Source organism: Setaria viridis, chromosome 2, assembly GCF_005286985.2.
Source record: "Setaria viridis chromosome 2, Setaria_viridis_v4.0, whole genome shotgun sequence".
In the NCBI taxonomy this organism is placed as follows: Eukaryota; Viridiplantae; Streptophyta; class Magnoliopsida; order Poales; family Poaceae; genus Setaria; species Setaria viridis.
Genome location: NC_048264.2, coordinates 1,543,764 through 1,613,728, shown reverse-complemented (window position 1 = coordinate 1,613,728; position 69,965 = coordinate 1,543,764). Strand labels below are relative to the sequence as shown.

General features: G+C 48.0%; 5 protein-coding genes, 1 non-coding gene and 1 pseudogene across 12 annotated transcripts; 1 reads left to right on the top strand and 6 right to left on the bottom strand.

The window, feature by feature from the left end:
* Positions 1-974: 974 nt before the first annotated feature.
* Positions 975-4,502, bottom strand: LOC117843216 (uncharacterized). Of its 3 annotated transcripts, none has more exons than XR_004637664.2 (3): positions 4,102-4,502; positions 2,461-3,928; positions 975-2,380 (listed from the first exon to the last, which is right to left on the bottom strand). XR_004637664.2 is itself a non-coding variant. In XM_034723780.2 (2 exons), the coding sequence occupies exon 2, from the start codon at positions 3,898-3,900 to the stop codon at positions 2,530-2,532; it is 1,371 nt and encodes a 456-aa protein (XP_034579671.1). In that variant the 5' UTR covers positions 3,901-3,928; positions 4,102-4,502; the 3' UTR covers positions 975-2,529. The 3 variants fall into 3 exon arrangements, 1 of the variants encoding a protein (XP_034579671.1); XR_004637668.2 differs by having other exon boundaries at positions 975-1,576; XM_034723780.2 differs by having other exon boundaries at positions 975-3,928.
* A 7,858-nt stretch (positions 4,503-12,360) lies between these two features.
* Positions 12,361-14,505, bottom strand: LOC117845995 (probable serine/threonine-protein kinase PBL23). Its single transcript, XM_072291746.1, has 5 exons — positions 13,832-14,505; positions 13,537-13,696; positions 13,180-13,438; positions 12,784-13,003; positions 12,361-12,683 (listed from the first exon to the last, which is right to left on the bottom strand). The coding sequence occupies exons 2-5, from the start codon at positions 13,693-13,695 to the stop codon at positions 12,551-12,553; spliced, it is 771 nt and encodes a 256-aa protein (XP_072147847.1). The 5' UTR covers position 13,696; positions 13,832-14,505; the 3' UTR covers positions 12,361-12,550.
* An 18,962-nt stretch (positions 14,506-33,467) lies between these two features.
* On the bottom strand, positions 33,468-43,107 carry LOC117843088 (uncharacterized). Its single transcript, XR_011897461.1, has 3 exons — positions 43,008-43,107; positions 41,565-42,805; positions 33,468-35,185 (listed from the first exon to the last, which is right to left on the bottom strand). It is a non-coding gene; the product is annotated as an uncharacterized protein (transcript).
* Positions 43,108-43,897: 790 nt separating this feature from the next.
* On the top strand, positions 43,898-45,192 carry LOC117842811 (uncharacterized). The gene is made up of 2 exons (XM_034723325.2): positions 43,898-44,921; positions 45,155-45,192. The coding sequence occupies exons 1-2, from the start codon at positions 43,898-43,900 to the stop codon at positions 45,190-45,192; spliced, it is 1,062 nt and encodes a 353-aa protein (XP_034579216.2).
* A 7,783-nt stretch (positions 45,193-52,975) lies between these two features.
* On the bottom strand, positions 52,976-54,854 carry LOC140221784 (putative disease resistance protein RGA1; annotated as a pseudogene).
* Positions 54,855-60,771: 5,917 nt separating this feature from the next.
* Positions 60,772-63,893, bottom strand: LOC117842260 (uncharacterized). Of its 2 annotated transcripts, XM_034722646.2 has the most exons (3): positions 62,704-63,893; positions 61,770-61,848; positions 60,772-61,079 (listed from the first exon to the last, which is right to left on the bottom strand). In XM_034722646.2, the coding sequence occupies exons 1-2, from the start codon at positions 63,827-63,829 to the stop codon at positions 61,793-61,795; spliced, it is 1,182 nt and encodes a 393-aa protein (XP_034578537.1). In that variant the 5' UTR covers positions 63,830-63,893; the 3' UTR covers positions 60,772-61,079; positions 61,770-61,792. The 2 variants fall into 2 exon arrangements, with proteins under 2 accessions (XP_034578537.1, XP_072148119.1); XM_072292018.1 differs by lacking the exon at positions 60,772-61,079 and having other exon boundaries at positions 61,462-61,848; positions 62,704-63,892.
* Positions 63,894-64,273: 380 nt separating this feature from the next.
* On the bottom strand, positions 64,274-67,794 carry LOC117842261 (uncharacterized). Of its 4 annotated transcripts, XM_072291745.1 has the most exons (5): positions 66,681-67,794; positions 64,987-65,116; positions 64,667-64,773; positions 64,390-64,551; positions 64,274-64,302 (listed from the first exon to the last, which is right to left on the bottom strand). In XM_072291745.1, exons 1-2 carry the CDS (start codon positions 67,765-67,767, stop codon positions 65,061-65,063), a joined length of 1,143 nt encoding a protein of 380 aa, XP_072147846.1. In that variant the 5' UTR covers positions 67,768-67,794; the 3' UTR covers positions 64,274-64,302; positions 64,390-64,551; positions 64,667-64,773; positions 64,987-65,060. The 4 variants fall into 4 exon arrangements, with proteins under 4 accessions (XP_072147846.1, XP_034578538.1, XP_034578539.1 ...); XM_034722647.2 differs by having other exon boundaries at positions 64,274-64,551; positions 64,662-64,773; XM_034722648.2 differs by having other exon boundaries at positions 64,274-64,551.
* Positions 67,795-69,965: the final 2,171 nt, after the last annotated feature.

The following is a 69,965-nucleotide window of genomic DNA, read 5'->3' as shown; positions in this document are numbered from 1 at the left end:
TCCTTCTAGAACAGCGGCTAGGCGCAGGGGCAACGATCGAGAGACATAGTGTCGCGTATTTATTTGGTCTCCAGGAAAAAGAATAGGAGCTTGTGGGAAGCCTTATACAACAGAAACTGGATTAAGGATATCAACCTTCAGCACAATGAATTCTTCGTGCAACACTTCTATGGAAAATTGTCCAGCAAGCGGTGCTTCGGCCCGGGGTGGGAGACGACATCAAATGGAAATTCAGCGTCGATGGCACCTACTCCACCAAATCCGCTTACAATGCACAATTCATTGGTTTGGCATACACCAATTTTGACGTGCTGATCTGGAAAGTGTGGGCTCCTAGAAGCTGCAAGATCTTCTCCTGGCTCGTGATTCAAAACCGGCTTTGGACGGCAGATAGATTTCATGAACGGGGATGGCCTAATCAACTCAATTGCCCGCTATGCCACAACACACATGAGCCGGCAATGCATCTATTCGTTGAATGTAGGCTAACCCGTAGACTATGGGACATGGTGGCCATTTGGATATCTTGTCCGGCAATTAAACCGATGCTCTGGGAGCAGGCGAACACATTACGTTAATGGTGGACAGCGAGGGCCGCAGCAAGTTGCTGCTCAAGGAAAGGCATGCATTGTTGTTACTTTCTCTCTCTAAAGTGTAATTAATAGTTTTTTCATCTTCTTTACACCTTTTCGTGTTCTTGTAATTTCCAGTCTGGAATTCATTCTTTTTAATATAATCGGCAGCTCTCCTGCCCGGTTCATTTCAAAAAAAGTTAACTGTGTTCCTCCTGCAGTTGGGATGATTCATTATTCAGTTCGGTTTTTAAAAAAGAGATGATTCAAGAACCCACACACATAGAGCAAGCACATCAGATCAGTATAATTCAGTATTCAGTAATACCAAGGGTGGAAAAAATGTTATCTCAACTATATATCTGACAAGTCATGCGGTAGAGCCTGCGATACAGCGAAAAATTCACAAGCTCCATATTCCATTGAGCATGAAACAGGAAGTACAAATTCAGTATTGATTACAAGGGATAAAATGAACACCAAATGTTGGATGACCGAAACGCCTATATCTCAAATGCTGTTCTCTCTTGCATGCATTCAAGGAAGAAGTGAGGTGCGAAGCCAACTCACGGCTTCAGAGGCGGCCAGTGACCCACCACATTTATTTGTGCGAGCTCCGTCAGCTGCTGTGCTATGCAATTTGCTGCACTCAGAGGCCGAAGCAAAGCATTCAACATGTACCAGGATGACCTGCTCAGGGAATCTGCATGATAGTTCCGACGGTATGTTGTGTCCATCACACCCATTCGATTTGCAACATATTGCATCCGGACGCCAAACCGTAGGAACACAATTCTTGTATAGTGAAACAAGGAGCATCTTGCGAATGCGAAATGTTCTCCAAATACAGCTTCAGGCACAGGCTTGAATGAAGAGGTGAATGGCCGCAAGCACCTTATAGCAGTCCCAACAATATCCTTGCTCTCCGACAGTTGTAGCATCAGCCCGAGTGCAAAACTTTTCGTTGGTGTCCTGTGGTCTTCGTACAAAAATTCCTAACCTCACTGCAAGGGAAGATTACAACTTAAAGAGAAGATAATGATGGCCAAGACTTTGAGGGGGGAAACGTTAGACAACAACAATAGTGATGCATTGTTTGGATTTGGTCTCACCAAGAGAAATAATGCATGCATTTAGTCAAGAAGTCGTACTTAGGTCAACGACGAGAATTTCTACTTCATTACAGGCTTGATGAATATATTAGTCCAACATGCATTACATGGAAAAACACGAAGAGGTTTGTCAAGTCACGTCAAAATGGAGGTTGTTGGTGTGATAACTATCAATGACAGGGAAAGAAAGTGGAGGTGTGAAGAATACCGTTTGAATGTATTTCTTCTACGCAGCAGTGGACAAGGAACTTGGAATTGTCTTGGCTGCTTGTCACTGTCAATTTCTAATAGAATGAAGCCAATATACAAAATACAAATCATTGTCAATTTATTACCTTGGCATGCTAGTCTGGTTGGTGTCAAATTGACTCACTACATTGTTCTTGTGTCCCATTTTTCACATGTCATGTATTTTGGTTCAATGGGCTTACTTTCTGTGAAATGGACCATGCCTGATGAATGAAGCTACAGTTGAGAACAAAAAGGAACTATATCTGTATATGACGGATTATAAATACACTGACAAGACCATAATGTCATCCAACTTAAAGAAGCATTTAATCATTTAATCCCACATCTAAAGTACAAAATTGTACCGCCATATAATGGGGCATTATTTTTGGTTTACTGTCCCTCACAGGCTAACTTGATCACATATCCATCCTACTTATGTCTGTTGTTGCATGACCAAAATCCCTGACACCACATGCAAAAAAGAACATTTATTTTAGTGGTAACTAATGAGCTTACATATTAAAGAGGCAAATGCTACTTACTTAGGCACTTGGTTGAATCTAAACACCATCTCATAAATATGCTAAGCATGAATTCGTGCCCCATTCTTCTCACTTCGACCGCCTTCTCTTTGAAGATCCCCGGATGTCGAAACCACAATCGACTTTGTGCGCCCTTGCTATTTCAGTGCCTGATTTTTGCACCATGAAGTAGGCAACGCCATGTCCTGGATACCACCACATTTTATAATATGCCAGATCAGGTTGGCAAATGTAATGTTTGATTGCCTTTGATCGTACTGTCTCGTCCATTTGCTGTAGGCTATCATTTATAAGCTCTTCCTTCCCTCCGATTATTTCAACTGCAGTTCTACCTTGCGTGCGTTCATCGAAAAAGTGAGGTGCAAAGCCCACTCCAAGCTTCAGAGGTGGCAGGTCAGCCACGAGGTTTCTTGCAGTTGCATCAGCTGTGTTATGCAGGCTGCTGCACTCTAAGGCAGAAACGTAGCATTCGATGCGTATCAGAATAACCTGCTCCGGGAATTTGCATGATAATTCTGATGGAATACAGCTAGTAGCACACCTGTCTGGCTTGCAACATAGTGGATCCGGGCGCCAAAAGTGGGTGTCATAGGAACACAAATCTTTTATGGTGAAACATGAAGCAGCGTGTGAGTGGGAAATGTCTTGCTGAGGCAGTTGGATGAGTTCTCTCATTACTGCTTCAGCCACATCCTTCATCGAAGACGTGAATGACTGCAAGCATCTTATAGCAGTTCCGACAATGTCCATGCTCTCTGACAATCGTAGAATCAGCATGAGAGAAAAACTTCTCATCGGTGTCTTCCGGTCTTCATAGCGAAATTCCAGCCTCGCCTCCACACCACGCCCTTCCACACACATGCTCTGTATGTGCAGACACCGGAGTATACTTCCTTGCAACATCTTGTACTCTAGAGTTTTGCCCTCGAGAAGTTGCCTGACAAGAGGGTTAGAGAACACGCACCGCAGAGGTGAGCATCCTGACTCCACATCTCTGAGGAAACGGTTGGCGCACTCCGCAAACCACTCGTTTCTTCGAACATCTGAGCAGCTTATGTTGTCTTTGTGAAACCCAGTGAAATAGGAGGACACGGAAGATTGTGTCACATGTGCGATCCATTTAGAGAAGGAGTGTCTTACTGGTTGTTCCAACTCTATGACGTCCATTGTTTGCTGCTTGATGCACCTGTGTAGCAGATCTCCGCAGTCTTTGAAGGCACGCTCCAACAGCTTCCTGCGCTGTAGAAGGGACACGTCTGTGATCGGCATCCTTGCAGATCTCTCAAGTGCAAGATCTAGTTCGGTGTGCGCCATCTCAAGCCTCTCAATGTGATGCCTTGTGGATGCCGTCCTTTCGTCATGGTCACACTTACTAAACAGGTAGGAGGTGATTCTGCTCACGGTCTCTTGCACAACAGCTGAACCAACCATGCCCGCCATGAGTGTCGCTTAGGAGAGAAGAGATCCCCTATTCAGAATGCAAAGAGCAATCATGAGATGCAGAGGTGATTAAATCATTTGAGAAAAAAATGAAGAATTGTGCATCATGTTAAATTAATTGATTGATCTCTCACCGACATGCCAACTGAATGAGAGATGATGGTGATCAAAGAGGAATGCAAGGTCAGTTGCTGTACATACCGCTGTCGAATCACTGATGGTGAAGATGAAAAAAATTGATTAAGAAGGAGATAGGTATAACTTGAAGACTTGAGAGGTTGGAGGAGCACTAGTCAAGTAACCAGCAGGGTTTCGAGGGGTTGGTGAGGAGCACCTGAAGATTGATTAAAAAGTCTTGGTCACTTGTCGCTGGCAATTTCTAGTGGAATCAGTCCAATATAAGACTTTGAGAGGTTGGAGGAGAACTAGTCAAGTAACCAGCAGGGTTCTGATGGTGAGCAGCACTAGTGAAGTAACAGGCAGGGTTTTGAGGGGTTGGTGAGGAGCACTAGTGAAGATTGATTAAAAAGTCTTTGTCACTTGTCACTGGCAATTTCTTGTGGAATCAGTCCAATATACGATTTTTCATAAAAAAAATTTCATAGCACGCTACTCTGACCAATATTTTGTACTGACCCACCCCTCACCAGACACCCTCATTGGCGACAGCCTGCCTTTCTCCTAGTCTCCAGTATTTCGTCTATGCATCCCGTTTCCCAGCCTTGAATAAGTGTGCTATGGACAGCACGAGTCCATTCATCGAGGCATGCCAAGTTGTCTACGTGTGGTCAATGCTATCCTAGCAATCAATTGTTTGACTGACTTTGGTCGAGCAACCGAAACATTTCTTGAACGGCAACTGCAGTTTTTTTTCTCTTTTTTCCATTTTTTACCAAAGGGAAATTCCCTAACGGGAAACCGTATCCATCCAATACACAAAAAGGAGGCCAAGAACATGTTCCGGGACAAAAACATATTCAGATTGCAACTTCGTTTCACAAGGATGCAAAACGACCTGATTACTGAAAAGTTCTTAATGTAAGTAGCTACACACTCGAAAGTCACGTAGAAAATAAGAACAAGTGATGATCCTACACTTATAAGTCTACGCTTACAAATGCACTGTGTTCTGATCTCCGATGTAACTGAGTGATTCCCAGCGAATACTCAACTGGTGAGAACCAAATATCATACATACAAGCTAGACACACAAATTGAAACTAAGAAAAAGTAATGTGCTACAATTGCATAGGTTCCGAATGTAGAACATAGCACTTCTAGATCCCAGAGCTGTTGTGGTTTTGTTTTTCTTTACTCTCTTCTTCTTTAATGAAATGATTTAGAATTTCAAGTGTAACTGTGGTGCTGCTATCTAACTTTCTTTTTCTTTCCGAATCCAATTCATGAGCGACCTTTGCAATCGGACAGGCTCATGTGTAAACCATGAGTCATGCCAGTGACAAAGACGGATCCGAATCCTAATGAGCTCCTCATCATCTCTTTGAAACAACTTTCTTTTCCTAGCTCCCCCTGAAGTGCTCCGTCTTCTCATACTTGATCTCCACGCGCTCATGCATGGCTTTTCAACCTGAATACGTGCAAAGCCATGTTTAGACTTCCAAAGCATTTGGTAAACCATTGCTTCGGCATTGTGGCGTAAGTAATCTATTGCCTTTGGCAGCATATTCTCTTCCAGCTGTTCCAGGGTAATGTCTGTATGCAAGAAATGTTGCTCCTTGCGGACTATCGCCACTATCTCAGAACTCCTATTCGCTGGCAGCATGTCCTCTAAAGAGCCATGGGCGAAAAGGTGATCCCAGCTTTCAGATATGGATAATCTTGCAGAGAAATTAGATCTTCAGATAGTGAGGTCTTCTTTTTTCTGTACATAGGTAGTGAGACGTGCCAATGCAAAGTAAATTGAATTACTGGTTCTAGCAAACCATCTGATAATCCTGCCATGTCCATGTTGCTAAAACGTTGAACCTGATGCCGTCCATGCTCCTTGCAACAAAATGGGTTTGGTCGATTCAACTGAGAGAGCAAGCTATAGAATTTGTCCCAATGTTCTTTATGGTCCGAATAAAAAGAGGGACCCCATGAGAAGTCTTCATTGGGCAGTTGAGTAAGTTCATTTCTAATATTTTCAAATTTACACTTGAAATGAGGGGCAAATAACTGGAGGCACTTAACTGCGATCCCAACTATGTCTATACTCTCCGAGAGCTGTATGACCAAACTAAAGATGATATTACCCTCTGGTGTACCATCATACTGAATGAATGTTAGGGTAACATCTATTCCATGCATTAAATTATGGATGGGAGTCAACCATAATTGAAACAAAGGATACTCGTTTCCCCGAACAATTTTATGACGTAGTTCCTTGCCAGCAAAGAGGTTTTTGACAAGAGATTCAAAGGGCATATGACGGCGTGGTGTGCCACCAAGCTCTATGAATCTCAAAAACTCACTAGCACCATCCGCATACCACTCAAATCTTTGAGCAATGGATCTTCTCAAGTTATTGTCATTGCGTTTAAATATGGAGAGAGCAAATGACTTGGTAGCATGCACAATTATCACACCCGGTTTTAAGGACAAAACCAAGTGCTACCTATATGTATGCCAGGATCAAGTTTCATACATATAGTGACATCATAAGTGAATAACAGCAATAGTATCACGTAAAAAGATACAAATAAAGACTTACGAAACCATCAGAGATACACAGCTTAAATACTGAAAACGGAGGCTCCAAACTTCACAGGCAATCGACTAGGGGTTGCGTAGGCCTAGAACTCAGCATCATCTTCGGAATACTTCACACACCTTCTTCTGAGCAGCAGTAAGCAAGGGTGAGTACACTTATGGTTGGTACTCAGCAAGGCCACTAGAAACAACCAGAATAACAATTTAAGTCCATCTTTAAGTTTAATTAATCATGTGAGGGTCCAGGCCGCTCTTGACTGTGAGCACGGCTGATCGATCAGTTTTACACTCTGTAGAGGTTGCACATCTTTACCCACAAGTCGCGTAAAAGTTCAGAAGAACTTTGGACCCAACCATGCGATGCTAGCTAGGCATCATACCACACTTCCGAGGTGTGATTGCATAAGGACGCTACGAGGCCTTTACAAAGATTCGCTAGTAAGTGGTAACCCGCTAAGGTTTCAGGTCGAAGCAGAGCATAACAGTCCCCTAGTGGGTACAGTGTCTTAGCAAAGCCCACTTCCCAAGAGAGCGAGTGCTATACCCCAGCAACACCTCCCCTCTTGCCCTTTTAGTAAGTTTACCCCATACTAGAGTTTCTAATTATTTAGCCAAGACCAGAGCCATTTAGTCTCATGGTAGCACTGTTTTCCTGGGACCGTCTGTTGCGCCTGGAGAGCCGGTCCAGAGGCCACCGCCGTAGACCACGGGCACGCAGGATGAGCGCGTGGCAGTGCCTCAAATATTCCAGTGCCTCCTGCCCCCGCTGCTCGTGGTGGCCTGTTGCGCGCGCCACATTGACGCATGCTCAAGCATTGTGGCAGGAGGCATCAGAAGCAGAGACAATTCCTCCGCGTCCAGATCCGTGGCCGCGGCCTTCGTCACAGAGAAGCTCAGATGTTCCAGGGCACGTTCCACCTCTGCTGCTATTGGTGCCGTCACCGTGTTAATCCTGTCAAACACTCGGTTAATAGGGATTAGGAACTCACATGGTGCGCTTGGCATGGACTATGCTACATTCCTGGGGAGATGTTCCTAGTTCGTTGGAACAGCGGAGTTGTTGATGCCAAGCTGGTCCACGAGATGGTGCGCTTTGTTGATGTAGTCCGTGGCCTCCTGGAACAGCATCTCCTTACCTGGCTATCGACCATTGCCTGGAAGTTGTTCTTAAGCGCCATAGCTTGGGTGTTGAAGAGGGCTTGCACTTGTGCACTCACCATGTTCTTGAGCTCGTCGAGGCGTGCAATGCAGGCGCGAAGGCAGCCAGGCTTGCCTTGAGAGGTGTTAGCTTTGGCCTAGTGGAGGCAGGAGGGGGGAGGGCGGGCGGTGGTGCAGTACTCCTCTGCTGGCCCCCCCTAAACTCGGCCTGCCAGTGCCTTGGCGAGCGCGTGCGCTCACGGCGCACCGCGTCCTGGGCTCAATGGCCATGGATCTTGACATTTCTTTCGCGCCGTCTTCCCGGTGGTCGTAGCCGTCGTCATCGTCATTGTGGCACAGTCAACGGAAGGGTCTGTCATCACACGAGCCCTTGTCCCCCCCCAACCTGGCTTCGCGCTTTCACCGGTCTTCGTTGTTCTCGCGCTTGCCATTCCTGTCATGTTTGTTGTTGCCGCGCTCCCATGGCTCCTGCTCCCGCTGTGACTGAGGAAGCCTTGTGGGGAACTTTGCATGAGTGTCCGAGGGAGCACCGTTCAGCACCCTATAACACCAGACGTAGCCCCGGCGCACATGGTTGAAGTTGGTGGGGTTGTTCACGGCACCGACAAGGTCGCAAGCCGCCGTGGTGTAGTCCTCCAGCACGCCCAGGTGCAAGAAGACCTTGTAGCGCACACCCTGTTGCCAGCGGTCCGGCTGCGACGAGGAGATGGTGATCGATGAAGACTTGTCAAAAGGCCGGTGCATGAAAATGAGCCAAACTCATTTGGGGATTTCGCTTGGGTTTGCCGTCCAAGCCCATAGGTCGATGTGCCTGTTGTCGGTGGGCTGAATGAGGTCGAAGTTGATGTACTGGAGGACGCAGCGCGTGCTGATGATGTGCTCGACGATGTCCGGTGTGCACGTGTGTATCGGAATGCCATCAAGGTAGAGCCGCACCAGGAAGAAGATGCACAAGCCTAGCGTGTGGCTTAGGCTTCACCAAGGCCTCAAGCATATGTCGATGCCTCAGCCTTGGAAGTGTCCACGATTGCGCGCTGCAACACAGTGGGCACTGTTGATGAAGCGGACGAGGAATGGCTCCGGTTGATGCATGGTGACGATGACTTCACCCCTCTGGAGGCGCAGCTTGTCCAGAAGGAGGTCTTCAATGTCATTGGCACCGGCGCCGCGCGGGAGATGAAGGGCCCATGGGACCAGAGTTGTCCCCTCCTAGTCCTTGGCATCTCGCTCAAGGTCAAAGGAGTTGGGGATGATGATGGTCTCCTCGTCGGGGCGGGTGTTTGGGTCTCTAATCGCCATATGTGGTGGTGGCAGGGGCAGCCTCAGAGGTGGTGATGGCGGTAGCGGTGGTGGACAGGAAAGTGTAGTGGCCGGTACGTCGTTGGTGGACAGGGACGGGTGGAGGTTGGGGGTGGGTGGCGTTGGTGGTGCGGCGAAAGGGGGCGAGCTACGGCCGGTGGTGGGTTGCGCGGCGGCAGCAGCGGTGGCGGTAGGGAGCGCTGTGGCAGTGCTTGAGCTATAGCAGCTGTGGCATATGGTGGTTGGGGATGAGCGACGGCAGAGGAAGCAACGCACAGGGTCCCTGCAGATGGCCGTGCGGTGGTCTTTGGCCAAGCAGACGAAACACCGTTGGGCAGTGGCTCAGTTGAAGGCTTCAAGCGCAGTAGTTGTTGGGTGTTTTGACTGCTCACTGTGCTGCCAGTCGCGTCCGCCGTCTCGACGGGCCTGGCGGAGCGGCATGGTGAGCTTTGAATGCCTTTTGCGCCTCGTAGCTATCCTCCATTCTTGGGTGGAGATGGAGCGGCTTGGCTGGGGGGCCTAACGAGGAGCACTGGCGCGGTGCGGCCATGACTCCTTCTCCCCGAAGTCAGTGCGCCACGGCCTTGTCACCTCATCAGCTTGAATGCGGCGTCCTTGGGGGCAAGAGAAGAGCTGGCTTTCGAACCGTTGGGCAGCATTCATTCCCCCAAGCTTTACTACCTCCGCATAGGACATCCATCGATTCAACATGATAGGGGGCGGATCTTGAGCCTCTGGTGCTGGATCCTCCGCACGCACTGCCGGATCCATCGTCGGCGCCAGCGGATCCAGTGTCTCCGGCATGAAAACATCCTCCTCGCGGCGAGGATGTCCATGGCGCGGCGGCGAGGGTGGGGGAGGGGACTCGCAGAAAAGCTGCTCCCAGGTTGAGTTTGTGCTGTGTGGGGGAGGGGAGCGGCGGTGGTGGAGGATAGGGGTCGGGGTCGGGGCGCATGGTGCTCTTGGTGCACATGACAGGTTTCAACATACTCCTCTTGGCGCTCTCATTCAAAAGTGGCTTCGCCCGAGCTGGAGCCAGAGCCCGAACCCGAGGAGGCGACGCGCAACTGCGGGAGCAAGAGAGCATCTCTGCCGCGGGTCATCAGTTTCCGATAACCCACCTCCATTCCTTCCCCTGTACTCGCACCTTGATTCCTATCCATGGGTTGCCCATGCAAGGTGTTCGACGCATTGCCAGTGTGCCCGTCGCCGGATGGGAGGGCAACAAGAAAAGCGATAGGACCACGCCGCTAGATCTCGTCAACGGCGATTGACGCTCGTGCCGAGACCTTCATCTCCAGTGCGGCGTGCTGGGATACATAGAGTATGGGATACTTCTTTTGCAGAGTCCGAAGGGAACAAGGAGGCAACGGAAGCTATGGGGTTTGGGTCAGTAGAGGAGCAGGTTAAGAGCCTGTCACCGGACCCGCTGCTAGGGCTATGGAAGGTAGGGACTGGTTCCCAGTTCTGACCATTAGGAAATGTGGAGAGCTCCGGTGATGTGGAGAAATTTGAAAGCTCAGCTGAGCCTGCAGATGTGGAAGCTCCAGAGGTTGATGTGCGGCGAGGTGCATCCCTATTGGATAGTGCAGCACATTCGAGCAGTGAAGGAGTGAATCAAGGAAGCAAACCATTAGCATCACAAAGATCCAACTCAGGGGTCAGTGGTAAAACATTGGTTACCAGGAAGAAGATAAAACCATGGAAAGGACCTTTGCCAAGGAGAGAACCTCCACCGAAATTATCACTAGGTGACATATGGCGAGAGATGTCCGGGCAGCTGGTTTGCCGCAAGGGAGTATGCGCCTGGAGTCGTTTTTGGCCAGGTACGGTAAACTAGAAACCAAAGGCTGCTGCTGAATGTTAAATCATTTGAGAAAAAATGAAGAATTGTGCATCATGTTAAATTAATTGATTGACCTCTCACCAACTTGCCAACTGAATGAGAGATGATGGTGATCAAAGAGGAATTCACGGTCAGTTGCTGTACATACCGTGGTCAAATCACCCATGGTGAAGATGAAAAGATTGATTAAGAAGGAGATAGGTATAAGTTGAAGACTTTGAGAGTTTGGAGGAGCACTAGTCAAGTAATCAGCAGGGTTTTGATGGTGAGGGGTTGGGAGAAACTGATCCCTATAACGGAAAATTTTCGGTGAAATTTCGCAAATTTTGCACTTTTTCAAAGGGGAGTGAAAAAAATAATTTTTATCAAATAATTTTGAAAATTTTGAATTAAAGTGAAATTATTTAGAAAGGCAAAGGTTGAATAACCACCTAGCACCTTGAAGGCTTGAAGGGAAAAAGTCTTGAGTGTTGCTTAGGAGAGGTCCCCTGTTCAGAAAACAAAGAGCGATCATGAGATGCAGAGGTGATTAAATCATTTGAGAAAAAAATGAATAATTGTGCATCATGTCAAATTAATTGATTGATCCCTCACCGACCTGCCAACTGAATGAGAGATGACAGCGATCAAGGAGGAATGCACGGCAGTTGCTGTACATACCACGGTCGTATCACCGATGGTGAGGATGAAAAGATTGATTCAGAAGGATATAGGTATAACTCGAAGACTTTAAGAGGTTGGAGGAGCACTAATGAAGTAACCAGCAGGGTTTTGATGGTGAGGAGCACTAGTGAAGTAACCAGCAGGGTTTTGAGGGGTTGGTGAGGAGCACTAGTGAAGATTGATTAAAAAGTCATGGTCACTTGTCACTGGCAATTTCTAGTGGAATCAGTCCAATATACAGTTTCATAAATTTATTTTCATACCACGCTAGTCTGACCGATATTTCGTACCGACTCACTATGATTTTTCGTGTGTCCCATTTTCTCGATGAAGTTGGTTCACGGACTGGCATTCTCCGTAATTAGGATTCAAGCATCTGTAGCATCCTCTTCACTGCCCAGAAAAAGTACTAACCTATAACAGTATGAATGAGAAGATGGAGTTTGGATCATGAGCAAAGATTAGCGGTTGTAAGAATGCACCCTTGATCGAATACGGTGAAAACTATGGATAGCTAATAACCTGTGTGGAGAGATATTATGGATTTTATAAAATTGTACGAGAATGTGGCCCAAGACATTGAGATAGCCATTAACATGGATGGGTCTGATGGTGAGGGATGCGAAGCAGTTGGTCTCTGCAATGGAAAAATGTTTGTCCAATGGAAATTTCTCGAAAGCCTTGGTCTTCGAAAGCAATTGTTTCTAGATTATTGTACCTGCTCTTACAAATTCATGCAGTAGAGAACGAGAGATGTGGAGAGTGATATGTGAAAGAGCGAATTAATGGGACAGTCACATTGTCATCTCAGATTCTGAGTTTATTTCACAAGCCTTTAATGGGCATGCAACTTCTAATCCAGGGGCAGGCGGGCAGCTAGGATAGAAAATTCAAACAATTCAACTCTATACAAAATTTTGAAATTATTAGCATAACAATAATGTATATATACTATAACAACTGAGGTTATCACTACGTTACCCTATCAACATTAGGCTCCTCCCTACTTCCGGTCACCATCTGTTTGATTATGACACCCAAACTGTAAATATCTGACATGAATGACATTCTCCCATTGAGTTTGTATTCTAGAGCACAATATTGTCTGCACAAAAGTAATATTATGCAACATGACAATGGAAATGTAAGTAACTAAATATTTGGTAAGGACAAATAATAATGTGTTGTCTTGATGCATTACTTACGGTGAATACATACGAACTTCACTCATAGTTTCTGATGTTTCCCCAGATCTTGATATGCCAAAATCTGTTATCTTTGGCACCAAATCATCATTTAATAGTATGTTGGCAGGCTTGAGATCCATATGAATAATACTCTTTTCCTTATGAAGATGATGCAAACCCTGACAAATCCCCTTAATAATTTGAAAACGAATATGCCATTCAAGTCCCTTTAATTCATCTACAGACGCAATCAAAGAAATAAGATTACAACCTAACTTTTTAAATCTCTAACTCAAATCTTTAAAGTTGATCAGTAACATGAATGTATTCAAAATCTATTTGCCAAGAGAGCTGGTATTTTTTTTCTTGGCGTGGTTGAGGTTTTGCAACAATATAATAAAAGTCTTTTCATACCGGTTACATGGTCCTCAAGACTTCCCTTGCTGATATACTCAAAACAGAGCAGCCTTTCCCGATCATCGGCAAAAACATGTTTTCTTGTCATTTTCACCGCTTCTTGTTCTGTATGAGAGCAGTACCCTATAAACCCAACTATATTTTGGTGCTTAACATTCATCATGGTTTGGACCTCCTGCTGAAACATCCTCTCATCTATCGTTTGGTTTTCGGAAAGCTTCTTGACAGCAACCATCTTGCCACTCGGGAGGATGCCCTGTTTAAAATATGTCGTGAGTGCAGCCATTAGTACTTGGATCAACATTAGATCTGCTGTGAGGAAATAAGGAGTGATGGATTTCAAATATATTTTACCTTGTAGACATGGCTACAGCCACCTTCGCCGATTTTTCGATTATCGGAGAAATTATCCGTGATGTGACTTAAAACAGGCAACTTCAATGTACCTGGCTTCTTGCTTCCATCTAGTACACGACCCAGGCTCTCAAGTCCACGAGCTAATAAATCACCCATTCTAAGTAAACAATGCAGTTTAAAATTAGAGGAAGGAAAGATTAATTTTCTCCCTGAACAGAGAACAATCGCTTTAACACAGATTCACAAAAGTAAGCTCAGGAGAAGAATGGAAGACGAGAATTCATGAACGCACCTGCAAGTTTAGAAGCTCAGATCAACTGAAAAACAAGATTATTCTCAAGCTGGGATAGACGGCCGGAGGGGGAGATCGATGGCAACACCAATGAAGCAATGACCGAGCACCCATCATATAAGGCGTGGGACTTTAATTAACAGAGACAAGACATTGAATGCCAGGAGGTGTAGACTTTGGGTGCCTGCCATGTGATAGCACATGACAGTCATTCAAATTAGCTCATATGGTATACACACCTTCAAGCTCAAATTTCACATAGAAAACAGATAAAAATAAATTTTGATCTGATCTCAAGCCACGACTTCGCCAATAAGTGAATACCTTGACTGCGGCGTGTGAGATGTGGGGAGCGTACCTTGACTGCGCATGCGCATGGCCGACGCCGCGCCGTCCCGGCCGGACGGCCATCGTCCTCCCCCTCCACGCCGCCGCAGCCCGGCCTTGTCGTCGCTCCGCCAGGCGGCTGGCACTCCAGCCGTTCAGCCTGCCGCCTGCAATTTCCCAAGGCGAGCGGTGTTTACCTCGCGCTTGGTCCGGGCCGATTCAATTTCACAGAAAGTTGTTTCGAGGGCCTATCTTGACTAGGCAAACGAGGCTTATGTGAGAGCAAAAATGCGCAGATCCCCTTTCCGATGATGCACATGTATAAAACTCAAAGAGCAGAATGCATCTTCTCCGATCGATGAGAGATGGGAGCACGTCCACGAGGTCAGAGAGAAGGATATATAAAATTTGATCCGAGCTCAAGCCACAACTTGGCCAATTAGTGAATAAGCTACACATTAATATATAATACCCAGCACATGATCTGCTGGTGAGTTCTTACTCTATCTCTAATACAACCAAACCATATCTGTACAACTCCTGATATCTTAACTCCTAAGACTGCCGAGTCCAACAACCTGGTACTCGGTTTGAAAGAAACAATGGTAACTAGATGAATGTGGCTGTCTATCTTGGCTAGCGCACGGCTTCATGCTAATATATGGAAAATTCACAGATTATAAGAGTTTGATTACAACACGTGACACAAGATATAGTTGATTTAAACTTTTCCTATCTATACAATCATCTATCTATAACTCAAGGTTTAACAATGTATCTATGCATCCAAACCATCACGTTCATTTGACGTGTTAACGTAAAATTCTTTTACAACCAAAACATTATCTTTAACACGGTTTACATGAGATACCGACTCCTTCTAACATGCAAGCCTCGGGAGCTCGCCGGCGGCCGGCGAGACAGCGCCACGGCATCACCGACGTGACGAGGGGGCGCAGGGAAGCAGAAGCACTGTTTCGCATCGCTGGAGTTCGTTTCGAGTGATCCTGGCCGTGGGATGCGGATTGGACGGCCATCAGATGCCCCCTGGTTGCCGTGTGCGGCGGCAAGGCCGCCCGTCGGCGAGCCGAGAGCCGGCGAGGGAGGCCAAGAAGAGGACAACGCTCTAGAATAAAGCCTAAGGGAGTCGTCGAGGCATCCGCCGCCGACTGCTTCGTCACCAATCACCGCGGCCTATGCCTGGCCCCTTGCGCGCCGGCACCGACGCGTCGACGTCGCCTTGCAGTGGCAGTGCGCCAGGCGCGGCTGCAGGTGGCCGGCCGCCATGGCGTTCCGTCGCACGGTGCGTGCGCTCCGAGCAGCGTGCCGCACGCGGGAACGCGGCCGCCTCCACGTCGGACCTGGCACGGTGGTGAAGCGAGAAGTCGCCCGCACGGTGGCTGCCTGCCTGCGACGAGGTGCGACGCGTTGCGGAGGAAGGTGACGTTGGAGCGCGGGGGCTTCAGGGTCGGACGGCATGGCGCTTTCTGGCTCTCCTCTGCTTGAGGGTGAATCATGTGAGGCTACTCCGGCATGGTGGCGTATCCGACCGATCAGCCATGGACACAGAGACGGGCTGAGAAATGAAGAGCCCCTTCAGGTTCAGGAGGTCCAAGAGAAGAACCCAATTTGTCCCTCGAGATCGATCGAACTCGGATTCGACGTTCTTGCTCGTAGCCTCGTGCAAGCAAGGGTTGGCTCGGGGGCCAAATTTTGAGGTTGTGCTATGCTAGATCGAAATTTTGAACGGGGAGAAAAACAAAGACGCTTAATTAGACAAGGATCTATCAAACGTGGCACCGGAGTCAATTGAATTTTAATTTCATTAAGATATAACGTTTTCTAGTTTTTAACAATGAGCAATAGAATGAACCAGTTAGAACATTTTTCCAGTCCAATATTGGTGGTCGTGAACGTTTCGAAAAATCTGAATGATAATGTGCAGTCAGGGATCGTTTGGCACACTCTTGATAGAACTCCAAGAATTATATATATCAGGAGTGTTTAATTTGAGAGAGTCATCTTGCTTTAATTTAGAATTAAAATATATATTTATACTAATTTATTTTTACAAACTCCAAAGCTAATGCCGACCTACGAGCCAAACATGGCCTGAGTCTCAATATCGCCGTTCAAAACGTTAAGGCGACATGCAAACGGTGGCAACTTTTGTATGCGAAACAAATGCTTCACGGCTTCACCATCATCCAGGACGGAAAAATAATCATGTGGGTGTGGAAACTTGTAAATGATCTTGGTTATTTGATTCCATGGACTAAATTGGACTAAAGTCCATCAATATTGTTGAACAAAGACTCTTTTACCCCTGAGGAGGTACTCCTATTCTCGCATGAACAAACAGCCACACCTACTCCCTGCGGTCTCCATCCTCCCTACCTTCTTCTCTCCCCAAAGCACCAGAGCATGGGCCCGCCCCAAGCGTAGCGCCCACGAGTCGCCGGTGTCGCCCACCTCCTCACGCACCAGATCAACTCCAGCCGCCCAGATCCACTCAGGTCTTGAGCTGCGGGGTGGGACGGGGCTCCAGGAGGCAGCGGGGCGGAGCTGAGGTTCGGGAGGCGGGGGGGGAGCCTGCTCCCGACGAGGGTGGGAGCGGCGGCAGGGAAGCTGCCCGCAGCAGGGGTGGCGGAGGAGCCTGCTCGCGGCGGGCATGAGCGGCGGGCGGAACGGCGACAGTGGTGGCGGGAGCCGGGTGGGAGGGCGGCAGCGAGCACGGGCGACGGGCGTGACGGCGGCGGGGGCCGGGCGGGAGGATGGCGGCGGCGGCAGAGGGACGTCAGCGGCAATGATGGCAGGGGTCGGGCGGGAGGGAGGCCGGCGGCAGGCGGAAGGGCGGCAGGGGGCCAGGTGGGAGGGAGTCGAGTGTGGGAGAGAGGGCAATAAAGGAGGGACAGGGGAGTCCCCAGCACCTTTTAGTCCATTTTAGGTGGGTTTTGTGGACTAAGGACTAAAGTGTTTTAGTCCACTTTTAGTCCATGTGTTTGGAACTTTAGTCCATCTAAAGTGATGATTTTAGTCCAGATTTTAGTCCAAGGTGGGAACCCCTAACTTGGAATATCTGATAGAAATTAAATCTCCACCAATATTATTATTGGTCAGAGAGAAGTCCATGAAGCAACCGAAAAAAAACATGAGATAATCTATAATTATTTTATCCTCTTTAATTTTAACCCGCTTATCTTACAAAATACTTATAGAAGTTTTGTCACAAGCCCTGACTCAATATACATTTATGGTGAAGAAAAACCCTCACAAGAGTAATGTGTTGCACTCATTAAACATCAAGCTTAGCTGCTTAGGCCCTGTTGTGGTGTGACATGACCAAATGTTGTGTTAAGCCCGTGGATGACATGCTAGGATTCCAATATTTGATCAGCTAATTCCCTAGAAAATTAAGTTTCATTCTTCTATTGATTCCTCTTTCCCTTATGCATGCATCCACGTCACAAGGTCCCAATTTCAGGTGTAACTGCGGTGCAGCTAACTGACGTTCCTTCAGGGCCGGCCCTAGGGGGGCAGGATGTGCGGCTGCCCTGGACCCCCAAATCCCCCCAAATCCCAGAGGTATAGTAACACTAACACAATTTTTAGGGCAAAGGTAATGCTTATGTTCCAAATAGCATTAATGTGGAGTTCCAGAAAAAGGTAGCCTTTGTTACCGTCTCGTCCACAATGGTTCACAGTAGAAGGTGACATTAAGGTGGGCCCACTTCGTAGTTAAAAAAAGGGTCCAATTCATCTACCGTACCCCCTCATCCCTATCGCCTCATCCTGCCGCCGGTCCTCTCTCCCGCTTACATCGCGCGCCCGCCGCCCCTCGGTGGAACGGCGGACAGGCGGAGATCAAATAGGAGATCATCAATTCACTTCTGTGATCAGATGATTCGATCGCCAATTCCCCAATTCTCCATACCATTAATTATTAATTCACTATCACAAGTTATTTAATCTTAACTGATTTATAGCTATTGTGTATTTATAATAATTTCAGCAGTGTGGGATATCATGTCGTCTAGAAAATATGAATCAGGTAACGAGAAAAGGAAAAGAAAAAGATGTGTGGATGAGTTGATAGAACACAGAGAGGAGCTATAGATAAATTTTGCAAGAGTAATCAGGGCCCTGAGGGGAATGTTAGAAGGAACTTTTAAAGTAATATGTATAAATAATTTGATATGAATATTATTTTTAAATACATTTAAGTATTTATTGATAATATTTCATATATATTTGTTATAATATTTATATTAAAGGGCTCCGAGTTTTACTTTCATGCCAGACCTCCCAAATCCAGGACCGGCCTTTTCTTTTTGCAGCCAGTCCACGAGAGTGCCTCGCAGCTGGACTGGCGCATGTACACCCCACAAGTCCAGCAAGTGAGAGTCCACAACTCGCTAGCTCTTGATCCTGTCGTTTCATCAACTTCCCTTTCCTAGCTCCAAAAGTTCTCCGCTTTCTCATGCTTTCCTTCTCAATCTGAATGTGTGCAGTGCCATGTCTAGACTTGCAAATAATTTTGTACGCTGTTGCTTCGGCATTCCGGTGGAAATAAGCTACTGCTCCTGGCAGTATGATCTCTTCCGGTTGGTATTGCCTGTATGCAAGCAATGTTGCTCCTCGCCAACTATCGCTACTATTTCAACTTGTATTTTCAGGCAGCATGTCTTTCAAAGAGCGATGGGGTGTAAAGAAAATTCCAGATTTCAGATATGGAGGATCTTCCAGAGAAATTATGTCTTCAGATAGCAAGGTCTTGTGTTTGTTGTACACAGACGATGGGGTGTAAAGAAAATTCCAGATTTCAGATATGGAGGATCTTCGGCATTCTCTGCTTGCTTTTGTGCAACGTTTCATCGCACTCTTGAGCAGCACGCTTCAGCTTCCTGCACCAACGCAACAAGGAGGTATCAGTGATCTGCCACTTTTCTGCCACGGCGGAGCTCGCTCGGTGGCGCGAGGCTCCAGGAGCGGACGGAGAGCGATGCCGTTGAAGTGGATCGAGATGGTCCGCTCGATTTGGGCGGACCATCTCGACTTGGATCTGAGGGGTATACCGGTAGAAATACCCGTATGTTGCTATGGATCCTTACTTACTTTCACATTATTATTCGCTTGTTCCTAATATGTTGACTTCACTTCACAATATGTTGGTGCATTGTCACTAGTAGTCCTATCTTTGCAAGTATAGTAGTAGAAGATATTTGTAGGTGGTTTGATGCCATATGTTTATTACGTGGGACCCACACAAGGAAATAAAAAAATTCACCGCTTAACCTCCGCTCTATTGATTCATTCGATTTTCCCCGTACTAATCGTCATCCAGTCAGTCGTTGTCTCTTCGTCCATCGGCGCCACCCGCATCTTGCCCCATCCGTGCCGTCGCCTAGGCACTGCGCATCTTGCCATCCTCGCCGTCGCCCAGGCAAGCGCTCGTCCTCCCCGTGCCTAGCCTCATTCCCACTTCGAGCACTAAGCCACAGTGCCTCTAGCCACCATGAGCAGGAGTGCGTTCTCCTCCTCTTCTCGTTTTCATCCACCTCACTTCTATAATCCACTCCAAATCATTCCAATCAAGTGCAAAATCGAGCCCCCAATTGCTAGACGTGAAGGCCTTAGTTCCGGATCTGAAGGGGATGGACGTCATTGAGAGGGGGATGTGAGGTCCCGGCCTCCGCCCCTGTTTGCATTGCCTGCCGACTGTCGCTGCCCCTCCGTCCCTGGCACCATGCCCTCGCTGGCACATGGCTCTACTTGGTTGACTGCAAGGAGGCACTTGGCTCTTTGTTTCCTTTCCCTTTTCTCCTCTCTCCGTCACCCCTTAGGTCCATGTGCTGGGTAGGTCATGCAACTCGAGGGAGCATCCGCCCGCTAGGACAAGCCACAGTAGTGCGTGGTGAGAGCGGGGAGAGTTGGCCACGCGAGCGACGGAGCGGTGGCACGTGGTGCCACCGCCAAGCGTGGGGGCGAGACAAAAGAACAAGAGGAAATACTGGATTTTGGGTCAATTGCAGTAAAGTTTGGGGATCTTTTTGTAAAATCATCGAGAACTATCCCAAGGACTGCGGGTTAATTACGAAAAAGTTGAGGAACTTTTTTATAAAACAACCACGACGGTTGGAAGAAACAACAACACTTAGGTTGAGATTTCCTACGGGGATGAACCCAACCCACTTTATTTCTGAACCAAACATGGATCCGTCTGGATCCGACCCGTCCCAACCCACATCAACCCTGGAACCAAACGCACCCCTGCAGTCCTATTTACACAGGGTCTGACGCCTGGGCTGGGCTGGTGCAATTTCGAGAAAGCTCGTTCGAGGCCCATCACAAGGCCCGTCAAGACTTGACAAAACGAGGCCCATCACGAAGAGGAGGACACCGCGGCCTCTATCAGCCCAGCCCCATTGCGCGCCGGCAACGTCGCCCGGCAGTACTGCGCCGGCGCGCTGCCCGCAGGTGGCCGGCCGCCATGGCGTTCCGCCGGACCGCCTGTGTGCTCGGGCGTGTGCGCGCGGCCGCAAGGAACGCGCCGTGGTTGAGGGAGAAGCCGGTAGCGCGGTAACATTCGACGGGCGGGCGAACCTGACGATGGCTGCCGGTGAGCCAACCGCTGACGCCTGCGCCGGCGCCAAGCTAGCAAGGCAGCCTCAATCTGCCCCGTTGCGCGCAGGAAGTGCCGCTCCGCAGGGCGCCAAGCGCTCCTGCAGGTGGCCGGCCGCCATGGCGTCCCGTCCCACGGTGCGTGTGCTCTGAGTAGCGCTTCGGACGCGGGGACGCGGCGGCGGAGCGAGAAGTCGGCGGCGCGGTGATGTTCGACGGGCCGTTGACGGTGGCTGCCGGCCTTCTGGTAGTCAAGGTTTCTTTCAAGGAGGGATCCGGAATTTTCAGGGTCGGGTGGCATGGCGCTTTTCTTGCTCTGCACTGCTTGGTTGACGCAGGCTGCTAGCTACTCTATGAAATGTAGCACCGGAAATTCATCTTCTCCGACCCATTCCTGGCTCCAACCCGCCATGGAAGCACATCTAGATCTTGGTACACGACTGATCACCAATGGAAGCTGAGAACAAGCTGAGATGCGTTCCGGATCGGAGTAGGAGGTTAGAAGGACATGTAAAATGCATCCAGTTTATTTGCCATACAAAAAAGAACCTGTCGTTTTTCTGGCCGGATCGAACGAGCTCCGGATCGACGGCGACGATCGTGCAAGCCCGCCGGAGGCCGCCGGTGAGGCAGCGCCGCGGCCGGGAGGATCACCACTTCACGCGCGGGGCGCGCTCTTTTTCGCTTCACTGGAGTTCGTATCGGGCGTGTCCTCAGCGTGGGATGCTGATTGGACGGCCCTCAGCTGCCCAGGGGGTGGACGGTAAATGAAATACCGTCCAGCCCCCCTGGTTGCCGGCCGCATGCGGCGACATGGCCGCCCGCCGGCGAGCCGAGGGCCGGCAAGCGAGGCAAGGAAGGGAGAAATGCTCTGCAATAAACCAAAGAGCGCCGGCCAGGCATCCGCCGCCGCCTGCGTCGCCACCAATCACCGCAGCCTCTGTCTGTCCCGTGACTCCCGTCGCGCGCCGGCAACGTCGCTCGGCCGGCAGTACTGCGCCAGGCGCGCTGCATGCAGGTGGACGGCGGCCATGGAGTCCCGTCCCACGGTGCGTGTGCTCCGAGTAGCGCGACGAAGGCGGGAACGCGGCGGCGTCCACGCCGGACGTAGCGCGGCGGTGGAGCGAGAAGTCGGCGGCGCGGCGACGTTGTTCGACGGGCGTGCGGCGAACGGGACGGTGGCTGCCTGCTGGTGCCAAGGTTTCCTCGAAGGTGCCACCGCCGTGGGTTGTCTTTGCTGTCACGAGGTGGCACGCGATGCCGAGTGTGGCGATGAGCCCGACGAGCCGGCGACGGTGGGGCGCCGGAAGTTCAGGTTCGGGTGGGGTGGCCATTTTCTGGCTCTCCTCTGCTTCAGTTCAGGGTGAAGTGAGCCATTGCCACTTCATGTCCAAGGCATAACAGAAGTAGCATCATGCTGGATTAACATGCACAACACGCCTTTGTCTGCGAGATTGTGCAATTCAGATGTGATGCAGCTCTGAAAATTCAGAAAAAGAATACACTACTGTATACCCCACCTTTTTTTTGCCCTGCTTTTATCTTACACTCTTACAGCAAATTTGTGAAGCAGACGAGTCCTTCAAATACTATGATGTTTTGGCCCATTTTTCCTCAGTTATTAATAGTAATTCCAAAGCTCCTCACCAACGATCGCCACTATTGCAGAACTTGTGTTTTCAGGCAGCATGTCTTCTGAAGAGCGAGGAGGTGCAGAGGAAATTCCAGCTTTCAGACATGGATAATCTTGCAGTGAAATCATGTCTTCAGACAGCAAAGTCTTCTGTTTGTTGTGCAGAGACAATGAGACCTGGCACTGCAAAGTTACTTCAAGTACTTTTTCTAGCAAGATATCTGATAATCCTGCCATGTAAAGATTGCTATTCCGTCGAGCCTCATGACGGCCATGGTGCTTGCAACATAATGGGTTTCCGCGAAACCATTGAGAATAAAGGATTTCCGCGAAACCATTGAGACAAGTCCATGGTTCTAAACGAAATTTAGTCGATGTTTCAAAAGTTTGACCAAATCATGGTCAAGATGACAAGTATTTATGACCGGAGCTAGTATTTACTATCTACTGGTAGTTCTGGATAACAAGTGCAGACAAAATGAATCTAAAACTCAGGTCCTCATTCGAGATTTTCACTCGACAAATTCGTCGGTACGGATACTACAATACATACACAAAGTTAGGTATGGCCAGTCCAAGACCTGAATAAGTCTTGTAGCTTGTCAGATGCACGGACAACCCATAACTTCAGAAAGTCCCTGGACAACTCCTTCCATAGCCCTACACTGTCACGTACCCTTTTGTTCCCAGCCTGCCTAGCAGTGGTTTTACTTTTACTTGTACAGACTCTTCGCATGTGAGCGCTCATCTTCTCAACACAAAGGTGTGCTGTGCCATGTCTGGACTTCAAACACATTTGGTACGTCTTGGATTCAGAATTCTGATGTAGGTAACCTATCGCCTTCGGTAGCAACTTCTCATCTAGGTCTTGCAGGCATGCATTGGTGTGTGCCATTCCTTCCTTTTCATCAATCATCTCTAGAGCATAGCTCTCAGCTGGAGGATCTATGTCCTTGGGAGAGTCATGGGGTATGATCAAAACTGCAAGCTTCACTGGTGGAACATCTGAATTATTCAGAGAACTACTTCCTCCATGTCCAGCAGCTGAGGTCAGATGACTGCTTTTTTGCTGATAATTAGACAGTGAGACATGGCACTGCAGGAGCATTACTATAACCTCCTCTGGGAACATACTTGACACCAGCCTTGTTGTGTTGCAGGTGCTAGATGAAGAGGTGGTTAAATTATGCTTGTGCTCATTGCAACAGAGAGGGTTTGGACGATACCATTGAGTCAGAATGCTGTGGATGTTCTCCCAGTACTTATTTTTGCTATAAAGAGAATATGGCAACCAGGAAAAATCTTGGGTAGGCAGCTGAATAAGTCCTCTCTTGACACCTTCAGATGCAAACTTGCAGTGCGGTGTGACTGACTCCATGGACTTGATTATGACACCAAATATGTCGGTACTTTCAGAGAGTCGCAGCATAAACCCAAGACAGAAACCCTTTGTAGGCTCCTTGAAATCTTGAAAAACAAATGCTACCATTGCCTCTACTCCACGGTCTGCAAAGCTCATGGGTCGTATGCCTAAGTAGTACAGCTTGCTTCCTTGAACTCCTCGATACCTCATAGACTTCCCTGAAAGAAGATGGCCAATGAGAGGGTTGAAGAACATGTAATTCCGTGGGGTTCCTCCAAACTCGATGAACTTTAGGAACTCATTTGCGCCATCTGCAAACCACTCGAATCTCCGAACTACATCACCAGAGCCATTGCTTGACTCATCACTATCCGAGCCAATGACAGATGAGATGAATGACTTGGTAGCATGAGCAATCCGTTTGGGAAACCAAGACTGGCTCGTCTCTTCCTCTTCCAGGGCACGCTTCTTGCACCTTCGCAGTGCTTCATCACACTCCAGAGTAGCACGCTTCAGCTTGTTCTGCCACCTTAGCAGTGTCGCGTCAGTGATGTTCCATTTGTCAGCCATGTGGAGCACAGACTCCATCTTGATGTGTGCCATCTCCAGCCTTTCTATGTTTTCTGTTGCATTATGCTTGCCTTCATCCTTGGTAATAAGACTTGATATAATCTTATTCACTGCTTCACCAATAACAACAGAACTCAGCATCTCCGCCATGATGGTTCAACAATCTGCAGAAAATAGTCTGCACAATGAATAAAAGATTGACATGATTACAGTGCATGGGTGAAAGGGAGAATATGCATACATGTATATAACTAGAAAGATCAGGTAAGTACTCTCACACTGTAATTACCTTTGTTAGCAGTGCACAGGCGCAACTTCAGATGGAGTGCGGGATTGTGATCGCTGGCAAAGAGTTTGCAATATAAAGAGGACATGCTTAAAGTTTTGCGAGGCATGTGTGTGTGTGTGTGTGTGTGTGTGTGTGTGTGTAAGTTCAATGTATATAAACGAAGTAAGACATTCAATATTGATTAGAGAATAGAAGTAGGACTCTGAATTTTTTGAATCACTGATATGGAACAACAAAATGGGCAAGGATTATTGGAATCAATCAGTTCCTTTTGAATATTTGATGGACTGGATTGGTCATTGCAGGATTCTAACAAAACAAGAGGCCACTCCCAACTTCCCAGGAACCATCAAGCTTTGTTCTTTTATATTAATATTTGGCGGCTGCTACATTCGGAAGACCATAAATAGTTTTATCTTGGCAGCTGCCAGGAACCATCAAGCTTGTAATATAAATAGTATTGACCATAAATGCCTCTTCTAATGATTGATCAGTTCGTCAATACTATGTACTATATCAGCCCAGCTGCGCCATGCTTCTTCTAATGTATGTACTACTCCCTCCGTCCCAAATTGTAAGTCATTCCAAGAATCTTGGAGAGTCAAAACATCTCAAGTTTGACCAAATTTATAGAGAAAAATATAAAGATTTATGACATCAAATAGATATACTATGAAAATATAATTGATAAAGAATCTAATGATACTTAGTTGACATCATAAATATTATTATATTATCATATAAATTTGGTCAAACTTGAGATACTTTGACTCTCCAAGTTTCTTAGAATGACTTACAATTTGGAACGGAGGGATGTAATGTGCTGTCCGTTGGTAATACCTCTCTATAATGCAGTTTTTTTTTTCAATGATTGAATCTAGGTCGATACTCAATATGTGCTCCTGATACATAATCTGGAATAGCAATGCCATACGAATAATCAGAGTTTCCATGGCAAATTTAATGTATTGCCTCCTCTAGTTTCTAATGATTGATCAGTTCCCCATAATTTAACTTAAGATGCTAATGTTCATCATTGGATTACATATTTGTAAAATACAACAAAGCATATTATTAAGAGACTACCATTTTCTCAAGAAAAAAATTATATTCTTATTATATCCATAGAGCCATTTCAAACATCTGGACAGATAGTCAAAGTTGAATCACTTCGACTACTCTAATATACAGCGAACAGTTCAAAAGGACCTAAATCATTAGTCTCGGCATAATCAGTTCATTTGAATATGAGATAGCCTGCAGTACATTTTTATATGGACTTGAGAGCTAGCGCAAGTAGAACAAAAGACGAATGAACTGGAACCGTCCACCAGGCACAAAGACCTCTTTTTGTTTTTTAACATAGACTTGCTGTCAACAGAATACTGAAGCATTATTGAGTCCAAAATCTATCTTCATCTAAATCCCAATATTTACCTTTTGTTCCCTTCTAAAATAGTTGCATTTTTTTTTGCAGTGAATCAAGCAGTTGTTGTAAGCATCTAGGAGCTCGGATGGTGATGGCGAGGGAGCCAAAATCACACAAGTTGCTTGCCCGTTCGGAGACGAGCTCGGATCACACCACACAGCATTGTAAAAATCGCAGGAACCCAAGAAAGCAGTTAGATAATTCGACTCCAGCTACTCCCCAAGTCACGGCGCGCGGAGACGGGAGAGAGGTCAGCCGGGTACCTCGATCGCGTGGTAGGGTGGTGGACGGGAAAGGGGACGGGCGCATCTGCTCCGTCGAGCCGCGCGCGGGCCGCCGCCAGCGGCCGTTTCCTCCGCCCAGCCGTGCACCGAATCTTGAAGGGAGACCTTGGAGCTCGACAATGGCGGCCGGCAATGGAACTTCGTTTTTTTTTTTATCTGAGGAGGCGGACGAGGGGAGGTGCGTCGTGCGAGGACAATGCAGTGCAATACGGAGGGGGCAGGCTCTGAATTGGGGATGGTCCCGCGAGTAAAAGGAATGCCGTGCAGTATTCGCCTCCATTTCCGTTTCCAATTCCCTTGACATCCAAACGGTGGCATTGGTGGCCACAAATTCCAATTCCTAATTCCAACATCCGAACGCAGTGCAATATTTTTTCCCATGATTTTATTTTCTTAGTCTCAATGCACAATTTTATTGCACTATTACCAAAACTGCAAACTTGGTAACTGTGCATGCTGGGTTTCATGAGGATGAAACTCCTCTCACATTTCATGAAACTCTGATCCGTACTCTCTTCTTATAAAGGCCTTGCCAAGTTAAGGGGTGTTTGGATACAAGGTACTAAACTTTAGGAGTGTCACATCGGATGTTCGGATGCTAATTAGAAGGACTAAACATGAGCTAATTATATAACTAATTGCAGAACCCCTATACTAATTCGCGAGACGAATCTATTGAGCCTAATTAATCCATGATTAGCACATGTTTACTGTAGCAGCACATTGTTAAATCATGGACTAATTAGGCTTAATAGATTCGTCTCGCGAATTAAACTCCATCTGTGCAATGATTTTGTAAATAGTCTATGTTTAATACTTATAATTAGTATACAAACATCCGATGTAACGGGTACTAAACTTTAGGAGGTGTATCCAAACATCCCTTAGCAAAATTACTGATGTGGTATAAAAATTAATGCTGATGAAACTACGAAACTCCCACCAGTCACTAAATAAAGAATTCATTAGTGACATCCAAGTCCCCCATTGGAAAAAGAGTAGTCAGCTCAGCTAGTCAATAACAGGGTGCGCGAAGAGGTGTGGATAATTATTCAATTCGGCCGGTCTCCACGAGTCAACAAAGTTGATGGTGTGCTGATCACAAGTGGCCTAACTTGAGCACATATTCGTCCCCCTTTCTGTTTGTGCTTCCAGAATAACCTACTGCTTGATGGCGTGTAATTTGTGCCAATGGATTATTAGTTTATTAATAAAGGGGATCACAAAACTGATGCATCAGTAATCTGCACAGTCTATCAGGAAAAGAAAAGGACTAAGGTTGTAGACGAAGCAGCAGAGCACTGTTAAAAGCATGTCTGTTATCAGGTCCTGTTTCATCTTAGTCGCTCTTTCTTCAAAGTTTTTATCCTCTTTCCGTAAGCTCCTTCTTTTGTAATGCTCTGATCCCCTATCTCTACTTCGCTAGCTTGTTTTGTATCGGTCTTCTACTTTTTTTTAAGTAATATATAATCAGTAGGGGTTTACCTCCTCCTGTTTCCTAAAAAAAAGCATGAATGATTTCAGCAGGATGTCTTGACGCCACAGCGTGAATCCCATGATGCCTTGACGTACGCTGGACGCCATGAAGCAGTCAAGCAGTCGATCCAAGAACTGCGAACCGCGTATACATGGCATGGAATCGACAGCTTTTACTATCTACCTCCATCATATCATATCGACTGCACTACCAAAATGTATTTCTACGCCATGGCATTGCCATTTTGTAGATGATTATATATGACCACGACCACGACGACTGCGCAGGAGAGCTACCCATCGACGACATGTATACCCTGGTCTACCCGGCACACAGATAATGCACTACATCCATACAAATAACCTGCTCTCATATTCACTGAAATTCGGTCTTCCGATCCTTTCCTGACTTGATTGCTAGAAGCTCCTTTTCCGTGTGGAAATAGAACACTAGCTAGAAGCTGACGATCGACGACCTGGATGCAAACTTATTTGTGTTTCTTATTACTTTTACAACCATCCCACTACGTCAGAATTGATTTGTGCTGGTACAGAAAAATTAGCGTGCTGGCAGGCGCGATTGGCACCGCCAACACAGAGAATCGTCGGGCCACTATGCTGGCGGGCGACATAAATCCACCACCAGCACATGTCACCCCATCTCTGCTAGCAGGTGACATAAGTCCACCTCTAGCACAGAGAGCCACTGTGCTGGCAGGCGACATAAGTCCACCGCCAGCACAAGTCACCCCATCTCTGCTGGCGAGTGACATAACCACCCGTCAGCACAGAGAGCCATTGTGCTGGCGGGTGACATAAGACCACCACCAGCAATACATATTCTCTCATGTTGGCCAGCTAACTAGTATGTATAGGTACAAGTACCGATTGATGAGGCGCATTAGGATGTGCAAGGATCTGAAGCACTTGATATATTACCGTTTCAAAACTGGCCCTGTTATAAAAGGATCTGGCTGTGGGTTTTGGGCTCCAATGTGGAGAGTGTGGCTCTTCTTCCTTCACGGTATTGTTCCATTATTAGAGCGCTGGTTGGGTAATCTTTGGCAAGACAATTTTAGGATCGGCATTTAAAGGCAAATCAACGTGGTGAGTCTCATTTTGATCTGAAGTGAAGTTATCCAACAAAGGCCAAGTGTAGTTGTTGGATGGCGACTTGCTTTTGGACCCTCAAAATCATCGCTTTTGTCTCCAAGAGTAAACTCTCTTTTGGTCCACTATGAGCATAATCTTTTTTTTTCACATTCTCGCTGACATGTGGGCCTAGAATGCCAAAAACAAAGTTCAGTGTCAATCCAGAGAGCGAATCCCTTGTACTTCACCCAGCGATACCAACAAGATGGATACTTCTTGTTCTTGTAGATCAGCTCAGCACAGTTAATTGGCACGAACGAGATTGACAAAAATCGTTAGATGATCGTACCGCCGCCTGGACTTAGCTAAAAAAACATGGGAAACCACGCCAATCAACACGAACGACCTGCACCTCAGAGTTAACTATATTACTCGGGAACTCGTATTATAAAACCATGCAGGAAGGAGGCAAGCAAATGAGGATTTTGCCCCCATGTCTAACCCGCCGGCGTTCCCCTCGCCGAAGCCACCGCCGTGGACTGCTGCCCTCGGCCTTGGCTTAGCCATCGTCGGACCAATAGTGGTCTTGCTTGCATTATTCAAGTTCATGTGCAAGGCCATCCCTGCCGGCACTGAACCTCTCGACCACACCGCTGCTTCGGCCGCTCAGCATCGACGGCGGCCGCCACGGGAACATCGCGACGACGACGGTGAGCAGCTGCGCGACCCCAGCTTGGACCGGCCGCCGCTGCCCGGACCGCCACCGAGCCTCCCGGCGTTCGCGTACAACCGGCCGCTGCAGAAAAAAGTGGCGGACGCCGGCGAGGAGGCGGCGGCGTGCTCGGTGTGTCTCGGTGCGTTCGAGTTCGGGGAGATGGTGCGGTTGCTGCCGGTGTGCCTTCACCTTTACCACGCAGAGTGCATCGACCCATGGCTGCGTAAGCACTCGACGTGCCCGGTCTGCCGGTCCGAGACCAACACAGCGATGGTGATGGACGTCAGCCACTAACACCAGTTTAGCTGAGTGGGACTTACTCGCGCGGGGGTAAGTGCATAAACAAAAATGTAAATGTAAAAAAGTAGCCATTGTACAAATTAAATGTTTTAAAGTAGACTTGATTGCAAACTACTGAAAAGAGACAAACAAGCTTTCGGTCTAATCCTTTAACATCGAAGTCTTTTTTGTTTTCGAACCAGCCACTACAAGTGCCTGGAGTGACAAATCTGATAAGCTGGCTCAAAACCTATTAAGACTATGTATGGCTAATTTTATCATACTCTCAAAATTAATGGGCGTATGCAATTTTTTCATTATTTTTGTTGGCATTGTAGTGAATGTAGTGGATATTAGCCCCCTTAATTTTTTTTCTTTATTTTTAAGAGGTGCTTCGTTTTGATGTAAACACTACGCCAGAAACGATTTGGGCTGGCACATGAAAATTACTGTGCTGACGGGCATGATTGGCACCCGCCAGCACAAAAGTTCCTTGTGCCGACGGTGGAGCACCCGTCAGCATAGTGATCACTGTGTTGGCGGGCCACATTAGCACCTACCAGCACAAATCGCCCATTTATGCTGGCAGGCGCTTTACTAAGGCTACTGTGCTGGCGGGCGTCACCCGCCAGCAATAAGTGTAGGTGCAAATTAAAGCTGAGAAGCAGCTGGCGCAGCATGCAGTACCATTGAGTCCATCCTTATCGTTTTCTTCTCCCTCATCTCTCCACTTTCTCTCTCTCCCTTGTCTCTTATCTCCAGGAGACGGAGGCACAGGAGCACTTGGTGGTAGGGAGTCCGCATCACTGTGTGCGAGGCCCCGACCTCCCGGCCTCCGGCGGCGAGGCGGCGGCTCAGCCTACGGCGCCACGCGAGGCCTCCGATGGCGTGCTTAGCCCCGGCCTCCAGCAGCAAGGCGGCTCTTCCTTCCTTTTCCCTTCTCTCTCTCCAGGAGCCGTAGGGGCAGTGAGCACAGAGAGCCATTTGTGCTGGCTCAAAGTTGCTGGCGGGTGATCCGCCCGCCAGCACAGAGGCCATTTACCCGCTAGTAAAAATCATTTCTGGTGTAGTCTGGATCCTTCTAATGGCGGATATGAAAGAGAAGTACAAGGGGAATCAAAGATGAAACCACATGCAGCACGTGGAGAGGTTGGAGACGATGGCGCACGTACATAAGGCTGGAGGCACCACAATTCATACTTGGAACCAATCATCAAAGTGTGCATTTTTGTCGGGCCATGTCCGAATATAGATGGCCAAACGGGCGGCCTGACCCGGCCTGGCACAGGCACAATTTAGCCCAGCCTGATTAGACCTAGCCCGTTTAGGCCTGCACAATAATCGTGCCAGGCCGTGCCAGCCCGCATGCCGAAGGAAGGGCCCAGGCACAGCCCACGGCCTTCTTAAGCGGGTCGTGCCAACCCGCTGGCTCGGCGAGCCTTAGCGGCCTAGCCGTGCTCGTGCCGACCCGCGACACGGCTCCGGCTCCTCCTGTTTCCCCAATCCCCACTGCATCCTGCCTTTCCCCCAAATCGGCGAGGCTACCACCAAATCGTAGCAGCAGTATAGTAAGCGCGGCCGCAGGGACTTGCATCGACGAAGCAGTCGTGGAAGTGCATCCTGAGCAGCGACACCCCCATGCGCGGGCTCGTTGTTCACGGCCTCTTAGTGGCGAAGGGCCACAGGAGGAGGAGGCGAAAGGCCCCAGGAGGAGGCGGCCGGCTCCGCCGCGGGAGGGGCGCGGGGGGAAGCGGTCGGGACCGGCAGTAGAGGGGTGCGGGCGCGCAGCCGCGTAGGAGGAAGCGGAGGGGCTGGGAAGCGGAGGGGGGAGGAAGCGGGGTAGGGCTGGGAGGCGGTAGGAGCTGGGAGGGCCGGGAGGAAGCAGGGGAGGCGACGGGAGCTGGAGGGTCGGGAGGAAGCGAGGAAGGCGACTGGGTAGGGTTTGGGGAGGGGGAGCTCCAGGTTTTATATGGCCTCTTGGCCGGGCCGAAACAGGCCTAAACAGGCTGTGCCGCCCGTTTGTGGTCCACGGGCCAAATGGCCAGGCCGTGCCGAGCCACCCATAGGCTGAGGCAGCAGCCCAGGCCCGGCCCGTGGTGTAGGCCAGGCTGGCCCAGCCTACAAGGCTGCCGTGCTAGGCCGTGCGTGAACCGGGCCAAAATGTCGTGCCGTGGGCCGATCCACGGGCCGCGGGTAATATGGACAACTATACGTCCCAATGTCAGCTGGGTTCAACCAAAAGAAGCTAAGGGTATGTTCCATACATGAAGCTTAGGCCTTCTCTTCTCACCACACACCTCTTGGGAAGGTGTAGTCCCATCCTCATCATCGGTTGGTGGTTCTGCAACGGAGATGGTTTGAGGGCAGGAGCATCATGACCCGATGTATTCAGACACTTTCAGGAAAAAAAAAAAGTGAAACAGAAAACATCCCAGGCCTACAGGTGTGCATGTCTACTATATACATGTATGTTGATCAAATGAAAGGACGTCATCTGATGAGTGATGAGCGCAACTACTGGGCTAGTTTGTGCAAATTTCAAAGGTTTGACTTCTCACTGGTATGCAACCTTTTCGGAAGCAAAGAAAACAAAAGGGACATTCAATAATGCAGAACAACAGGCTGCTATCAACTCTTCTGTTTTTCAAAGGACTGATCCAGTCCTTGGTCAATATATGTTGATGTTCACCGTCTGGAACAAAGAATGCTAATATAAAAAGCTAGTGAAGAAGCTTCATCTGCTTCTTTTTATTTCCATTATTCCAAGCAAGCTGGTCAAATATCAGATCAAACACTCCCGTTACAAGTGCCTCTTTGGACATGCATGATCTCGGTGTCTTTACTTTGACCACTGACTAGTTTCTATCGTGAAATGATACATTTGTTGAACACAACAAACTACACATCATGACATGCACATTCTTTATAATTGTTTCATACTATATGAATTTCATACGTTAATAAAGATATTTCAACGAAATACACCAGTGGTCATTAGACTACTCGAGAATGTCATCTACGTCCCCCGAACTACTAAATTTGCAGTTTTGAAGTTGCTGAACTTGCTGAGTGGTTCACCCCAGGTCCAGACCTAATTAACTAATCGAATGTAAAGTCGCCTACTTGGCTTCCATCAACATCGTCTTCTTCCATGTTTTCTCACTCCAGTTTATGCCTTGATGGCGTCTATGTCTGCATAATAGTATGCATTGTTAGCGACTTAGCGTCCATATATACTAGAGATGAACAACTAGTAAGTTGCTTTTTCAGAAAAAAAAAGAATTATTCTTACCAGAGATGTGATCCCTCTGTTTCATTCTGTTTGTCCATAACCCCCACCAATGCACTAACCAGGTAAGCATTGGACCCAACAACAAATCAAGGAGAAATGACCCGTAGCTCTTGGTAGATGAAAAGATACACCATTTTTTCTCTTTCAAATTCATATAATTATTGTTAGGGGAAGATGATGATGGAATCACAATAATAACTATATTCTTCCTCAGTTGGCAAACATTTTAAAAACGGATTCTCCTGAGTCCATGGACACAACGTGGATCGAGGAAGTATGTCGCAAAACAGATTACACCATAGAGAGAGTTCTTACATGACATGCACAAGTACAACAACGGATGCAATGCACATATACACACGCTCAGACATTAGACATACACATGTGGAAAATGATCAGCTACGTTTTTCACTTTGTGCTGAGCCATCAAGCTATGTAGGGTCAACGAAGGATCTGATTGACCCTTCCATCTCGTCGGATGAACGCACAACCCAAAGCTTAAGTAGGTCTTTCGACACCTCCTTCCAGCCTTCTACGCCATAATCATCTCGATGTTGGACTACCCTTTTATCCCAAATCCGCGATCTGGAGGTTTTACTTCGACGTGCGCTTGTCTTCTCAACACAAAAGTTGGCAGTGCCATGTCTAGACTTCAGACACATCTGATACATCCTTGACTCTTTGTTTTGATACAGGTAATCTATGGCTTTTGGCAGCAACTTCTCATCAATAACTTGTAGGCACGCATTCCTGTGAACCATTTCTTGCACCTCTTCATCAATCACCTCCAAAGCATAGCTCTCAGATTCAGTCTCTATATCCTCTGGGGAGTCATGGGGTATGAACAAAACTCCTAGCTTTAATGGAAGCATATCTGAATTCACAGAACTACTTCCTTCGTGTTCAGCAGCAGAATTTGGAATGCATTTATGATCATCAGATAGTGAGACATGGCACTGCAACCACACTGAAATAACCTCCTCTGGGAATATAGTCGACAATAGTCTTGACGACGAAGCTGCTGTGCAATTGGTTCTAGATGAAACATACAAATTCTGCTCATGCTGATCGCAACAGAGAGGATTGGGCTGAAGCCATTGAGTCAAAGTATTGTAAACATTGACCCAGTATGCACTTTCACCATAAGGAGATTGTGTTGCCCAAGAAAAATTCTGGGTAGGCAACTGAATGAGCTCTCTCTTGACACCTTCAGCTGCAAACTTGAAGTGAGGCGCGAATGACTGCATGCACTTGATTATAACACCAAATATGTCTGTACTTTCAGAGAGACGCAGTATGGATCCTAGCCTGAAACCCTTTGTAGGATCCTTGAAGTCCTGGCAAACAAAGCCTATCATCGCCTCTACTCCACGCTCCGGAGAGCTCATGGGTCGTATGCCCAAGTAGTAAAACCTGCTTCCTTGGAATGCTTGGTACCTCAAAAACTTCCCTCTAAGAAGGTTGCCGATGAGATGGTTAAAGAACATGTACTGCCGCGGGGTTGCACTGAACTCAACAAACTTAAGGAATTCATTTGCACCGTCTGCAAACCTCTCAAATCTTCGAACAACATCTGTAGAACTACTTCTTGACTCATCGTTACTAGATCCGACGATAGATGAGACGAATGACTTGGTAGCATAAGCAATTCGCTTGGGAAATGATGACTGACTCACCAGGCGCCTGATCTCTCGCTCTTCTATGACACGCTGCTTGCAGCTTTGCAGCGCATCATCGCACTCACAAGCGGCACGCTTCAGCTTTCTCTGCCACCGTAGCAGTGGCCCACCGGTGATTTGCCACTTGTCAGACACGTGAAGCACAGACTCCATCTTGATGTGCGCCATCTCCAGCCTTTCCATGTTTTCTGTAGACTTGTCGTCATCCCCGCCAACAAGAGCAGAAATGATTCTATTCACTGTTTCCCCTGCAATAGCAGAAGTCACCATCCCTGCCATGACGGGCTCAATGATGTACAGAAAATCTGCATATGGAAGAGGATTAACATTAGTCTTAAGAAATCAACACGCATCAGATATGATAATCTGGGAGAGTGCACGTGTTGATAGAAAAGATTAGTGAAGTACCGTCGTTATTGTAGTTGCTGGTAGGGCAGAGGTGAAGATTTAGTTGGAGTGCAAGATCATGCTCATTAGCAGGTATCAACGTTTGCTATCTTTATAGCTGGATATGTAAGCTGATCGTAGGAAATTAAATAGGATGTTTAACAATCTAGAAAAATGGAAGTCAAACGAAAGTGTCACTAGCAAGAATGTCAGACTTCATTAAACAAGGAATGGAATTTAGTAAAAGAAAGGACACCCGAATTATTTGGCTCAATCCAGTTTCATTTTAATATTCAATAGGCCACTGGATTTTAATTGAGACTTGAGATGGAGTGCTATTAAACTTTTTTTCCTTAAACTGCCATGAGGGCTGCCCATCACAATATTAATAAGTAATCCCAATTATGCACAAGTACAACAGATAGATGCATGCACACACACGCACACAGACATTAGACAACACATATGTGGAAAATGATCAGCTAAATTTTTTACTCTAGCTGAGTCAATCAAGTTATGTAGTATAACATCACCTTGCTTTTGTCTCCATACTGCCATTCTCTAAGGACCAAGTCCGCGTGACTAGGTCAATATTTCTCATCATCGAATCTATGAACTGGAATACCAATGTTGTACAAATCTTCAAAGATTTCATGATAGAAGGTATTGTTTGGTTTGTTCTAAAATTGATTGATGAAATGCTCCATCCGATTAGAATAAGTGTCTCTTGCTCCCTTTGGACATGGGCACAATGAATCTCCATATCGTTTGTCTACAGACTTGTATCACTTAATTATGCATTTTAAACACAACAAACCTGATTATTATAAAACTATTATTTTCACTAATATAAAGATATATTTTTATCGCATGGTCTTGTTGTTTCAGTTCCATTTGAACTTTTACTAGGCTCAATCAATTCCATTCCAACATTTAGCTTGAAAGTTGAAAGCTAGTCTAGGATGCTAGTATACTAACAGAAAAAAAAAATGAAATGGCACCGTCCATGACTCAAAGGATCACCTTTTTTTTTGTTATTATTTGCATGGACTTGTTCTCAGCAGAATCCTTCACGAGACCTCATCTGTTGGATCACTCGACTAAATATTTCAGAACCAAATCAGTGCTTACAAGGCATAAAGGCAACAAAAGTCGCTCATGCTGCGCAATTTTGCAGCGAATGTAACACGGATGCAATAACCAAAACTGAGCACCAAAAGAATCAGCCGAACGTACGAACCGAACCTTTGGTGTCCGCCGGAGATGGATCCCCCATGCATGGCGCGCCGTCGACGGCACCCAAGAAAGCTAGCGGACACCACAGCCGTGGGATGCGCGGAAGTCAGGAGGCTGATGGCCGCCTCTGGTCTCTGGACCAACCGATCGAGGAGCACGAGCGGCAAGGCTTCTCGCCCGTCGCGAAGACCTCCGCAATGGCCCGCGAAGGACCGACGCTCTCCCTTCGCGGTGGGGCTACGGACACGCAGCTTTGGCGCGGCGGCGTGTTCCTGGCACAGGTATTGGCACACATCGCCGGCGGCGGCGCCCTGACCGCCGGAAACAGTGGCGATTAGAGAGGAGCGGAGAAGGGGGCTCCTATGTAGCCTCCATGTGCTGGATAAGCAACATGGCTTTCAAGCCCAGTGATGAGGCGGTGGCCGCAGGCCGCGCAGGTGTTGTTGTTGTGCTGCCGTCTTGGCCCGTGCCGTGGATGTCCGCCGTGCGCGCGCGACCGCCGTTGCTGTTCACTGGGGGGACCGCGCGCCCCCCGCGTCGTGGTGCGGACGGACTGCGTGGGGGCGTCTGCTGCGCACGGAACAGTGGCGTTCTCGGTCGTAACGGGTGGATGGATGGGGTGTCGCGAGTTGGCAAGATGAAGTGGGGGTACCACCACGGGCCACGGCACCACCTGACCTACCGCGGTTCCACCACACCGCCGCGCAGTTCGTGCGTACAGTCTGTCTGTTTCAGCGAGTGGGACGGCTCGTCTCCGCTCTCGTTCATCTTTTCCAAAGAGGAAGTACGTACTCCTAGCTAGTTTCGTGAAACGGAAGTTTGGTTCCAAGTTCTCTCTCTTCGCTGCAGTGAGGTGGATTCTCCTTCAGCTCGTTTGGTTAGCGTCATGAGCTCGTCCGGCAACCAACCAGAACCAGCCGGTTCGTCCGGCGTTTTTCTGGAGCGGATGCACACCACACTACATGAAAATATCTTTAACGGCACAAACCAAACGAACATGTGAGACTTGGTCCGTTGCGTCTCCTTACTGTTCTGTTCAGTATATGCATGGATCAATACAATCCAAGTCGGTTAGATTCCGATCCCATGCCGGCTGGACGCCCGTCAGATGGTGAAAATCGTGTCCCGAGACTCGACTGGGTCTAGTTTTTCGAACGAGTGGCAACTAACTTGCACGTACGTGTACAGCGACGACTCAGCAAGCAGCAGCTGGAATTTTGCAATTCGTTATACGTTGGGTTGGGTGGTTCTTTGCGGGCTTCTTGCGGATGGCGGGATCGGCAATTGGGACAACCGGACAAGTTGTTGTTTGTGCTGGCTTTGTACAAATTGCTCTCAATTAAGTGCGTTACATTCATCTTCCGATGATCAGTTTACTAGGTTTGCTGTCGAAGATGGGCTAACTACTTCGGCAACACATGTGAAAGTTGTGTTGATGAAGGTGCTGAGTAGATAGTATTTTTGAAGCACTTGCATCTATCGTCAACCACCTCGACCCTGGTGATTTAGCAGAGTTTGAACTTGAATTTTCAAACTTTCGGAAAAAAACACGCATGCACGAAGATCATATATATGACTTTTTGCAGAATATCCTACGGTTATCTCGTCCCTCAAATGAACAATTTTTTTAAAAAAAGGAAATTGCACATTTTGACCTTCGTACAACTAAATGTGATCAGGAATTGAACGTAGCTCAGCTGGTTGTTGCGGAACCTGCCCACCAGGTTTAAGTCCTCGACTCGACACTGGTGTTCGCATTTTCCTAGATTTAGCGACGTGCCATCGAGATTGGGAGAGGCCATAGAATTTAGGAACATTAGAATTTCATCATTAACTACAAATAATTTTGTATTTTAGAAAAAATTATAGAATGAAAGCGTCGACATCGAGGCGCCAGTGGTGGCTTCGTCAATCTCAAGGATTCGCCGGCTCAGTCTTTCGGAGATGCTCATAGGGGTAGAGTTGCGTGTGTACGTATATGTGATCATGCTACGTGATTTGATAAAAAAATACAACTAATTGTGATCACTAGATATTTCTCCAATTAAAATGATGTTCAACATCTGCAAAAACCCTATAAAGCACGGCATTGTACAGACTATTCTTATCCAGATCGGATACATACAGGTTGACCCTGTGAAGATAACCTGCGAACGAATCATGTCTACACAAAAACATTCTGGAAACACGACCATCACAAAGAACCAATCGGATATGGAAACGAAAATCCAGCACCGGGGTAGACCGTTCCACGAGCTAATTTTTGCCAGCATCGAAAGCACACCAGACAGGTCGCACATCAGCCCGAATATATCTCTGTCCGTTTCCTGCTGAAATGTATTCTGGGATTCGAGGCTGGACACGCCGCAACAATCTCTGTCCAGCTCAGACAGCTACGCGGCTGGTAGCGGGCAAGTAGGTGTAATTAAACTGAAATGTGGAGGTGACCGGCGAGTTTGACGGACTCTGGACTCCGCTGATCGGCGGTCAAGCTAAGGCAATGCAAGTGTGTGGATGTAATTAATGGGCTAATGGTGCTGTAAAACTGTTTTTAAAGCCCTGGGGCCTCAGCCAGTTGAGCATCCAACTCAAAGTTCACAGTTCCGACACCAGTACAACACCACCAACCGGCAAAACCAAGGAGATTAAAGGGGCTGCTGTGTTCTGCGCTCCGGCAGAGCAGAGGTACCCAGTTCTCTCTCCCCTCCTGATTATACTCTTACTAGTATCTTGTTGTTTTGCTGTTACTCAAACATTATTGGCAATATATATCGCTGGGAGTCAAGTCTGAGCATTCGACATGATTCATCCTTTCCGCTTCAAATAACTGACCAGCCAGCAGACGTATTCGACATGCTTGCAAGCTTGTTCATTTTACGTACGCCAGGAACTTGCAAGTTTGTACGAGCAACGAGCCTGCTATATAGTATGCGCATGCACGATGTAGTTTCAGAATTGCACATATAGTACATAGTATGCATCAAGTTTATGCTTTGCATTTTGTAGGTGACAAGTGCCTTATGTGTTTCTCTAAGCACCTGGCAAAATTCACCAATGCTTATTCAACTGTCATTGCTGCTCCTGTGCTATGGAGTTGGAAACGTTCAGGTGGCTTTGGAAATCTAAATGCCAGAGCAAGCACAAATTCTTTTTCTGGTTATTCCTCAATGACAGACTAAGTACAAGGAATGTACTCCGAAGAAAACATATGGATCTACCCTCTTATTCATGTGTCTTGTGCCCGCATAACAATGAGGAAACCTTGTTCCATCTCCTCCTAGAATGCCCTTTTGCCAAAGAATGTTGGATCAATATAAGCCTGTTTGCTAACTTGTCAGAGAGCCTTACACCATCCTCAATAGCTTCAAAACTCAGCTTCAAGTCCAGTTCTTTATGGAAATCATAATTCTCATGAGGTAGTGTATTTGGATGGCAAGAAATGACTGGATATTCAGAGGAATCATTCCATCAGTTCAGGGTGCCATGTTACGTTTCAAGATTGTTTTTACTCAGGTTATCCTTCGAGTAAAAGAGGATTGGAAATAACCAATGTCAGAATGGCTAGAGCATACATTATAATCTTTCTGATTTTCTCCTTTTCCTTCTTTGTTTCTCGAAATGTACATTTCAGACTGTTGTTTTTCTTTTCCCTCTTTTAATTAATATATATCCAGAAGGGGATCATCCCCTCCTGTTTCATAAAAAAAAGTGTGAGGCTACAGGAGCCATCAATTATTGGGACATGAGAAAGATTCAAGTACTAATTGGCAAGGAGATACATGTTGCATAGCCTCCTGCCGAAGCTAGATCTTGTCACCAATGTTCATCCTGATTGTACAGTACTGCTATGGCATGGCAGGATTGGCATCCGCGTTGTGCCGCGTGGCCCAACTCTAAGAACGTCAAGAATCCTTCTCTGAACTGGATTTTCTTCCGTTTGCGACGGCATTTTAGAATTTCTCAAGCTTATTCTTGTCGATAATGACGAGCAATGAAACGAAGGAACTGGAAAAAATGAGAAGGATTAGGAAACGACGTACATGCTCAGTTCGAGATTGAGCTGCGAACTCTTCTGCAATGGGGCCAAGCGGCCGTAGTCCGCCGGCGCCGTGCTCGACGCGCCGGCGCAGCCGCAGCAGCATATCGTCGAAACAGCTCGCGCTGTGGGCTCCGGCAGCGGGTGAGGGGATCCTCAAGACCGAAGTGGAGTGGCTCAACACGATCAAGGCCGTTTGCTGCTGCTACTTGTCTCTGAACATCTCTGAATACTGCATACTAGGACTTAATCCACTTGAGCAAATGCTGGCGTGTACAGGAGGAAGAGAAGGGGAGGAGAGAGGAGAGATAGACATGTGGGTCCGTTTGTAAAGGGTAAAATAGGCTATTCACAACAGGTGCTCATATTTTTGGAGCTGGAGCACTGCCACCAACCAAACATGTGTAGCAGCTCCATGTTTTTCTAGAGTTGTTGGAGTGGAGCTAGGAAAATATGGAGCTGGTGGTGTGGAGCTGATTTTTCTAAAGTGAAGTGCTCCCAAACATACCCTAAAACAATGAAATTACATTTCTCTCACCCAAGGCAGATTCAGAGATGAAACTAGAAATTTTCACCAGCCACCTGCATGCTTCCAACACTGAAATCTACTCAACGCACCCCTTCCTAAGCCAAGCACACCTGCTGCTACCAGCATTAATTGTTGACATTTTACTTAAAGGGTAGTTTGGTTCCCAAGGCTAAACTTTAGCTCCTATCACATCGAATGTTTAGATACTAATTAGCACTATTAAACATAAACTATTTACAAAACCCATTGCACGGATGGAGGCTAAACGGCGAGACGAATCTATCAAGCCTAATTAATCCATGATTTCACAATGCGCTGCTATAGTAACCATTTGCTAATGATGGATTAATTAGGTTTAATAGATTCATCTCACCGTTTAGCCTCCATCTGTGTAATTAGTTTTATAATTAACTCATGTTTAGTCCTAATTAGCCTCTGAATATTCGATGTGACACAGACTAAACTTGAGCTCCACGATACAAATACCCCTTGGCACCTCCGATCAGGAACTTTGGGAATGGAATGTTCCCTGAGAAATGTCTGAACTTTGGAGAATTATCGGTGGGCATACGTGATGGTGATGCTGATGGCCCAGCTCCATGCTCAGTGCTCCAACTGTGCCGCCTGGTCATTGTAAAAGATGCAGGTGCGATGCCATCTGAAGGTAATGAATTAAACTTCCGCAGGAAATCTGTTGTGGGGCTTCCAACATAATCCATTATAAGCTCTGTGTGCCACCGGTGTGGTTGGCTCTGGTGCTGCTGCCACCTCCAGCACTGGCACATATGACACTGACAGGCTCAAGCGACCAGACAGAGTTTCAACAGGAGCAAATGCATAGTGTTTCATCTCTGCATCCTGTGAATGGCTCAACAAATGATGAAATCTTGTGTGAGAGGTTGAGAGGACGGATTCTTCCAGATGAATTGAGCTCCTGGCAGAGATGGTATACTGGCAAGAGCCTGACAACCAGATATAGTGACCGGAACAGCACTGTCGAGCCATTGTACGCCCTCCTGTACAAGCTATGATCCTGAGCTGAGCAGAGCTGCTCCTAGATTTCTTTCCACTGTTCTTGCTACCATTACCACTACCACTGCCAGAGCAAGTTTCATAACTTTATTACCCACCTCTCAATGATCCTGCCATGGCCGCAGCACTGGTGGTTTTGGTATTGTCACGCTGCAGGAGGACAATGTCAATGACCAGAGGCTCAAGGTTGCTCTGTCGCCACAGGTCAAAGTTCTCAAAGCGCGGCAGGGCAGTCCCTGAGAGCAAGGTTGAACCACCGGTCACGCGGCTGCCGGCTGGCTGCCGGACAGCAGCGATGACGGCGGGGAAGGCCTCGTGAAGTTGCGCGACGAATCATAGGGCGACCTCGACTCAAGGATGATGTGGAGGCTCTTGGCGAAGGACTCGGTGATCACTTGCTCCACCATCGGCAACTCCGAGGCGCCTGTAGCCGCAGCCATGGCCGTGTGGCTGTGTATTGTAGCGGCAGACTTAACTCACAGGTTCAGTTGAACCTCACAAAATTCTGAAAAAACAAACTGCACCGGCAACCATGGTCAGATCGGCTCCGCCTCGCGCCCTTTGACGCCGGCCGCTTCCTCCTGCGCGAGGCGCAAGCCTTCCACCTCTTCCTCCACCCACGCAGGAACCAGTAGAAAAGCAGAAACAATACTGTCACAAATGAAAAGGTTCTCTTTTCATCCCTCCAAAGAAGAATATCAGCAGCTGCAGTAGCAACGTAACATGTCAACAGGGGAAAAACATATATAAATCACAATGAAGTGACCGGTGCTTAAATAAAAATGAAAAGAGTTCTACACAACTGCATCAGAAAATTTTGGTATCCAAGGCTCTTGTTCATTCAATTTGGCAGAAAGCAAAAAATACCAGAGCGCTATTTTTTTCTAAAGAAAAAGGGTTGTGTCACCTGTTCCACTTCCTAACAGCTTATCTGCTTTCGATGATCCACAGGAGCGTTATTTCCTCGAGAAACCCAAATTATCTGATAGTTCTGTAAATGACCCGACTGAAAGCGTGATTAGCGCTCTCTTGGTCTGTTGCCTTGCATGGCACTGTTTTGGTTTCACGCGTGCGTACATCACGGCCAGCTGGTCCTAGCGGTTCAGGCTCGTCTATATATTGTATCCGTCTTCCTGAGTAATACAATTAATCACGCTTCATTTCCTCTAGTCTAATATGGTATCAGATGGTTTCTTTCCCTCTATGCCCTAATCGCTTCCGCAAAGCATACCTGCCGCTGCCATGGATGATCACGACGCCGCCGCAGCCGAGGCCGTCGCCCTGACTGACGCTGAACGCGCTGAGCGCACGGCCGCCCTCGACCGCGAGGCTGCCGCCGCCCGCGATCGCGAACGGGAGGCCGCGGCAGATCGCGCCCGGCAGCGTGTCCAACTCGCCGATGCGGCTGCTGCCGCCGTCCGGGCTGCCTCCGACGCCGAGGCGCGCGTTCGCGCAGCTACTGCCGCCCTGGATCGCGAGGGTGAGGCCGCTTCGGCTCTCGCGCAGGCGGCCGTCTCCGCCCAGCAGCACGCTGCCCGCGCCAACGCGTCTGACGTGGACGGCGGCCACGGCGCTCCACCACCCGACGCCGCCTCTCTCGAGGCCCTCGCGGTGGCTAACCTGCACGCCCAGGCTGCTGGTGTTCAGAACATCCGCTCCCTGGTTTCTGTCGTCCTGGAGCTCTCCTCGCCTCACTACAACCAATGGCGTGACTTGGTGCTCCTCACTCTCGGCCGCTACTCGCTCGCCGACCATGTCACCTCCGACGTCGTCGTCGACACTCCGGCGTGGCATCGCATGGATTGCGTCGTGCTCTCCTGGATCTATGGCACCGTCTCCACCGAGCTCATGGACCTCATCCACGTTCGCGGCTCCTCTGCTCGGTCCGCCTGGCTCGGCATCGAGCACAACTTTCTCGGCCATCGTGAGACGCGTGCCCTCCTCCTCGACGCCGAGTTCCGCACCATCGTCCAAGGCAACCTCTCCGTCACAGACTACTGCCGCAAGATGAAGAGCATGGCCGATGCTCTCGCCGATCTCGGCGAATACGTTCCCGACCGCACCTTGGTCTTGAACGTCCTCCGCGGGCTCAGCGAGAAGTACGCCTACATGACTCCTCACTTCAAGCGTCAACACCCGTTCCCGACCTTCAGCGAGGTACGCGATGATCTGCTCTTAGAGGAGCTCACTATGCCGGCTGCCCTGCCGACCCCGTCGTCCGCCCTCATTGCCACCGCCGGCAAGAACTCCGGCGCCCCTCCTCGCCAGCCAGCGCAAGGGGGTGGCAACAACCAGGGCCGCCGCAACAACCGCCGCCGCGGCAGCGGCAACCGCGGCTCCAACGGCGGCAACGGTGGTGGTGGGTCAGGTGGCCCCAACAACGCTGCTGCTGCCGGCAAGGGCACCAGCTCGCTTGCTTCCGGCCAGCCCGGTCCTGGTCACGCTGGCACACACTGGCCGAGCTTCTTCAACCCGTGGACCGGGACCATCTCCATGTGGCCCCGTCCACAGCCCACGCCACCCGGAGGATCGGCGCCTCGCCTTGCTCCATCTGCTGGCTACTCGGCGCCGCAGGCAGGGTACCCGGCGCCACAGGCCATGCTCGCTGGCCCGTTTGGTTTCCCCCCGCCGGCGCCCGTGGAGCCCGGTCCGCCACTGCCCGCGTCTCCAGCCCCGTCGGCACCGTGGACACCTTGGAGCGGTGTTTCATGGGACCAACAGGCCTTGGCAAATGCTTTCAGCACCATGTCCGTGCAACCCCCGGCCACCGGCGAGTGGGTCATGGACTCAGGTGCCTCCTCCCACATGACGCCCGACACCGGTAACATCTCCTTGTTCCGTCCCCCACGTTCTACTGGTCCATCCTCCATCATTATTGGCAATGGGTCCACGTTACCTGTCACACACACTGGTTCTGCAATCCTTCCTGGTCCTTTTGTTCTTAATAATATTCTTGTTGCTCCTGATATTATTAAGTCTCTCATATATGTGCGCCAGTTCACTACTGACAATCAATGTTCCGTTGAATTTGACCCATTTGGCCTCTCTGTGAAGGATCTTCGTTCCAGGAACGTGATCGCCAGGTGCAATAGCTCGGGGCCGCTCTACTCCTTCCATCCACCGGTGTCGCCGCTCGCTCCCCACGCACTCCTCGCCGGTGCTCCCTCCTCTGTCTGGCATCGCCGCCTTGGGCACCCCGGCCACGACGCTCTCTCCAAATTAGCCCGTTCTTCAGCTATTTCTTGTACTAAGCATTCATGTGACACTTTGTGCCATGCCTGCCAACTCGGTCGCCACATTCGTTTACCGTTTACCGCCTCTACTTCTCGGGCTCTCAACATTTTTGATCTTATTCACTGTGATTTGTGGACCTCCCCTGTTTTGAGTGTCTCCGGTTACAAATATTATTTGGTCATTCTTGATGATTGCTCTCACTTCTGTTGGACTTTTCCCCTGCGTCTCAAGTCTGACACTTTTTCCACTTTGGCTAACTTTTTTTCTTATGTGGCTACCCAGTTCTCTCGGTCTGTCAAAAGCGTCCAGTGTGATAACGGCCGCGAGTTCGACAACCTCTCCGCCCGCGGCTTCTTCCTCACTCACGGCGTTGTTTTGCGCATGTCTTGTCCCTACACCTCCCAGCAGAACGGTAAAGCCGAACGTACCCTCCGTACTCTCAACAACATGGTACGTTCGCTCTTGTTTCAAGCATCCTTTCCTGCCTCCTACTGGGTTGAGGGCTTGCACGCTGCCACTTACTTGCTCAACCGTCTACCCACCAAAACTCTTGCCACCGGCACGCCCCACCTTGCTCTTTTTGGTTCCCATCCTTCCTACTCCCACCTCCGCGTGTTTGGCTGTGCCTGCTACCCAAATCTCTCCTCCACTGCCCCTCACAAACTCGCCCCCCGCTTGACTTTGTGTGTCTTCCTCGGGTACCCCTCCGATCACAAAGGCTATCGGTGTCTTGATCTCTCCACTAATCGCGTCATCATTTCACGCCATGTGGTTTTTGATGAGACCCAATTTCCATTTGCCCGTACCCGTTCCTCGCTTCCCAGCGATTTTGAGTTTCTCACTGACTTTACGGTCCAGTCGGTGCCCCTCGGCCCGCCTTGTCCACCTTCTCTTGCAGGACCTCGGCGCGCCACCACTGCTCCAGCTGCGCCTCCCGCGGATGCCCCTGTCGCCCCCAGCCACACTGTGGCTTCGCCCCTTCCCGCACCATGCGCAGTCTCGGCGTCCCGCGCGGCCGGCGTGACCTCGGTGTCACCCGCGCCTCGCGCACCCGCGGTGGCCCGCCCGCTCGCCGGCGCGCCCTCGGCGGCCTTGCCCGTCGGCATGCCCCTCTCGCCCGGCCGCGCGCTTCTGCCACGTGCGCCCTCCGGCGCGCCCCTGCCGTCCTCACCCGCCGGCGCGCCCTCGACAGCCTCGCCCGCCGGCGCGCCCCCGGCGGCCTCGCCTGATGGCCCGCTTCCGACGTGCACGCCCGTCGGCGCGCCCCCGGCGGCCTCGCTCGGCCGCGCGCTTCCGCCGCGCGCGCCCGCCGGCGCGTCCTTAGCGGCGGCCTCGTCCGTCCGCACGCCCCCGGCGCCCTCGCCTGACGGCGCCCCCCCGGAGGCCACGTCGACCGCTACAGCCACGGCCGGTGCTCGAGTCGTCTCGACTCGCACAGGCCAACGTGCTGTCACCGATGTCCCTCCCGTCACCAATTCCCATCGCATGGTCACACGAGGAAAATCCGGTTTCCGTGTGTCTTCGGAACCGTTGCTTCTACACGCCAGCACGATGTCGCCTCTGCCGAAGACCTATCGCAGCGCCCTCGCGGATCCGGCCTGGCGCGCAGCGATGACCGAGGAGTTCGACGCCCTTCAGATCAACAACACCTGGGATCTGGTCCCCCGGCCTCCCGGTGTCAACATCGTCACTGGTAAATGGGTGTTCAGGCACAAGCTCCACGCAAATGGCTCGCTGGATCGCCACAAAGCCCGTTGGGTTCTTCGTGGTTTCACTCAGCGCCCAGGCGTCGATTATGATGAGACCTTCAGTCCCGTCGTCAAGCCGGCGACCGTTCGCACTGTGCTAACACTTGCTCTGTCTCGGGATTGGCCTGTTCATCAGCTCGACGTCAAGAACGCCTTTCTCCATGGGACACTTTCAGAAACAGTGTACTGCTCTCAGCCGACTGGCTTTGCTAATTCCTCTCATCCGGACTGGGTATGTCGCCTCAACAAATCCTTGTATGGTCTCAAGCAAGCTCCTCGTGCCTGGTATAGCCGTTTTGCTACCTACTTGCTCAGCCTGGGATTCATGGAGGCCAAGTCCGACACATCACTGTTCATCTTCCGGCGTGGCACTGACACAGTCTACTTGTTGCTTTATGTTGATGATATTGTTCTCACCGCCTCGTCGTCTGCACTGCTTCGTCAGACTATATCGGCTCTTCAGTAGGAGTTTGCTATGAAGGATCTGGGGGAACTCCATCACTTCTTGGGGATCTCAGTTCAGCGGTGTTCTTCAGGCCTGTTCCTCTCCCAGTGGCAGTATATCTTGGATATCCTTCAGCGGGCTGCCATGGCTGATTGCAAACCTTGTTTGACTCCAGTCGACACTCAATCAAAGTTGTCCGGTGCTACTGGACCCTCCGTCAGTGATCCGACTCACTACCGCAGCTTGACCGGGGCCCTACAGTACTTGACTTTCACGCGGCCTGATATCTCCTATGCCGTTCAGCAGGTGTGCCTTCACATGCATGATCCTCGGGAGCCGCATCTCAATGCAGTGAAGCGCATCCTTCGGTACCTTCGAGGGACGATCGACTATGGGCTTCTCCTTCGCCGCACCACGCCATCCGAGCTTGTCATATACACCGATGCTGATTGGGCGGGATGCCCCGACACGCGCAAGTCCACATCGGGCTACGCTGTGTTCTTAGGTGCTACCCTTGTCTCATGGTCATCTAAGCGTCAGCCGACAGTCTCTCGGTCCAGCGCGGAAGCCGAATACCGCGCCGTCGCCAATGGTGTTGCTGAGGCCGCCTGGTTGCGGCAACTTCTTCGGGAGCTCCACAGTCCACTTCCTCGAGCTTCGCTGGTCTACTGCAACAACGTCAGCGCCATGTACCTCTCGACGAACCCGGTCCAGCACCAACGCACCAAGCATGTGGAAATCGACCTCCACTTTGTTCGTGAGCGGGTGGCCACTGGTGACGTGCGGGTCCTTCATGTGCCGACTACGTCCCAGTTTGCGGATATCTTCACCAAAGGCCTACCGACCTCCGTCTTCACCGAGTTTCGGTCCAGCCTGAACGTCTGTCTGATCGACGTTCTGCCTGCGGGGGGGTGAAAGCGTGATTAGCGCTCTCTTGGTCTGTTGCCTTGCATGGCACTGTTTTGGTTTCACGCGTGCGTACATCACGGCCAGCTGGTCCTAGCGGTTCAGGCTCGTCTATATATTGTATCCGTCTTCCTGAGTAATACAATTAATCACGCTTGATTTCCTCTAGTCTAATACCGACAATTCTCATAATTCCATCCTGATACATGTTAAACATTGAAATGTATTAGCTATTAGCATCTGCATTGCAAGAAACAGAAAGCCTTTGTAGAGGCCTCATGTGTCTTTTATGAGAAATATATTAAGCAATACGGATGCAGAATGATTGCAGAGTACCAAAGATGATCAAAGGGAACGTTTGTGATTGCAATACAGCATGGTAAGAAAACAAGCTCACCTCCAATGATACAATTGCGTAGTACCCAAGTAATCTTCGAGCTTTTGAAGTGTTAAAAGTTCTTGTGCATGACAAGAAGTATATTGTATCTGGATGCAGAAGAGGAGTGGAAAACATTTGAAAACCAAGCCTGTAACGAATCATATTGGAGAACAAGGCCGCAGACAATAACATCTTGGCAGGAAGATCAATCCTGGTCCTAAATGGATGAGAAACAACATCACATGTTAACTTCACGAGTGGACTTCAACGAGTAGAGAGGGGCAAAGAGGGAGGGAGAAATACCTCTGACAGCCCATAGCTTCCATTATGCAATTCATAAACTCCCATGTTTCCATAGGTTCAATTCATCATTGGTAATAAAAAATGGTTGTAAAAGTTCAGTGCACAGAATTAACCATAAAAGTAATATCACTAAAACATAGCACTTTTATCTGTAAAAATGTACCTTCCCAGCAACAGAAGCTGCATTTGAACACAAGGCTTGCTCAGCACAAATATTGGCATGGGCCACATTTTCCACATAGGTAAAGTCAGACATGTTACTACCACCACCTATTACAAACTGCAAAGAATTGCTTAAGAAAACCAGTATTTCATAGTTCAAAGAGGCTTGGGTAAAGTTTGTAGTTCATGTTTTTAAAATAGCAAATCCTAGATTGGGTTCAAGTAAGTGGCGGATATGCAATTTTCTCTTCAGAAGATGCACAAGCAGCAACTGCGTCAGCTAAAAGGAGCCTAATAATTGAAAAGGGAAAATGAATCGAAATCCATATTGCATCTCCCAAACAGAAGCTCAGACTGCTCTAGGTCTAGTTCCAATCGTGAAATATTATACCTACCTAATCATCTGCTTAATGTACAGTAGCAATTCACTCGAAAAATTAGACATAACCAATTGGGAGAGTAATGCTATCTCTATCAGATCCATTAATTCAAATAGCAATCAAGAATCCGTGATCCGGAATCACTACTGATCGCCAAAACAGAGGAATGCCAGCAGAGTTACCACCAAACCAGGTATTAACACACTGTACATGCTTTTCTAACATACTATTGTCACCACAAAAACGCAAGATGAATTGTAACATAATTCTTAATCACATATTGAAATGGAAAATCTATAGGTCTACAGCAACAGCAAAGATCTATGCATATTTACCAAATCACCATTTTATGGCACATTAAGCTCCATGCTATAAATAATGTGTTGCGTCCATGTATCATTAGCTCCCCTCAGTTCACTAATCATGTTAATACGGAATCAATAGCTATGTAGTTCTTCCACATAAGAAATTGAGGTGCAAACATCTGAATTGTGGAGACAATTTCAAGTTTGGAATACCTTGCCCAAGCTCAGCAGGCTCGAATCACCAGGCCCGAATGCTCGGGCGCAGCACGCATGTCCGCATCCCGTCCACCCCGCGTCCGCACCCAGCACACCCATCATCTTCCATCTCTTCCTCCAACCCGGTCCACCACCGCATGCTCCACACCCGCCTCACCCCGCGCACCGCCGCGGCACTCCACGTCGAGGCCGAGGCTGTCGCCGCCGCCCTCCCTTCCGCCTCCGTCATCCGCCTCCGCAAGCTCCTCCTCCTCGCGTCCCCGCACCACCGCCTCCGCCTCGAGCACATCCACCTTCTCCGCTGCGGCCTCGGGCTTCCCTGAGGATTTCGCCAAATCCATCATTCAGTCCAATCCCTCCCTCTTCCGTTCCTCGGGTGTCTCCAAGTCATTACCTGTATCCGCATCTCGGGTTTTAAGCCCGCAATTTCAGATGTAAATTGGCGAGGTCGGATTATAGGCTTACAATCCCCGCCTCCTCTGGACGCGCGACGCTCCGGCTGCCACTCCGTCTCTGTCTAGCCGAGGTTGTCGAAGATGGAGGGGGTAGCCGAGGTCGCCGTCATGGGAGCAGCTATGGTCGGTTGGTCGCCGGACCAGCAGGCCGCGCCGCCGCTTGGTCCGTTGACTTCCTTGGCTCTCGTCCTCGCCGCCGCCGGGTCGCCCCTAGCCATCGCCATCGCCATCGCCGGGTCGCCCCTCGCTCTCGCCGCGCCCAATCCCCTCAGTCACCTCTCTGGTTTGAAGAAAGGAGAAGCCTTTTCCCCTTTAACCCCCTCCCTCCCTCCATTTTCCACCCAAGCTCCCCCTCTCTTTAGAATTTGGACTGCGGGTTTATAAAAAAAAGTTGAGGGATTTTTTTTGCAAAATAACCATGACGGAAACTTTAATATTAGGTATAGATTAGAAGGTTCAACATTTTGTATCAGATTCAACATTTTAGCATATCATATTTAACATTTGTTTAAAGTCAAATCAACATTTGCAAAATACTTGATTCAACATTTTATAAAATATACATTCAACATTTTGGAACACATATTTCAACATCTTGAAAAAACATATTCAACAATTTTCTAAACCTGCATCAACATTTTTTTTACCCATTGTTTCCTCTCACTACTAGAAAAATAGCCTCTAGTACTAGTTCCCAACCCCACTCTAGTACCGGTTGTGCAACCGGTACTAGCCATCCGGTACTAGAGGGGGGTCCTCTAGTACCTGTTGAAATAACCGGTACTAGAGGGTGTTAAAAAATTTTAAAAAAAAATCCCCCCACCCTCGCCGCCCCTTCTCGTCAGCCCCTCCGTCGCCACCAGCCCCCGCGGCCCCTCCGCTTCCACCGGCCCCCACCCCCGCCGCCCCTCCTCCTCTGTCGGCCCCTCTGCTGCCACCGGACACCACCCCCTCCACCCCTCGCCGCCCCTCCTCCTCCTCCTCCGCCCCCTCCGCCTCCACCGACCCCACCCCCTCCACCCCACCGTCCCTACTCCTCCACCCCACCCCCTCCGCCGCTACCCCCCGCCGCCCCTCCTCCTCCGCCCCTCCACCCCCGCCGCCTCCTCCTCTACCCCCTTCACCCTCACCACCTCCTCCACCGCCGCCCCCGCCACAGCCTCCTCCTCTGCTCCTCCCCGCTGCATCCAGCTCCGCCTTGCCCCTCTGCCTAGCGTCCCACCTCACCACCTGTGCTCTGCTGTGGAGAGAAGAGAGGAGAGAAGGAGAGGAAGAGTGGAGTGGAGATAGTGGAGAGAAAGAATGTTAAGTCCTCTCAGTGCTGCTCTGTGTTGATCTGCTGTGCTAGTACCGCTGTGCCTAAATTAAGTCCTCGCGATGGGGAGTGGGAGAGGCTCTAGGACCTCTAGTACTAGGAGGGCCTCCGAGGGCTCCCAAACTTGGAACCGGTACTAATATTAATATTAGTATTGGGTCCAAAACTAACTGGTACAAATGCTCGGGACGAGAGGTCATATTTCTAGTAGTGTCTTTTCCGATGCAGACGGGCGCATCCGCGGCGACACCGGTAGGCATAGCGGCGCGTGCGGCGGGTGCAGCAGCGGCGGCGGGGGGCAGGGGTGGTGGCATCATCCAGGAAGCTAGGGTTGGAGGGGACGGATGCATCCAAGGGATGAATTGTTTTGCACGAATCTGAAACAATGGAAACCACATATATGGGCTACTGGAAGCCATATATGATTGGCGGAGGAGAAGGCTTTGCGAGATTGGGCTCTTCTCTCTTTTGTTCCAAGTCCATGGAGGCCCATACTCACGATGATCCAGATCAAAGCCCAATGTCCAAATCAGTTTGTAAAATACGGCCCAATAATTCAAACATCTTCCCGGGCCAGTTGCCTGTAGCCTCCCTTCGCGCCCTTATTGCTGTGCCTGTGAGAGAGGATCAGCTGACCCTCATGGAAGTAGTTTGCTCCGGACATTCTTTATGGAGCTTTTAGGGGAAAATGTGCGCTTTTATAAGCTGTGGCCCTCATGAAGGTAGTGTGGGCTTGAGCACTTGCTGCATTTCTTTCTGCCTATGTGTATCACTAGTGGAGAGAAAAAAAAGACACTTGGCAGAGTTGAATTTAGATATAGAAAAAGGGTGACTTTACACAACGATCTTTGGATTCCTCTTCTCCTCTGGATTGGCATCTGATCTCTGTAGTAAAAGGGTTATGGGAAGAAGGCAAGCCTGAAGACAAATGCATAGCCTGCAGATTCCTAGCCCGAAGCTCGATCCATATGCCCAACTGGAACTCACTAGGAGATCATGAGAGAATCCCAATCCCCTAAACATAACCTCTCAGAAATAAAAAAGGATGAACCATATCCGCACAAATCATGAGTGAATCACAAGGGAATCAGAGGCTAGAAAAGTCAGGTGCGGGAGAAACACTGAATTCATATTAGGATTTCCGTTATAGCCTTATGTAGATACAAAACAGTCCAAGTACAACAAACAAAGCACATAGGAATTAAGGAAAACACATGCACCCGCTACCTCTTAAGATTAAAAATGTGCCGCACAGAAACAACACAACTAGCAATCGGGATAAGAGTGATAGTGACCTCAACCCATTTGTCCTGGCCAAGCATCACAATTCACAATGTGGCTTTGTTCTGGGCATCACCATTTGTGGCGTATCAACCATATAATCAAATCCATTCATATCAAATTGAGGACTAATGAGATCAAATTAGTTGTCCTTCATATTTTCTTTATTTTTTTTCTCACTACGTTGTCTTCTTCTTCTTCTTCTTCATGTCACAAGTATAGATGTAGTTCTTATATGGTGGTATGCGTGACTTCCATGAAAGGACCTTGAATTTCCCTTCACATCTAACACTTCCAAATATCACATCACATAATGTTGTCTTGGGGACCATGTCGTCAGCAAAACTTTCATGGTAATCATAAATTATGAAGTGGTCATTGTTGACCATTCTTTTAAGATAGTAATAAGTTCGTACCTCCTTCGACTCATGTGCAGTCAAACAGATATTCATTTCCATAAGTAGCTTAAGAAATTTATGAACCACAAACCAATGTCGAGCATTAAGAGAATCTCTTAGTAAGCTAGAGACAATGTTTGCAACTTTAAATGATCCATTGATACCTCTGCATATCTCCATGGCAATAGATTCCAGTTTTGGATGATCCTTTGGATATGCACTCCCAAATGTAATTACCTTGAAGAAATACCAGTATGCCTCTGGCGGCAGAAAATTGAGTATAAGAGCCTGTGTGGTACCAAAACCTATGATTTTGCTTGATCTGCTTGTGATTATAATTTTTACCGTAGCAGCAAGCCTTGTGGCAAAGGCTAAATACATCTTCTATCCAGCCTCATCAACATCGTCAGGGAATTCGATGATAGATAGCAATCTCTCATTTCCATTTGGCGAGTTGTTTTGGTGTATGATCAGGCCTCCATCCTTTAAATCGGTTAGCCCATTGTCTTTAATATCAACTTCAGTAATGAACACAATTCGAGCAAAGTTATTGCGCACTCTTTCATCATTGCATACATGTCCAACAAGAGTACTCTTCCCAACATTGACTGGACCGACAATTGGTAGAACATCCACATCCTTTGCACTAGGAGGGCCTTCTGTCATTAAGAAATTCATGATCCTCTCCATTTCCATTTGCCGACCAAACATGCACTTGTCAAGAAACAGATGCATACTGTATGGTTGCCTGTACAATGGAGGATATTCCTTCATGAATTCTATAAACTCTCTCATGTCAGTGATGATGTTGTTCAAATTGCCGAGCACTTGCTGCAGTTCATTCTCCCCATGTGTACTACGAGTGCGGAAAAAGAGACGCTTCACAGGATTGAATTTAGATATAGCAAAAGGGTTACTACTCACATCATTATCTTTGGACTTGTCTTCCTCACTGGTTTGGCTTGTGATCAAGCTGTCCATGACGAAATAACCTCTGTACATTTCTTTCCTCAGTATGTTGAGTTGGTGTACCATCGCTTGGTTTGTGATGTTCCGCCCGTCTGCCTCCTCGACGATGACACACGCCCTTAGCAACAGGCTTTGCAGAGTCTTTATCCTCCGATCCTCCTCGGTTGGCGTATCTAGATTATTTGAGCACTTGTCAATCAAGAAAGATATCGATTTATTGGCAATCTCACCCATAATCGCCGTGAAAACTACCTCCATTGGCAAGCTTACTTTCTTAACAAGATGGTACTATGAATAGTCAGAATCCTACAGTGTAGTGTGCATCTGCTATTAACTAATATAATTAATGCCGAGGGACAATGAGAACACTAGTTTATATACTAGCTAGTTACCATGTCAACACGTCCTAGGATTTGCAGTCAATGTGACATAAGATGGTTTGTGGGCACGATAAAAACACTGAACTTTGACTTGATCAAATGACAGCTTGCATTTAGCAAGTTTAATGAGCATATTTATTAGATATGGCCATCAGATGCAACAAACAGGTATTGAAAGTTAAGGAGAAACAGCAACACTGTCACAGCATCATCAGTACTGGAAACAGCATAAAATCTGCCTGGAAGTTGTAAGTCACACCGAATAAAAAGAAATGTAAAGAAACAAACAGTAACTGCAATTATCTCTAACAGAAAACAATCATGATCGACTCTGACTAAAAGCCATTCACCTCTATTCGCTGCTCGAGCAATAACAACCACCCCTTCCGCCGCCTCATACTTGTCGAAGATCACTAGCTAAGCCGTAACGACGAGACAGACTGGTGGCGCTAGAGCCACGCGGTGGGCGGACTGCCGGAGGTGTAGGCGGAGACGGCGGCGCTTGGCGGCCATGATGGTTCCGGGGGGCCACGGCCAGGGCTGAACCGCGGCGAGAGTCATTGGGCCTTTGGTATTTGGACTTGACTATTGGGCTTTTGCTAATTCTCGTGCTGGGCTTTGGTATGTTCTGATGGGCTTCCGTGGACCTGCAAGGGACAGGCCCAAGCTCTCCTCGATCATTTCTCCCCATCGCTTCCGGCCTCGGTGGCCGCCGCCGCCTCTCGCGTCCACGCCATGCCACAGCTCTACCGTGCCGCGGAGAGCATGCCGGTGGGCCATACATGACCTCGCCGCGGAGGTTGATCATGAGCTCACCGCCTGTGCGGAGCTTGTGCTCCTCTGGGAGCCTGGCGCAGCACACGAACAGAGGAGGAGCACATCCTCGCTGGTCCAGCCTCATCCATCGACACCAAAGCTTCACGGCGCCGCCACCGCCTTCGCCGACAGCACAGAAATCCAGATCCGGCGCCCGGCGGGGAGCAACATGGCTTCATTTGGTTTGTTGGTTCTTTTCTTTCCCTACTGTTCAACTGCATTCCTTGTTTTTTTTTCCTTTATTTGGTCTCTGTCAAGTTTACTATTACCGAAAGGGAAATTTCAGGAGCAGCTGCCTTCAGAATATGACCGTTTGTAATGATGTGTGATGTGTGTCTATCTGTCTATCTGTAGCAATCACAGAATGCATACAGCAAATTAGTACAAGAGATCGAGATTAGACGCAACAATAATTGAAGGGATTTCTTTGACTTGGGAAGATCACAAATGCACGGGATGATCTGTCACCGTTAATTACCATCTCCAAATGCTGTATGGATCGTTTACTATGCACAATTATGGTTTTCCGTATTTTTGGCAACTCTCATTTTGTTCATCTGAATCTGATGTTCAGCTGCAGTAGCTCTCAAGTCTCAATAAAAAAATTTCATATTTATTTTTTCGAAACGAACCAGGAGAGCTGCCGATTATATTAAAAAGAAAAGGATCTAGACTGGACAAATACAAAGCACCAAGCAGTGCGAAAGTTCAATACAAAGCACCAAACGTATAAGGCCCTTAGCGCGGAAAGAATTAACGGCGGGGAATTAAAATGGAAAGATGTTTTGCTCCGGCCGTAGTCCACATCGCAACCTCGTCTTTAACTTTGTGCAACATCATGCTGGTTGTAGATTCCTTGTGCTAATTTTTTTTTAAAATTTCTCTCTCTTCATACAGTCCATGAGAAAAAGAAAATTCCTATCTAGAATGGCAAATAGTCAAAGGGAGCTGAACTGAGCCCAATAAGTCAGGTCCTTGTTTATTAGTACTTCTTATGGGATACACTAGTAAAGTCAAATTTCACTTTTGTGTCGGCGCTTGACGACAAATATATATTTGTAAATCTAAGAAAATTTATGCTCTGTTTGACAATTTTTAATGTAAAATAAGCTATTTCTTCAAAAAACTTAAGAAAAGAGGGGCCTCCGCCACTACTTTTGTCAATGAAACCCATCTAACTTCCGTGCTGTCCTCACTTCCCATTGACTCTCATCTACCTCCTCGTCAGTTTTCACACATCAAGCCTCCCGATTGTGATTGCAAGACATCTACTTATATAATGATTATATCTTTACCATTGCTAATGAGCATGATCCTGCACACCAAGTAAATCTACACCTCTGGGTGGTGTCGGCAACAACAACGAGAGAGTACTTCACTAATACTTCTAGCTACACATACATTCAATTCCCCCCCCCCCCCCCCCCCCCCCCTTTTAGCTCATGCATGTTAACTCAGTTCTTGCCTTTGCAGAGTTTCTGTAGCTTAAATTATTGATCAGTCATGGCAGAGATGGTGAGTTCTGCCATTGTTGGGGAGACAGTGAATAGAATCATGTCAAGTATTACTGGCAAGGACGAAGAGAAGTCTAAGGAAAAAGAAAACATAGAAAGGTTGGAGATGGCACACATCAAGATGGAGGCTGTGCTCCAAGTATCTGACCGATGGCAAATCACCGAGGTGCCACTGCTACGGTGGCGGAGCAAACTTAAGCGCGCTGCTCAGGAATGTGACGACACTCTGGTAAAATGCAAGCAGCGTGCCCTAGAAGACGAAGAGGCGAGGCTGCGGGTGAGCCAGTCCTCATTCCCCAAACGGATTGCCCATGCTACCAAGTCGTTGATATCGTCTTTCATTGGATTTAATGATGAGTCAAGCAGGAGCTCTGCTAGTGTCCGAAGATTCGAGAGGTACGCAAATGGTGCAAATGAATTTCTGAAGACTGTCGAGTGTGGTGGAACGCCAATGAGGTACACCTTCTTCATCAACCCTATCATCAGACACCTTTTTACAGGGAAGTCTTTAAGGTACCAAGCATTTCAGGAAGACAAGCTTTTCTACCTAAGCATACGACCCGTAAGCTCTGCAGAGCGTGGCGTAGAGGCAATGGTAGGTTTCGCTTGCCAAGACTTCAAGGAGCCTACAAAGGGTTTCTACTTAGCATGCATGCTGCGTCTCTCTGAAAGCACTGACATATTTGACGTCATAATCAAGTGCGTGCAGCCAGTCGCACCCCACTTCAAGTTTGCAGCTGAAGGTATCAGGAGAGGGCTCATTCAACTGCCTATCCAAGATTTTACCTGGGACTCTCCTTACGGGGAAAGCGAGTTTTGGGCCAATGTCCACAACACTCTGACAAAATGGCACCGTCCAAATCCACTCTGTTGCAATGAGCATGGTCATCATCGGATCTCTTCTTCTAGCTCCAGCAACACAACGGCATCATCATCATCATGGCTGTTGTCAAGTATATTTCCAGAAGAGGTTATCAACGTGCTTCTGAAGTGGCATGTCCCGCTATCTGATCAGGGCACAAACAATACAAGTTCAACTTCTGTAAATGGAGGAAGTAGAAGTATTTCTCATAATTCAGATATCCCTACTCTGAAGATAGGAGTTTTGGTCATGCCCCATGAATCTTCAGACGACATAGACCCTGCAGCCGATAGCTACGCTTTGGAGGTCATTGATGGAGAGGAACAAGGAATCATACACGCCAACGCACACCTGCAGGACTTGGGTGAGAAGTTATTGCCAAAGGCCGCAGATTACCTTCATCAGAATTCTGAATCGGAGTTGTACCAATTGTCTTTGAAGTCTAGGCATGGCACTGCTCACATTTGTTTGGAGAAGGCAAGCATACGAATCCAATCGGCTGCGATGGTTAAGAGTGAAGCCGCAAGACGTGCTCAGCAGGACAAAAGCGCAACTCTACAGCAAGACATGGAGCGATGGAAGCAGATATCTGGTGACCTGCTGAAGTTGTGGGTTGTGCGTGGATCCGACAAGCTGCAAGGCTCACTCATGGCCACTCACAACTTGGCCTAGATACTGGCTCTGTATATGCATGAAGTTTTCTGAAGATGATGCTACCAACAGATGTGTAGAAATTAATGTCGTCAGTCAGTGGCGGCCTTGCGCCACGTGGCAGTGAGACGACATCGCATCCTCCTAATTCTATCAAACCATTATCTTTTTGTGATGGACCATGATAAGTATATATAGGTTTGTGTAATATTTGTAAGATTGTAGTTATCGTGTGTGTGCCAAAAAATTTCTACTGTACATGTTCTATTGTCAAGTATCGCACCGCCATCGCCGCTGCGGCTTCCCCGCAGTTGAAGACACACCTTCACCGCGCCCAGGAGAGCATGCGGCGGGCCGAAGGCTGCGACTTCACTGCGGAGGTCGATCACCGATCCTCCATCTCCCTTGCGGATCTTGTAGTCAGACCATGCCGGACGGCGGCGGCGACTCCACTGTAGAGGTTGACGTCAAGGCACATCTTGCCGCCGCCGCCGCCGGCGGGAGAGAGCGTGGAAATCCATCGTTGCCGGATGGCATCATGTCTCCATGTGGTTGGTTGATTTCTTTCCGTTCCCACACAGTTCAACTCTTATTGAGTCCCTGTCAGGTTGATTCATTACCAAAGCCGGAAATTTTCAGTTGAAATGTTTTCTATAGCAGCCTCTGAATCCAAAGTTCAAGCATAGAATTAGTACTCCCTCCGTTTTTAAATATATGACGCCGTTGACTTTTTACTCCAACTTTGACCACCAATATCTATTGAACGAGTTAGTTAACTAAAGTAAAATATGTATCATTATGTCTATTGTCAAATATACTTTAGATTTAACTTGTAGGCTTATCTATTTCCAAAAATATTTGTAGAAAAGACAAATGAAAAAGTCAACAATGTCGTATATTTAAGAACGGAGGGAGTACAAGCGAGACTAGATGAACAAATAAATGAAGGGATTTCTTTGTGATAGAAAAAAGCGTGTGAGAATGCTAGGTGATATTTGTCATGGTTGCCAACTCAAAATGCAACTCTTCTCGCTCCAATCATAAATATAAACAGTTTAGGACATGGACACGGTCTACAATTTAAAACTTTTGACTAACAATTTCTATGAAGATATACTATTTTAAAAATAAAAAAGATTATATTGTGAAATTGGTTTTCAAGATATATGAATCTAGTAGCATCAATCTTATGTTGCAGTTTTTTAGCTGTTGATGGGCAAACTTAAAAATGATTTATTTAGGACAAACCTAAAACTACTTATATTTGTGATCGGATGGAGTACTTGTATCATAAATTATGCACAGTAGTATGTGCATATTTTCCACTTATCCTTTGCCATGACTTTTTGGGTATTTGTCGCAAGTGTCATTTCATTCATCTATTAGTCAACCAACAGTAGCTGTCAAGTCTGAATAAAAAAACTCTTCAGTTTGTCAAATATTCAAAGGGATGTCAGGACATCGAACCGACACCGCTGAAGGCGACTGCATGGAAATACATCACCTGCAGACACCAACATAGTTACATTTTGTTGATCCTTCACTTTCCTCAATATTCAGCTGCATCCCATTATTGTTTTGATCAGTTTTGTTTATTGAGTTGCTGTCAAGTTTTTTTTATTACCAAATGGGAATATCTGAGTTTCCTTGTTGTATATCTGTAGCAACCACAGAATCCATGCAGCAAATTAGTACAAGTGAGCCCAGATGCAACAATATTTGAAGGGATTTCTTTGAGATGGAAAAGAAGCATAAATGCTTGGGGTGATATTTGTCATCGTTGCCAATTCCAAATGCCACTTGGACTGTTAATTAGGAACAAGTATGAGTGTACTTGCCACCTTTCCTCTTCCATAAGCTTTTGGGTTCTTACCGCGACTTTCATTTCCTTCATCTCGTAGTTAATTAGCAGTAACTCACATGTCTCAATAAAAATCAGCTTCAGTATGTCATTTACTGAAATTTATCTGAACTTATTTAGCCCAGTAAGTCAGGCCCTCCTTTACTGCTTATCATATAGTTGAATAGTCAAAGTCTCATTTCTCTTACGTGGTGGAGTTTGATGACAATAGGAAACTACTGAGGAGGGTAAGCTAAGAAAATCATGCTCAGCATGTCGTTTTACAATGTAAAATGAGCTATTTCGTATGAAATCTGAAGAAAGAAGGTCCTCTGCCACTGCTTTTGTCAATGAAATCTCATTTCCGTGCTCTATCCTCATTTTCCATTGACTCTCATTGGCCTCCCCAGATCGTAGCTCCTATTAATTGCAAGACATCTAGTTATATTATATATAAAGCTATCTATGTATAATTGCTACTGAGCATGATCCTGCATCCCAGCTAAATCTTCAACTGTAACAAGAGAGAGCTTCATTAATCTTTCTAGCTACATGAACATTCCTCCGTTCACCTCATGCATGTTAATCTCTTTTTCCCTATGCAGATTTTGTGTTATTCTAGCATAGATCAACTGTGAAGACCCAACCATACATCCATAATAATGTATGTAATAGATGGATAAACTCCCAGGAATATCTTGCCAGTTGCAAGAACTCCATAACAATAAATTTAGGCAGGAGTAAGAAGAATAACACAGTTCTACAGATATGCCACATTCTTAAGCAAATAAAAAACCACAAATATGCTCAGTTTTCTGAGCCAAAGCACCAATCATTCTAACTCAGATTGCAAGCCAAATTTCAAGAACAACAGAGAAGATCCTGCTGAGGTTACCACCTTACAGAAGCACCCAAGAAGCTTCACACACCAACCAGACAGCTTCTAGCCTTACATCCATGAGCATATGAGAGAGACTAGAAACTACTAAGAACATGAAAATATGAATAGAGCAGCAGCAAAAAGATGGATCATAAAATATTTCTGTCCACAACAAAGACCAAATATGTCATCTATGATCAACATTAGGCACTTTTTTTTATTTAGAATACCTTTCGCTAGAAACCAGAGTTCTTCATGCACTTGACACTCCCGCACTTGGTCCCTCCCCCGTAGAGATCACTCTCAGTGCTGCAAAATAAAAAATACATCAGCTAATTGAGGAGCTGCTCTGCTATAAATGAACATTGGAAACTCATCAACCACAGGGACCAACAAGTTGCAGCAATGACTAACCAAACAGCACTAACTAATTAACCACAATTCAACAAGTTAACAGCTACACTTAACAAAGTCATTCAAGAATCAAAGAAGATGGACTCAAACACAGGAGAGACAGATCACATAATTAGTTTAGCATTGATGTTGCCATCCATATTTCTATGTCGTTAAGTGATATTGGCAGATCAGAGCTAAGCAAGTACACAAAATATTTAAGCAAAGATGGGTTCAAAGTTCAAACGGCAGAGAAACACCTCTCTTCGTTTAGCATTGGTATCATCATCCATATTTCCATGTCATTAAGTGACACTGGCAGATCATGGCTAGGGAATGTACATCCCTAAACATAGGCAGAGCAGATATCCAGAGTGCAGAGTAATGACCCTTTTTGTGTGCGTTCTCTCCTGCTTATCATCTGTCAACCAACCTAAATTTAGAAAGAATAAGATGCATCCTACAAAGCCCTGAGAGGAAGGTCCTTTGTTTTCCTGCTGCTTGTCATAACTAGTTAAGGTGAGACCACAATGCTAAAGACTTCCATCAATTGTAAAGACCCAAGCATCCATCAATAACACATACTAGATGGATAAACACAAAGGGATATGTAGCCAGTTGCAAGAACCCCATAAGAAAATATTTAGGCAGGAGTGAGAGTCACACAGTTCTCCAAATAGTCTACATTCTTGAGCAAACAAATATACCATCTTTCATGATTCCATGTTAAGTTATAGAGCCTGGCAAATCATGAACTAAGCAAAGTTGTACCTGGAGTGCAGAAGCTCATGTAGGGAACGACACCGTAGATGCCTTCGCGCCTGCACACCCTCTTCATTCGGCCAGACTTTAGATCAACACTGAATAACCCATCAAACCTCATTATGAAAAGGACATCAAGGCCATGTGCATAGCCAGCAAGATGATATGACATCAAGATGTCATCATCAGGGATGATCTTCTCCAGCTCAATGACTCTGGTTTGCGCCCATACCCAATGCTCGTTAGGACGACCAGCCACCCTCGACCACAAGCAGAGTCTTGAATGCTCCACTATGCCACATCCCAACCCACCGTTCTCTGTAGCTGTGAGCATAACACTCTTCCTATAGCGAGAGGTGCTAGGCGGCAGGCGGATCGTGTCGAACATCGATGTGCCCAGATCGTACTTGAGTATCCTGCTGCGCAAGTCCGTCTCATTCGCAGATATGAAGTAGAGTGCATTACCGGCGAGGACACTGGGCTCCGACTCCTCCAAATGGACAATAGTGTCATCTGGCTGGAAAGCGTAGGTCGGCTTGCTCCAAGCCCCATCCTCGGACGAGTAGACGATGGCAAAGTGCACCAAAATGTTGGTGCCCACAACGACGACGAGGAAGTGCCCACGGTGGCAGTCGAGGTGGTCGCAGGCGCCGTCCTGGCTGGAGGCGCAGAGCACCGCCGCGTTCCAATTGAGCAGGGGCCTCCCGCGGCACGGCACCGGCTCGGGCAGCTCCAGCTGCTCGCCCGTGATGGGGTCCCAGACGGACAGGCGGCTGTCCGAGTGGTCCCCCACCTTCGGCAGGCGGCCGATGAGGACGCGGCCGTGGCGGGAGTCGAGCGCGTGGCGGCCGCCGAGGTCGGCGTTGGTGGCGCGGAAGGAGGTGGTGGACGTGAAGCCGCACTGGGCGCCGTCGTGAGGTGGGAACGGGAACGAGCGGTGGAGGAAGCCCAGCATCGGGGGCGAGCCGTGGAGCTCACGGAACCGGCGGCGGAAGCCGGCGCCGGCGAGGATGCGGCACCAGCGCTTGCAGACGAGGGCGGCGCGGACGAGGCGCGCGGGGTCGTCCGCCGGGCAGCGGAGGAGGATATGCTCCACGAGCTCGTCCATGGCCCAGAGCGCCGCCGCCGGATCCATTTGCGGCGCGGTGGGAGCCCCGGCGGAGCGGAGCGAGGATTTGGTTGGGGAAAGTGAAGTGGCGGCGGACCTCCCGGGAGAGACGAAATCCTCGCCGCGCTGGGCTGGATGAGGTTTTGATGGGCCTAGAAAGAGGTGCGATGTGGGCCGAAACGCCTCGGCCCGGACGCTGGTTGCGTGACAAAAAAAAAAAGAATTGAGCGCAGACGCTCCATCGTGGCCCGTTGAGAATGAAACGCATGAACCCGTCGGAACAAGCTCAATTCATTTGCCAAATGCTGAAAACTGCATAAAACTGCAGACTGAACTTTCATACACTTTCCTTCCATCATTCACAATGCAAATGCGACATGCATAAGGTAACTAAAATTTCCACGACACAGGTATACAGGTTCGATAAACAAAGCGTTCAGTAGTTCATCCACCAAATTCCAAGCCACAAAAAGAGCGTAGGGTGCTTCTTGAGTCACCATCTGACAGATAAGCACAAGTAAAGGTTTACACCAGCTAACAAATGATGAGGGAAGGTCCAGAGAACATGAAGGCTACCAGAACAATACCCGCAGCGAAATCAAGAATCGCAAAATAGTTCTTCCGCCACAAAATCCACATATGCCATCTACGATCACCACTAGACACCTCGTTTTTATAAGAACACCTTCTGCCAGAAACTTGTGTTCTTCATGCACTTGATCCCTCCCCTGTAGAGGCCGCACCTGGTGCTGCAAAATGGGAAAAAAAAATACATTAGCTAACTGAGAAGTTGCATTTAATGTCTAAGAAAACATCACTAATTACACATAGAACATGCATTCAAACACCATAGAAACACCTCACGTCATCAAGTGACATTGACACAGATCAGAGCCAAGGATGTGGAAGACATCTTTTAAGAGATGGACTCAAACAGCAGCGAAACGCCCCCACTTTGTTCATCCACATTTCTACGTCACAGAAGGTAAGCAATGTACATAGTTAAGCATAAGCACCGATTTAAGGAGTGTAAAGTAAAGAGCAGCAGCTAAGCAAATAAACAATGGAGCACAAACCTAACATATGCCTTCTATGATCACCACTAGAAACTCCTTCATTTAGAGTGATTTAAGGAGTGTAAAGTAATGAGCAGAAGAAACACAAACAAACGATGGGCCACAAACCTCACATATGCCTTTTATGATCACCACTTGAAACTCCTCGATTTAGAATATGTTTCACCAGAAACCTGAGTTCTTCATGCACTTGACACACCTGCACTTGGTCCCTCCACCGTAAAGATCTCTCCCAGTGCTGCAAAACAAAGCAAAAAAAAAAAGTACACCAATTAATTGAGGAACTGTTCTTCTCACAATGAATATTTGTTACCCATCAATTCCACGGGTTTCCACTAATGACTGACCAAACAGCACTGACTTATTAGCCACACTCCACCACTTAATAACAGCTACCAGATTGAAACACACGATCTTCATGGGTATCATTTTACATAATACCTAAACCTGAATGCTGAAAAGCGATTTTAGAACCATTTTCTACAAAAGAATGGTTCCGGTTACTTCAAGAAAGGCATTCACTTAAACAAATCATTCAAAAAAGTGGATTCAAACACCAGAGAAATAACTCAGTCAGTTTAGCATTGTAGTCATCCATATTTCTATGTTGTTATGTGACATTGGCAGATCAAATATAAGGATGTGCACAAAATCTTGTAAGAGAAGATGGACTCAAACAGCAGAGAAACACCTCTCTTTAGCACTGATATCACCATCCATGTTTGCCGATAAGGACTATGGAACATACATCGCTAAACATAGGCAGAGTCAGATATCTGGAGAGTAGAGTAATGACCCTTACTTGTGTGTGTTCTCTACTACTCGTCATCTGTCAGCCAGCCTAAATTTAGATCAACTGTGAAGACCCCATCATACATCCATAACATATATAATAGATGGATAAACACCCAGGAATATCTAGCCAGTTGCAAGGATTTCCATAACAATACAATTAGGCCGAGTAAAACAGTTCTACAGATATTCCACAATTTTAAGCAAATAAAGAAATACAGATCGCAGTGTTATAATCTAACGTTCTCATTTTCCTGAGCAAAAGTACTCTTAGACAAAAAGAACTACATTCTTTCCGGCTCTGATTGCAAGCTAAATTTCAGGAACACCATACCAGAGAGCAAGATCCTGCTCATGTTACCATCTCACAGGAAAGCTTCACACACTAACTAGCCAGCTTCTAACTTTATAGCTATGAGCATATGATATGAGTATTGTACACAGCTCCAGCAGTTAACAGCTACAGTCAAACAAAATCTTTCAATGAAGATGGATTCGAACACCACATAAACAACTCAGCCAATATTTCCATGTCATTATTTGGCATTGCCGGATCAAAGCTAAGGATGTACACAAAATATTTAAGAGAAGTTGGACTCAAGTCTCAAACAACAGAGAAACACCTCTATTTGTCAATAAGTGATACCATCATCCATATTTCTATGTCAATAAGTGACAGGATAACACTGGCAGATCAGGGCTAGGGAATGTACATCGCTAAACATAGGTAGAGCAGATATCCGGAGGGTAGAGTAACGACCCTTTTTAGTTTGTGCTCTCTCCTGCTTGTTATATGTCAGTCAGCCTAAATTTAGATCAATTGTGAGAAGACCTGTCACCCATATATAACGTATAAAATAGATGGATAAACACCTCGGAATATCTAGCCAATTGCAAAGACTCCATAACAAAACATCTAGGCAGGAGTAAGAGTAACACAGTTCTACAGATATTCCACATTTTTAAGCAAACTGAAAACCGTCAAACCATAAACTAAAGCAAAGTTGTACCTGGAGTGCAGAAGCTCATGTAGGAAACAAAATTTTCTATGTCTCTTTCCTTGCATACTTTCCTCATTCGGCCAGACTTTAGATCGATACTGAATATACCATCAACCGTGCTCACAAAAAAGACATGAAGCCCATGCACAGATCCAATCATACAAGATGAGAGCAAGGGACAATCAGCAGGGAACATGGTATTAAGCTCGATGGTTCGGCTTTGTGCCCAAATCGGATATCCATCGCGACCAGCCTCCCTCGACCACAAATAGAGTCTTGACCAATCCACTGCAGCAAACCCCAACCCACCATTCTCTGTAGTTGTGAGCACACCTCGATCCAGATAATGTGGTAGGAGATCCTGGGAAATTTCATGTGTTCCCAGATTGTACTCGAGGATTCCGGGTTTCATGTCCCTGTGAAACATGAAGTAGAGCGCATTCTCCACATAGGCACAGGGATCAAAGAAAAAGAAATTTAAAGGGTCGCCACCGTAATGAGCCGCATAGGTCGGATCCCTCCACGCGCCAGCCTCCGATGAGTAGGCATACACAAAACCCCCATCGAAGTCGGTGCCAACAACGACGACGAGGAAGGGTCCGCGGCCGCAGTCGAGGTGGTCGCAGGCACCGTCCGGGCAGAGCACCGTGGCATTCCAGCCGAACGGCACCCTGTTGGGGTGCTGCGGCTGCTCGGGCAGTTCCAGCTGCTCGCCCGTGACGGGATCCCACACGGACAGGTTGTTCTCCGAGGGGTCGTCCCGCAGGGGCAATCCGGCGAGGAGGACGCGGCCGTGGCGGGAGTCGAGCGCGCACCAGTCACGTAGGAGGTCGCCGTTGCGCGGGCGGAAGGAGGATGTGGCGGTGAAGGTTGTCACGTAAGATGCGTGGGTGTGGCGGTGGAGGATGCCCAGCATGGGGGGCGTCCGGTGGAGCTTGCGGAACCGGCGGCGGAAGCCGGCGTCGGCGAGGATGCGGCACCAGCGCTTGCAGACGAGGGCGGCGCGGACGAGGTGCGCGGGGTCGTCCGGCGGGGAGCGGAGGAGGACCTCCTCCACGAGCTCGTCCATCTCCGCCAGCGCCGCCGCCGGATCCATTTGCGGCGCGGTCGGAAGCCCGGCGGCGGAAAGCGGCTGGGGAGGAGGACACCGAGACCGAGAGTGACACAGCTCTGCCTCCGCCGCGTGAACTCGAATGGGCTGGATGAGTTGATGGGCCCGGAAAGGGGTGCGATGTGGGCTGAAAGGCCTCAGCAGACGCTGGTGGATGACCAGAGAATTGAGCGCAGACGGCCCATGGTGGAACAGAACTGTTTAGATTCTATATCTGAGAGGCCATCTGACATGTCCAATTAACAGTGAATTACTTACTGAATTCCCATGGATAATGTTCAGGTTTCCTTTTTAAAATAATTGATTTTTTTCTAGAACACGCAGGAGAGCTGCGTATCTTTCTATTAAGAAGAAGCGGAAATAAGTTTTTTACAACGCGAGCTAACCGGGCGCACGCACACGGGTTCCTAAGCATTGAGGTGCTACATGGTAAAAAATTAACAACCGAGAGCAACAACACTAATCAACAACGCTAATCAACAACACACATCACAGAAGGATCGTGTGAGCCTGCCAGCCAAGGGCAGCAAGGCCAGTAGCACCGGCTGCACACCACATTTCTGCTTCTGCAGAGATGGTTACTGCAAGTTCAGATGGTGTTTTCTCGGCTCCTCTGTGAAACACTCATTTTTTTCCTTCCAAATCCTCCATGAGACAAGCATGAATGTGGAGTCCATTCCTTTCTTCTGTATCCTGTTCAGGCCGTGTCTCTTTGACAGCCACCAATCCACCAAGGAAGTGTTCTGATCCGGCGCTATGTTATGCAGTTCGAGGAGTTGGCTGATGGCTTGCCAAACCTGCTGCGAGTAGCTGCATTTCGCCCGCCGTCTCTGATTGTTGGTCGCATAAGGCGCAATCATCCCTGTCTTGCAGACCATGATGCTTGCGTCTGGCAGAGGTCCATAAGCGTTCCCTCAGAGCCAACCACATGAAGAATTTTGGTTTTCAGTGGAGCCCAGGCGCGTCACAACTCCTTCGCCGCTGAGAACTTGGTTGAACCGAGGAAGAATGCTTTATAGGCTGATCGTGCGGAGTAAAAACCAGAGCTTTCCCATCTCCACGAAACGCGATCTTCAACTCCAACGGTCAGTTGCACTCCAGAGATCGCGTGCCAAAGATGGACATATTGAGTGAGTTCTTGTACTGTAGTGCGTCCGACAATATCCCCTATCCACCGTTTGCCATTCAGAGCAGCTGCTACCGTCCTTGTTCTTTTGATTCCCGGCTTGATCCTGTTGCAAAGGTCTGGTGCAAGTGTACATGGGGAAGAATCCCCCAGCCACCGATCCAACCAGAACAGGGCAAGATTCCCATCTCCGAGAGTAACCTGGATGGACGCCTGGAATATGTTGAGCAGGTTACTGTCCCTGTCGAATTCTGTATGCAGGTATTTCCAGGGCCTGCCCATATCAGTCCTTCTGAGCCACATCCACCTGAGTCGGAGTGCGAACGACACAATGCGTAAATCCGGCACACCTAGGCCCCCAAATTCAAACGGTTTGCAAGCAATTGGCCAAGCCACCATACATTGGCCTCCTGCTGCTTTGTTTTTACCCGCCCACAAGAAACCTTTTCTTCTTTTGTCAATTTCCTGTAACACCCATTCAGGGATTTTCAGGGAGATAAGACTGTGTGCTATGGAACTCATCACCGCTTTGACCGTCGTTAACCTTCCTGCCTTATTCATTAGGTGTGCTTTCCAAGTTCAGAGCATGCTATTGGTGCAATGAGACTCTTGTTTAGGTTTGTTTTCAGGCCCGATGCATTTCCAAAGAAACGGAGTATCTCCTTAATGGTTATCAAATCTTGCACCTGTGGAGATGAGAAGAGCACCACATCGTCTGCGTACAAGGAACATTGGTGGTGGATTGCTTGGTCAGCCGGGGGGGCAAGAACTCCACACTGTGCAGCTTTCTTGAGCAATCTATGCAGGATCTCCATCAGCAAAATGAACAACATGGGACTCAAAGGGTCCCCTTGTCTTAGTCCCCTTGCATTATGAATGAGTTTCCCAGGTGAGCCATTGAGGATTACCCTTGTGCTTGCTGTAGAAACAATTGGTGCCGAAGCCCATAGCTTGGAGAACTTGCAACAGAAATGGCCATGCAACTGTATCAAAAGCCTTTGTGATATCAAGTTTGATTAGCAGGCTGGCTCTCCTCTTCCTATGCAGGGTTTTTGCT

Excerpts from the sequence above, each read along its gene's own strand:
- LOC117843216 (XM_034723780.2), bottom strand. The coding sequence starts at position 3,900 with ATGGCGGGCATGGTTGGTTCAGCTGTTGTGCAAGAGACCGTGAGCAGA.
- LOC117845995 (XM_072291746.1), bottom strand. The coding sequence starts at position 13,695 with ATGGGTGATTTATTAGCTCGTGGACTTGAGAGCCTGGGTCGTGTACTA. Across the intron at positions 13,004-13,179 it reads TCTTGAGGACCATGTAACCG|ATGAATTAAAGGGACTTGAA; the intron begins GTATGAAAAGAC and ends TTGCGTCTGTAG. Across the intron at positions 12,684-12,783 it reads GAAGTTCGTATGTATTCACC|ACAATATTGTGCTCTAGAAT; the intron begins GTAAGTAATGCA and ends ACTTTTGTGCAG.
- LOC117842811 (XM_034723325.2), top strand. The coding sequence starts at position 43,898 with ATGGATTGCGTCGTGCTCTCCTGGATCTATGGCACCGTCTCCACCGAG. Across the intron at positions 44,922-45,154 it reads CCACATGACGCCCGACACCG|GATCTTCGTTCCAGGAACGT; the intron begins GTAACATCTCCT and ends CTCTCTGTGAAG.
- LOC117842260 (XM_034722646.2), bottom strand. The coding sequence starts at position 63,829 with ATGGATCCGGCGGCGGCGCTCTGGGCCATGGACGAGCTCGTGGAGCAT. Across the intron at positions 61,849-62,703 it reads CATGAGCTTCTGCACTCCAG|CACTGAGAGTGATCTCTACG; the intron begins GTACAACTTTGC and ends TTTATTTTGCAG.
- LOC117842261 (XM_034722647.2), bottom strand. The coding sequence starts at position 67,767 with ATGGATCCGGCGGCGGCGCTGGCGGAGATGGACGAGCTCGTGGAGGAG. Across the intron at positions 65,117-66,680 it reads CATGAGCTTCTGCACTCCAG|CACTGGGAGAGATCTTTACG; the intron begins GTACAACTTTGC and ends TTTGTTTTGCAG.